At 36.7% G+C, this 72,089-nt stretch overlaps 2 protein-coding genes and 1 long non-coding RNA gene across 5 annotated transcripts; 2 read left to right on the forward strand and 1 right to left on the reverse strand.

Annotated features, from left to right (window-relative positions):
- Positions 1 to 31,087: 31,087 nt before the first annotated feature.
- LOC113287461 (MACPF domain-containing protein CAD1-like) lies at positions 31,088 to 37,778 on the forward strand. The gene is made up of 7 exons (XM_026536222.1): positions 31,088 to 31,547; positions 33,416 to 33,654; positions 33,735 to 33,930; positions 34,051 to 34,128; positions 36,002 to 36,185; positions 36,376 to 36,539; positions 36,844 to 37,778. The coding sequence occupies exons 1-7, from the start codon at positions 31,269 to 31,271 to the stop codon at positions 37,471 to 37,473; spliced, it is 1,770 nt and encodes a 589-aa protein (XP_026392007.1). The 5' UTR covers positions 31,088 to 31,268; the 3' UTR covers positions 37,474 to 37,778.
- Positions 37,779 to 38,351: 573 nt separating this feature from the next.
- Positions 38,352 to 43,761, reverse strand: LOC113287462 (ubiquinone biosynthesis O-methyltransferase, mitochondrial-like). 3 transcript variants are annotated; one of them, XM_026536225.1, is made up of 10 exons: positions 43,344 to 43,761; positions 43,146 to 43,235; positions 42,589 to 42,667; positions 42,039 to 42,116; positions 41,601 to 41,649; positions 40,610 to 40,659; positions 39,622 to 39,771; positions 39,045 to 39,125; positions 38,830 to 38,940; positions 38,352 to 38,718 (listed from the first exon to the last, which is right to left on the reverse strand). In XM_026536225.1, the coding sequence occupies exons 1-9, from the start codon at positions 43,688 to 43,690 to the stop codon at positions 38,833 to 38,835; spliced, it is 1,032 nt and encodes a 343-aa protein (XP_026392010.1). In that variant the 5' UTR covers positions 43,691 to 43,761; the 3' UTR covers positions 38,352 to 38,718; positions 38,830 to 38,832. The 3 variants fall into 3 exon arrangements, with proteins under 3 accessions (XP_026392010.1, XP_026392009.1, XP_026392008.1); XM_026536224.1 differs by having other exon boundaries at positions 38,352 to 38,737; XM_026536223.1 differs by having other exon boundaries at positions 38,352 to 38,940.
- A 13,609-nt stretch (positions 43,762 to 57,370) lies between these two features.
- LOC113287463 lies at positions 57,371 to 63,692 on the forward strand. The gene is made up of 2 exons (XR_003330081.1): positions 57,371 to 57,442; positions 62,273 to 63,692. It is a non-coding gene; the product is annotated as an uncharacterized LOC113287463 (long non-coding RNA).
- The last annotated feature ends 8,397 nt before the right edge of the window (positions 63,693 to 72,089 follow it).

The following is a 72,089-nucleotide window of genomic DNA, read 5'->3' on the forward strand; positions in this document are numbered from 1 at the left end:
AACTAGGGAAGTTGTGACTAGTCTTTATAGAGACACTGAAAACTCTAAGTTTGGGGGTGATTTTAATTCTCCATGTGCTTTAACTATTACAAAGGTCCCTCAATTGGAACTTAACATATATGCCTCAACCATTTTACAAGATTATCTTCATACACGTTTTTCTGAACCGAATGATGTCCAGAAAGAAGTTCAGTTGTTAGAAACCCATCCTCTGGTTGATGCGGTTAACCCAGGATACGATACCTCGATTGATTTTGTTTTCCCACCAAAAACATTTTCTCCAATTGTGGGAACTCATGGAATTCAAATGTGTCAGATATTAAGTTTCGAGACTAAACCTAATTACTTTAGGAGATTAGGGTCGACATATTTGTTTAAGGAAGACCACTACTCTCTTTGTGGTCAGTTGTGTAAGTCAAATTTGATTGACTTTAAGGATCCGCAATTATTTAGGTTATTATTATGTGCTTCTCATTTTTTATTTGAGTTTTTCCAGACTCTAGAACATGAACATTCGGATCTAACTTTTGAGGAAATACAACCCAGGAAAATATGTTATCTAGACCCAGTTATAGAACCTGAACCTAAACCACAACTAGATGTAGTTGTCTTAAACAGGAAACTAGACAAGGGTGTGCTTTATTTGTTAAGTTTCTTGGCATGGTGCAGATTCCTTTTACTTGTAATAGCTCTATTTGGTTTTGGTGATCCGCAGTTATTCCGGCTATTACTTTATGATTCTATAAGGTGACTAATCCTTTCTTAATCTGGCTGAAGACTTTAAACTTAGCACTTCTTGGGAGGTAACCCAATCTCATGCAATACGGTAATATCTTTCCTTAACTCTTTTGCTTCAAATGGTAACAGTTTCTCCTTGTTCATATGGTTTGAATCTTATCTTTAGAACATTGAGGACAATGTTAGATTTAAGTTATGGGGTATGGGAGAAACTTTTTAGTTGCAATAAATAAACTCCAGAGCCTAGAAATTTATGTTTATTAAGGATGGCACTAACCAATCTAAGTGGATGGAAGCATCTTGGTTATAGGAGTTGAGGAACCAATCTGATTAGATGGAAACATGTAAAGATTCTATTCATAAAAGCACAGAGCTCAGGTGTTAGAATTTTAAAAAAAACATGGTAGTTTCGCGATATCTCGTTGAATCCTTTTCACCTTCTGTTTTTATTTTCTCATAAGTGATTGGGTGAAATAGAGTGATTGAGATACAAAAAAAAAATGAGACCAGACCATCAGACCAACTGAAATAAATTCAATAAAGTCGACCACTGGAGCCCTTGTATATGCTAGTTGTGTTGATCTAGAGTTAGGATTATCACCCGCTGGTTCCCTTGTATATGCCAGCTGTGTTGATATTAGTCAGACCGGTATCTCAGTCCATTAGGATAGGTTCACCTTAGTTAACATCAAAACCATCTATGTTTTTATCTACATACATATTCTTAATCTTTCCATGTGATTGGTTGACTCCGGTTATGATGTACAGAAACTATCTGAGTAGAGCTCTGTCACTTATATGAATTTTAGTATGCTTGAGTGCAAACTCGTGCACATCAATTGGAATTTCGCATCAGGGTACTTCCTCCTGTAGTCAATGAGAGTATGCCAACCAAGGAGATTCTTTAGTGCCTTCCAAGGTTTTGTATAAATAGCTAGGGTCCGGAGTAAAGGTTTTATGGGTACACCTCTGGTAAACCCTCTCGAGATTAACTCGGTCGCTAGGGCCACCTAGCGAGTTAGGATTTTATTTTTCTAGATTAGTCTTGCTCGAGAACTAGCAAATAATAAGTTTGGGGGTATTTGATAGACACATTTTTGTGTCTCATTTGTCCTCAATGTTCTGTATTGTCGGTACTCGATTTCGTACTTATTATGGTATTTTATGTGTTTGTAGGTATTTTTGGGAAATAAACATTTTTGAAAAATTCGGCTCGAAAAGTTGCTCGAGGCACCCCCGGAAAAGTACTAAAGGCACCCTCATTTTGGATAAGGGTCACCCCAGGGCACCCCTGCTGTTAAAGGCGCCCCTACTCTGGATAGGGGCACCCCCTTCTTCTTCATTTGAAAATCATTTTCGGCGGGAAATATTTCATCACCACTGCACGAGATTTTGGGAAACATTTCTGGGAGATTTTCATGGATATTATGCTGCGATTATGTTGTCACTTAATCAATAGGTCGCAGGACGTGTTTTTGGAAGGAAAACAAGGAATAAAATCTGTCCATGAATGGTTGTTGCGTTAAACAGGGTAACAAATATTCTCGGATTACGCTTGAGTTATAATAGCATATTACGTGGGATTTAAGAGGATATATTCTCTGAAAATTTGTTTCTATCCAATCCAGAGAGAGTTTGAAAAGTTTCGGACAACTCGGACGTGTATAATAGAGGAAAGGAGAATAAAATCTCTAAACTTTAATACGATATTTTCTGGTATTTACTCGAGAGATTGATGGTCCTGTGGTGTATTTATAGCTGAGTTTGGAGTCAGATAAGGGGATGGAGCGTTAGGGGGAAGAACAGAATGGAGAGAAATCAAGTTTGAGAAACCTGCTGCTGCTGCCATTGATGAACACGAAGAACATAAGACGCCTGTAGACAGTCGTTCATGCTACAGTGACAGTGACACACTAGTTGTATCGTTCTTTGTAACAGTTAGTTTGTAAAAGGCATAATTGTTACAAACCCGGTTTTTCATCATTTCTCCCCTTTTCATCATTTGTAAACCATTTTGAGCATAAATAAATCTTTGAGAGGGTTTTCAACATGATGAGCTAGACCCCATCGCTGGGACGACGGACGAAGCTGAATTTCATCATATGGTAAATTTAATTAATTCCTTATTTAATTTTTGCACCGATTATAAATGATTTATGATTTCTATTAATCAATTGTTATCTTGTTTGATAGTGTATGCTTAGTCTTAGGTGCTTTTGATACACTATGCTTGTAATTTACAATTGATGTTTTACGAAATCTATTTTGGCAAAGAATAGAGTTAATATTTATTGTGTTTGGAGATATAATTGCCTAGGATTAATTTCTGAACCACTTGAATATGAGAAACAATGAAATTCCGAGTCCTAGTGAATTCTTCATCCCGTGACATATTTTGTATATAATTTCTTATTTTTATATTTAAGCCTAGAATCAATCTCAACTAAGTCCGAGTGAACGACAACTCTATCTACCACTATCAAAAATACCATCAGTCTTTATATCTTACAGCTACTAGACTTGATATTGCCTTTAGTGTTGGTTGATGTACTAGATTTCAGGTCAAAGGAATCTCCTCTTGCTGCTGCAATACGGATCATGCGATATGTTCAACATACTATCGGTTATGGTCTATCTTATACTTTTGATACTAACACTGATCTTACTGCTTATTCAGATGCTGATTGGGCAGGATGTATGGAAGACAAGAAAAGTACATCATGGGATTTTACTATGAGGGATTAAATCTTGTGGCATGGAATAGCAAGAAACATAACTCACAATCCCTTTCAACATGCGAATCAGAATATATTGTTGCAGGTTCGCGTTGTACTCCACTTCTATGGATGAAACAAATGCTTGCTGATTATGGAATTGACACTGGTATAATGAAGATCTTTTGTGATACCTCAAACGCGATTCGCATCACTGAGAATCATGTTGAGCACTCAAGAACTAAGCACATAGATATAAGGTACCATTTTATTAGATATATCTATGAAAATGGTATTATTAACATGGAATTTGTGCCATCAGAACAACAATTGGTTGATATTCTCACCAAACCTCTAGATACTTCTACATTTCAACACTTACGACAGTCTATTGGTGTTGTTTTGGTTCATTAGACTTCTAACTTTTTTCCCATGGATTTATCTATATCTTTTGGGAAATAAAAGCTTGAAGTTCCAGTGTAGTGTTGCTTAAATTTCACATTTGTTTCTGGTAGTTGTATTTTTTTTCTTGTTATCGTCAAAGTATAAGGAAATCCTTCTTTTCTCGTAAAAGTAAGGTCGCTCATGTTGTTCTCTTGGGAATGACATCAAATGGGGGAGAGTTCTTAATTGAACTTGTGCTTAATTGCCATATCTTTGTGGAGAGTGCGTCTGTGGAATATTGTAGGAGTTATCTTGTATCTTTATAAACCATGATGAATACACTAAGTTTTGAATATGAAAAATTATCGAAACAAAGTTGATATGTACTCTTTTAGTCATGAAGTATCTCTTTGAAAATTTCATTATGATTCCATAATTTGTTTACCTTAGCCAATTTATATTGACAAAAAAGGGGAGAATTATTTGGTAGTTCACACTACATACATATGGTTTACGGATCATTATGTAAGGGGGAGTGATTTTCATTGTAAGATGGAAGTATTGACTAGGGGGAGTGATACATATCACCATAGTATTATTTCAAAGTTGTGATACAATTGGACTTTGATTATCTATAATAATACTATGACACCGTATAACAATGATTGAGAACATCTGTTTTCTTATTTTTATGGCTACGGATCTTCAACAACAATGATGCTGAGTTGAACATGTTCAGAATCGCTGAAGTACTTGGAGTAGCGAAGAATTCAAGGAATGTTGAAGAGCCAAGAAAATCAAGCATGATGGATGAGAAGCTTCAAAGTTTATTAATTTTGTAATCCAGATGTATTGATATTTTTGTCATTAAAATTGACAAAGGGGGAAATTGTTAGAGCACTGATCGGTCGAACTCGCAAGCGTTGTTATCTCAAGCTTGTTTGTCAAGTTTAGTTGATCAAAACTACATACTTGATTTCTAGTCTACTTATAGCTATGTCTCGGATTAGGATATAATGTGTAAGCTTTAAACTTCACGGCGTTCAGCAATTGAAGAAGAAGATCTACTGAGGAGCTTGGAGGAACTTCATCAACAAAAGGTATGTGGAGACTAAAACTTATCTATCACTCGGAAGTCTATTTTATTCTATCTTCAAATAAGACTAAGTCATATAGCTATATATACTTTTACATTGTACACATTTGATATTTCGAGCCAAGTTTATCTCACTTATCTATTTCTCGAAATATGTGTTGAAAGATTTTTGCTTTAGCTATGTTCATCATATTCTTGACGAATTTAATTGGAAACAATCTGTTTGTTGGAAATAAAAATATTAAGTCAAAAGATGACCATGCAAAAATTACCTTGAACATCTTACATGATTTCTGTGAGACAGACATTTGATGTTAACTTGGGAAGTTTCGTATTGATCATTCGATCACTTGAAAATTACTTGAAGCTAATGGTATGTGCGAAATTAACATTGTCGTCTTCCAAGGATGTTTTAATGATTGAAATGAGAGTTTAGAACAATTACCCTTGTCTAAATACAACACAGTACACATACCTAGTATGTGAACTGTATTGTGATGGTTCAGGTCCGGAACTCTAGTTTACGTACCTAGTATGTGAACGGGTTTACCTGAGTTGGGTCCGGAACGGTTGTTCGCGAACTGAGTTTGCGAACGACTTGACTAGACCAATGTCCGGAGTTGTTGTTCGCGTACCTGGTTTGTGAACACAGTGGTGGAGTTCTAAAATTGGTTAGGTATGATTCTCATACTCATGAACTAAAACATTTATGATATAAGGAATGCAATCTTTGCAAACCGTGGCTAAATGTTCATGAATTGATTCTTGTATAAGTACTGTGTACGATTACGAATCAAATCGATTTCGATTCAATTTGTTCATATATATTTCTATGAGATAGTGAGAAATTGAACAACTCTATTTGAAACACAGATAGAATGATTTTATTATTCTTTCATGATTCATTGATCTTCATATTTGATCTAGAAGTAATAGATGAATATGGTTAAGAAAAAAGTGTTCATATGGCTAACTTCAGTTAACTATTATTGAGCCAACTCAATATACTAGGTAAGGTTACTCATATCTAAATATAAGTATATTTCATTTGTGTGTAACAATCTAAGACCATCTAACTATAAAGATTTATTGCTTTATTTCTAAACAGACTTAGCTTAAATCTTAAATCAGGAATTCATCTGACGGTGAATATTGAATGCATTTTTACTAAGCTATCTTAATTTGATTGTAAGCAACCCTGATTTGAAAGGCTATTTAAGGGAGAACTCTAGCAACTGGAAAACCTAATCCCGACACTTTCATGTGTCTTAGTTACAAACTAGAGTCAATTCTCCTTTAACCTAGGTTTTTCCAAAACCATTATTAGGTTAACGACCTGAAGACTTCATTTGCGATTCGTGAAGCCAAATCCAACTATTTTCTCTGTAGTTGCGTATTATGATCTTACTTGTTCTATCATATTGAGTTTTATCTTCTCTAAGATTTACTCGAGATCTATATCTGATATGTAAGATATAAAAAGTAATCACAACAGTTTTTCGTCTCAGACTCTTGTGATTCCGCAATAACTTCTTCTGTTAATCAGTTAGGTTATTGTGAGGTGACTAATATTTCTACGCGCTCTTTGGGAGTATAAGACCGGATTATTAGTTGGTTCCTGTTTACCTTGATTTTATAAAAATACGGAACAAAAACCAAATAAATAATAGACATATTTGTGGGAGACAAATTTGTTTATAAGTCTTCGACTTTGGGTCGTAGCAACTCTTAGTTGTGGGTGATATCAGCTAAGGGAATCAAGTGCGCAGAATCCGGCGTGGTTCTAGAGGCGTAAGGAACGCGACTGTACCTTAATCGGTATGAGAATTGGTTAGAGCTCAACTACATTCCAGTCCGAAGTTAACTTATAGTAGGCTAGAGTCTGTAGCGGCTTAATACAGTGTGGTGTACAAAGTTTGACTGGGTCCCAGGGTTTTATGCATTTGCGGTTTCCTCGTTACCAAAATTTCTGGTGTCTGTGTTATTTCTTTCCGCATTATATTTGTTTATATAATCGAAATATCACAGGTTGTGCGTAGTTCAATCAGTTTATAAAACCGACCTTGTTTGTTGGATATAAATTGATTGACACTTGGGTATTGGTCTTTGGTACCGTTCAAGTTATTTCTCATATCAATCAGGCTCGCAGATTTATATTTGTTTGATTTGCTGATTGGATTGAGAAAGAGATAAAAACTCTTTGATATAATTCTTGATTGAGTCTCACTTTTAAGTTGGTGCTCTCAAAATTAAATTGGAGTTTAGTCCATACAGATTGCTGAACGAATTATTAGGTGTGGTTGTTATACCCCCGCTTTTTCAACTAGCATAGAAGATTCTTACCACATCAGGTGAATAATTCTCAAAAACAAAAACCTTTCCCTGGTTTCGATCTTGAATAAACTTCACATAGTCACCATCCGAAACCTTTGAGACAAATCTCTTTTCAGCAGTGAATTCCATTCCTTTGAGAATTTGATATTTGTCAAAACATGTGTTATCAATAAAGTTGGTAAACTCATATTGATCTTTGATCATGTTGGGAAAACGGATCTTCTTAATATCACTAATAGGAATATAGGGATTCAAAGGATCGTTTGTGTCCGAAGTTTTTCCTTCTCTTGATTTCTTTTTCCCCATGATTTCTAGTACTGAAGTTGTACAAAAAACCCTAGTTTCAGTTCCGAAATTTTTCTCCTAAAAAGTTTGTAAGGAAAATACACAGCTACACATTTTTAAAGGGGAAAATAACAAAGTTTGTAAGAAAAAACTTCCTTTGCACATGTAACATGATTCCAACAGTTAAGTATGGTCAGAACCAGACAGACAGTTTTAGATATGAATATGTGTATACATATATTTGGGTATGACAACCAAAATATACATGCGATCCAAGTTTTTTAAAAGTATAATAGTCAAGGATTACTATTAGAAAAAACTTTTGAGTGATCTTAAACACGTTCAAATTTGACATAAAAAATGTCACAAATGTATCTATATTAGTGTTACTAAACAAGTTAGTATTAAATCCCATGAGATACCAGCCTATGAATGTCAGAAGTCTGAGCAATAAGTTTGCGGAACAAATGATCATAGTCTATATTCCAAACTTTCTCCAGAACAAGAGTATTGCTTTCTTCATTCATGTCCTCTACCACGAAAAACTGAAGCCATCAAATCTTGATGATACGTTAATAGAATCGGTTATTTGATCCAAATTTTATAGGTTGGATCGCACCAAACACAAATTGTTAGATCTTTTCGTGTTTGTCTGCTCTGATACCAATTGAGATGACGAGGGTACCCAAATACACCACAATTTTTTCGTTTCAACCTATAATTCTGATACAAAATGTGATCATCTCAATACAACGACAAGTTATGCACTTGATAATAGTTACAGTATAAAAACGGATTATAGGATCACTATCAAATGTCTTGGATTAATGTGCAAGTGTATTTACTTTATTATAACAAAACAATTATAATGCGGAAGTAAAGTAAATAACACAAACAAGATTTTGTTAACGAGGAAAACGCAAATGAAGAAAAACCCAGGGACCTAGTCCAGTTTTAAATACTCTCATAATTAAGCCTGCTATACAAAGAACAAAAGCCAACTTTGTATGGTTGAGACCAAGTAAACTACCCCTAGTTACTTAGTTCCCTAAGTATTCCTGCGCCTATGACCTTCGGGTCACGCACGTGAATCCCAAGACAGAAATCACTATCTTGACTTGTTTAACCGTTGTAAACACTTATGTACTCAACTCTTTTTGATCGTATTCCGATAGTAAAGGAACACCTTTGTTTGGTAACCACTCTATTCAATTTTTAAGAAAAGATATGTTGAGTTGTTTGAAAAAGACTCTTATGTTTAATCTAATAAACTCCTTTTTCGGGTAAGATCAATCTGAATAAATAACTTAGATTCAAATTAACAACTATCAAAGGATCTAAACGACTTTATGATCAGATAAATCTAATCTAATTCGGATCCCGGCCGATCAAGATGTGTGCACTAATCACGAGATTGTGAAACCCAATAAGAAAAATCTTTTTCTCTTCAAATCTTCAATTTCCTTCAATTGTACCTGCATACAAAACTTGAATCCTCTTATGATCAACCACGCATAAAACAAAATTCTGTGAACAATGGATTATCACAAGATGTATTTAGATTTAACAACACTAAAGATCTCGTCGATACTATGATCTACTTTGAGTGACCCTTATGTCAGAAGAGAAGTCTCTCAAGAATAATCAAGCCAGGTGCAATCAAAGTTTCAACAACTGTTAGACAAACAAATCAATAATAGAAATTTAAAATAACAACCTTCCACTTGAGGTTAGTAATACTGACTTGACTTGTTTCCATTCCTGACGTATCTTTCAAGTCGTATTTTGTATCTTTCAAGTCGTATTTTATTGAAAACATAACTGAAAAAGTGGGGGTCTATCAACCTCACCCAATATTTCGCTTAGCAATCTGTATAGACTAACTCCAATATACTTTCAAGAGAATCAACTAGATAGTCAGACTCAATCTTAAGAAAAGTATATCAAGGAGTTATATCTCAATTTCTCGATTTAATACTTACTCAAGCAAATAGCAATCTGCGAGTCTAATTGAATACAAGAGAAATCATTTGAAAGGTACCAAAGACCAATGTTCAAGGATCAATCAATTTCAAACAACAACCAAAGGTTGGATTTACCAAATGATCGGTACAACGCACAACCTGTGATATTTCAATTATATAACAAAATATAATGCCAAAAAGAAATAACACAGACACCAGAATTTTTGTTAACGAAGAAACCGCAAATGCAGAAAAACCCCGGGACCTAGTCTAGATTGAACACACATTGTATTAAGCCGATACAAACACTATCCTACTACAAACTAACTTCGTTCTGGACTGTAGTTGAACCCCAATCAATCTCACACTGATCCAAGGTACAGTTGCGCTCCTTACGTCTCTGATCCCAGCAGGATACTACGCACTTGATTCCCTTAGCTGATCTCACCCACAACTAAGAGTTGCTACGACCCAAAGTCGAAGACTTTAATAAACAAATCTGTATCACACAGAAAAGTCTACAGGAATAGATAAATCCGTCTCCCACAGAAATACCTACGAGTTTTGTTTCGTCTTTTGATAAATCAAGGTGAACAGGAACCAGTTGATATGTCAGACTTATATTCCCGAAGAACATCCTAGAAATATCAATCACCTCACAATAATCTTAATCGACTAACGAAACAAGATATTGTGGAATCACAAATTATGAGACAAAGATGTTTGTGACTACTTTTCTATCCTGCCTATCGGAGAAATTAATCTCGAGACAATTTTACAATTGTACTCAATTCGATAGAACAACAAGATCAGATCACGCAACTAGAAAGAAAATAGTTGGGTCTGGCTTCACAATCCAAATGAATTCTTCAAGTCGTTAACCTACAGGGTCTCGATATAAACCTAAGGTTAAAAGAGAATCGACTCTAGCTTATACAACTAGTATCACACATGAGGTGTGAGGATTAGGTTTCCCAGTTGCTAGAGTTTTCTTTTATATAATCTTCAAATCAGGGTTTTCAATCAGTGCTACCTTGGTAACAAAGCATTCAATATTCACCGTTAGATGAAAACCTGATTAGATTCAAGCTAATGTCTTAGATCAAATCTTAACTTGTTATACACAAACGAAATGCACGTTCATTTAGGTTTGTGTAACCGTACCCAAACGTGTACACCTAGTTGGTTCAAAAGTAGTTAACCATAGGATCACTTTCATATCAACCTTATTCATCTTCACCATAACTAGTCCATATGACTCAAATGAACTAGTTCGAGAGTTGTTCAATTGCTCAGATCTTTGTAGATGGGGAAAAACGATTTGCTAGTTTTTACGGGATTGAGGAGACGACAGTGCGGATGAGACTCCTTGAACCGAGCAAAATGTTTAACCTCACACAGATGCACTGCAAGAAGGGAGTTCTTTAAGTTCGAGAGATCAACCTGTAGGACTCCGGCCTAAACCAAGACAATGGTCGTTCCAGAATCAATTCGGTCACAAGAGAGGATGGGCTGATCTGTCGGAGGGAAGCTGAGAAATGTATGAGATCAATGGTGATCGAGATTGTAGGTGTGTTGTGTATTCTACGTAAGAAAGTTCTGAATGATTGAATTTTACTCAGTTGAGAGTGATTGCTCAGACGATGAGTTCGTGTAGACGAAAGATTGTCTATGTGAACTTATTGAGAAATTCTTTCTCTTTTCAATCAGCATTCAGAGACTTATATATTACTGAATTGAAAACACCATGATCCCATGAAGTGTGACAGTTGCGGGAGTCAAAGAGTGGGGAAGTGGAAAATCGTGTTGAAACCAGTTGCTCATCGTGCGGAGAGTCGGTTAACTTTCCACCCACTACTTTGCTAACTCCTCCAACTGATTACACGACTTGCTCACATTCTCATAGTGTGTATGAACACACGTTCCTTAGACCGCTAGACCAAAACCCTAGTTAATATCCCCCCATATGACACGATTGATGTCTCGTGAATGTGGAGTTTGCAAGGCAGACGTGTATTTAGTTAGTCAGTTGCTGACTTTATGAGACGATGCGTCCTTTTATTGCTGAGTTGAACATAATTTGCAAATGTTCTGAGACTCATGAATTGAACATGTCTGTTGAGACGAAGATATAATTACGTTGATTGTTAAGGTGAGCAAGTATTGCTCGTACGAGCAAATGTTGCTCGTTTGATAAACTGTTGAACAATAATAGTCAGCATTCATGGACTGAGCAAGTATTGCTCATCTGAGCAAATATTGATAGTTGAACCAATATTCATGGACTGAGCAAATGTTGCTCATCTGAGCAAATATTGATAGTTGAACCAATATTCATGCTCTGAGCAAATATTGCTCGTATGAGCAAATGTTGCTTATATGAGCAAATACTGCTTGCATTAGTTATTGAATATTGACAGTTGAGCCAATATTCATGATTTGAACAAATATTGCTCGTATGAGCAAATATTGCTCGTTTAATGAATTGTTGACATCGTCGAATATTGATAGTTGAACCAATATTAGCAAATATTGCTCGTTTGAGCAAACGTCAATTTAAGATGCTAACATCTGAGTCGAGCATAATTATTAAAGTGTTGATCACGGGATCAACGTAAAATTATTAGTGTTTGAATCTGCTCAAAATTATGTTTTGCAGAGCTCTGGATTCGAAACCCTAATTTTGATCAATTGGCGAATTAATGATTTATTGAAAATCATTCATGAAAATAAAGTAGGGACCGACTACAGGGGATGATGAACCGACCATATAGCACCCAGATGTTCAAGTGAGCAAAAATACCAAAGTCTCTTGAAGATCAGTTGGTGAAAGGATGATAAAATGCTGGTTTAATCATTTTTCAAATAGTGCTCGTGTGAGCATTAGGAACCTGATTATGGAAAGATGAGGGACCGACCAAGGGATCATGAGACCGACCCTTGCTGGTCATGGGACCAGCTGATGGTCATTTGAACAAACTCCCAGCTGTCTGAGAAGAGTTTGGACGCAGCATGAGCAATTGAGCAAATTAGGTCAAAATTAATAAAACACGTGGGACCGACTATTTGCAAGCCTCAGGGCCAGCCTTGGTCGGTCAAGGAGACATACCCGCGTCAACATAATGTCCGTGTCTCGGTCCCGAGAGTTTCAATATTATTCGGTGCGCGTTTGAGCAACATTTTGAGAAAATATGAAGAAATCAGGGATTTTGCTGAAACCGTGAAACTTCATGAGATGAAGCAATAAAATTATAAAATAATGAAGGAATCATGAGGTGTGGGACCGGCTAGGCCAAGGCATGGCCGATCGGCCAAGGTGCCGGTCCCAAGGCATTTTTTCCTAATTTATAATATTTTCATGATTTTAAGGAAATATCATAAAATCAAGAAGTTTGTTGAAACCAAGGAATTTGTTGAAATCAAGGAGTTTCCATGATATGAGGGAAACATAAAAAATAATAATGATAAAATAATGGGTGTGTGGGACCGGCTAGGGTGTGACCGGCACAAATATGAGGAAAAAAATTATTAAAATAATAAGACATGGGCGTGTGGGACCGCTCACGGCTAGGGCATGGCCGGCCGGCCAATGAGCCCGGGTCTCGTGCGTTTTCTCCCTTATTTATAATATTTCATGAATTGAGGGAAATATCATGAAATCAGGGAATTTTCATGGCATGAGGGAAATAATAAAATAATAAGGAGTCATGAGGTGTGGGACCGGCCACGGCTCGGGCATGGCCGGCCGGCTAGTGTACCTGGTCCCGCGTCACCTTTCCTAAATTTTATTATTTCTTTAATACGAGCAAACACCATGAGATTGGGGATTTTCCTTGAGACAAAGGAGATTTGTTCAAATGAAGGGATTTTCATGAGATCGGGGAAAATAATAAAAAATATGATAAAATATAAAATTGGACGTGGGACTGGCCACGACACGATCGACCGGACGGTGGGCCCAGTCCCCAGCGCCTTGATTAATATTTTATTATTTATTATTTTCTTCCTATTTTGTATAGGTTTATCGCTCCTTCATGTTTTGGAATGCTCGTTTGCGCATTCAGGTGCTCGTTCGTGCATTATTGTTGTGTACACTAACACCATTTTGGTCTGGGATTACTCGATAGCTGCTCAGATGCCCGCACGTTGAATATTTATCATTAACCCGTGGAATTCTGCTGGGAAAAACCACAAGTTGAAGTGACAAAATATTACTAAGAATCGTAGAATATTGTTGAATATTCAGTTTACGATTATAGATAATTAACTGACGGCTCTATACTAGCAGGCATGCTGTCTAGGAGCATTAATTATCTGAGAATTGAGAAACATGAGCTTGTTGAAACGTCATATTTCCTTTATATAGTCAGGGAAAACCTTGTTGTATCCTGAAGACGTTGTCACTCTATACTAGCAGGCACGTTGTCTAGGAGTCGTCCAATCTTTCGATTCTATATAGAAATAATTACTGATATTGCTCAGTATTCATGAGATGTGCCGTTGCCTCAGCTGGGAGAATACACATCTACATATACTCTGAGAGACATCATTCTCAGTCAGAGATTTTATGGCATGAGCTTTCATGCTTCAACGAGAGACATGAGCCTCAATACTCTTCTGATTGCCGGATCAGGAGCATGTATAATTATGGTTTAACGATTTTAACCCTTGTCGAAAATCCACCATCTACATTAAGTCCCGTGCTTAGTGAGGGACAGTCATGTTCCCCAGTCAGCACTGAATGGTGATTTTCTACAGACAAAATAAGTAATTGAACTTAGTCGTAAGATAAGACGTTACCGGATTTTCGACTGAATGAGCAAACCATGGATTAAATGAAAACACCAGTGGAATAATAAAGCGTCATCCAACGGGAATAAAGTGGTGTAAAACCTCTGATTTGATGGTGGAACCTTGGTTGGTTAAGGATTCACGGTCCGGGCCCGAAAAGGAAATCCTTATGGAATTAGGTTTTGGAAATAAAATTGATATAAAAGGGAACTAATCCATTTTCTTCTTTATTTCACCTACACACGGACACCACCTTTATCATATCTTCATCTTCACGTTTGAGCACAGGATAGAAGGAGAAAATCTCGCCGGAGCCGCCAGCGTCGACCGGCGCCGCCACCGTCCGGCCAACTTCCGGTCGGCACCGACCAGGTAAGCGCGTTTTTTTTTTTGTTTTTTTAGAAGTCTAATAACTTATTCACAAGTTGTTCATGCCTTGATCATGCTAAAATTTTATACATGTGTATATATGATGGTGAGTTTTGTAGAAAACCCTTAGTTTTAGAAAACGTATGTTCGTTCGATCGTTAGTTCAAGAGACTAGCAATAATCCCTAACTTGAGAGAGAATTTTATTTTGAAATAAACTTGTGTCCATTGATAAAAATTTTTTTATGAGCTTTCATGAAAACCAAAACTTTATCTTAAAAAATGTGAACTTTTCACAAAACTGAAATAAACCTTTGTTTTCAAAGAAAGAATGCTCGTACGAAGGAAAAGATTATTATTTCCCTTTATTTTTTGTAAAACCGTGACCTGGTCACGAATTTTTTTATTTGTTACGTGGGTTTTTCTCACGTGAAATATATTTTCATGAAAAATATATATGAATAGTTCTCGCATATACACATAACATATATATATATTTATGTTGACAAATAAAATATGATTTTGAGCAATCGTTAAAGTAAACAATTACTTGTGATGAAATATTGTTTTCATGTAAATTTTCGTAACATGGTCATGACTGTTCACATGATGAAAATTATGTTCATGATTTTATGAAAAATCAGGTGCTAAAGTTTTTGTTCGTTTTTTGCAGATTCAAGCAAATTTCTGAGTGCTCTTGCACTACCATCACTATTGTTAGTGGAATTGTAAAAAGGTAAGAGTTAAGGATTACCATTTTGTAGATGTTGGCACGAGCACTTTTCCAGTTACTTCATTCCGTCGATGTTTGCATCTTGTATGGATGGTAGACTGAAGTAAAATACCGTGTGCATGTTACAACCACTTCACAAGGATGTCTGATCCTCAAGAAAATGGTGCCTTCAGGGATAATGTACGCATAGATGATGACGCATCCAGGGATGATACATGCATGGATGAGACTTCCATTGGTGAAGAATAAGAAGAAACTCCTGGGATCAAGAATGTTCCAAACGTGGATGATGCATTTTTTGAGGTTCAGCAGGAAACCGAAAAATATCTTAAGTCCCCAGCATATAATCTTTTGATAAACCCTAGGAGTGTTACTCAAAAGAAATTGGTGACTCCCAACAGTAATTCGATTTTTCCTTGAACGAGGAATTTTTATTGCATCAATCATAGAGTTTAAACTTTCTCGACGACCTTTGGAGAAATTTTCTGGATGGGCGAGGCACATGTTGGGCTTTCCTCATGTCAGAGCTATGTTGAACCAGGCACAAGTAATAAGGGACATTCAAGCATCTGGTGATTTGTTTATTTTTCATGATGCGCGAGGCATAGTGGCTCTTCTTGCTCGTTGGTGCATTCCAACCCATACCTTCATATGCAGATGAGGAGAGTTTATTGTTACCTTAGAGGATGTGGCGGCTTTGTTGCATCTCCCAATCAAGGTAATCTTCCTGAAGGTCTTTCAACTGAAGAGACATTAATTTCTAACATCTTGACAGCGGAAATGGAGCGGATCAACAAGGCATCTGTCAAATATTGTTATGCTTACTGGTTAACACGTTGGTGGCCAAGAGATGAGGTTCTTGACTTTCCTGTTGACGGTACATTGTCTATTGCTGCTTTCTTATGCTTATGGTTGTCCAGAGATGTGTTCGAAGACAGTGGAACTTTGTTGAAACCATTTTTGATTCCCTTTGCTATCAAGATAGCTCAAGGTGAGCAACTCCCGATAGGTAGTCTATTCTTGGGTTCTCTGTACTCTAATTTGGATTCTCTAATTATATACTCCAGTGTATCAAATGGCTTCATGAAGATCGAGTGTTATGCCAATACGATATTTCTCCAAGATTTGTTATGGGAACATTTTAAGAATTATGCTCCTATTCCACGTACTATCCTGCCAGAACCGAGTGTTGATGCCCGTCGCGTCTTCTCTGAGAAAGATAATGCTAGGATTATGCGTTGGTCTACAAAGCAGCCTCGGTTCAAGACATGTCTCATTGATGTATTAGATGATGAATCCGAGTACAATTTTCGCCCATGGGTGTCAATTCCTTCTTATATTTCCCAGCCGGCAACCTTCAATACTGGAGAAAGTAGAGTTTTATCATCTGGTGCGGGCCTGAGTGACGGCGAGAGATCTTTCATGCTGAGTTGCACTCCTGGTCACTTGATATCAGCAATATATGGAGAGCTTTCAGTGTAGGAATATAATATTGACAGGGCATATCGGTAAATGGGCATGGATCAGTGTATTCCGACTTTTCGAAAGAGAAAGCCATTGGTTGAGCAATTTAGGACCCATTTGGACCGCACACATGTGGAAGGAAGCGCTTACTGGTTTCCTTGCTCCGACAGGATTACTTATGTAACTCCAAGTTATGTAGACTTCTGGGATCAGCAGATTGAACGTCTACATAATTTTGCAACGACTGGTCAACCTCCGGTGAAAAATGCTCCTTCTGCTGAGATGCTTTCCACTCGACCAAGATTGAAGTATCTTTCTGGTGATAAACGAAAGACATCCCCAGGATGTTCACAGGTATGAACCCTTTTCATAATCTTCATAAAATTATGATAAATATATTTTGATCATTGTATCAAAATTTTCCACAGAACGTTCGTAATGTAAGACCTCGAATCCGTGTAGACTTCTCAGAAACTGAAGCAATTATTCATGGCGGAGAGAGCAGGAGCAAGAATTATAAGCTGTTACCTAACACCATAAAATCCCCAATTGCTTCTTTGGTGAGTCATCAATATTCCTTTGTTGTGACTCCTTTCTCCGTGTAATTAGGATCGTGAAACCAATATTTGTTATTCCGTTGTAGAACTTTGCGCCATCAAGTATTGACGGTCTTCGATTCTTTGCTGCTGGGCAGACGATTTCTGACTCAAGTGTTGAAAGAGAGGCCTAAGTAAGTATTTCTTCGCATAACAAATTACGATGCTTCGTAGATAAAATATTGATTGTTGAAAAATATCCAGGAGGATGTAGCCGTGGAAGTGGAGAGCACTGGTGATGTTTGTGTGGAGGATAGCAACAAGGAAAACCCCCAGAACTCGAAACTGAATGAAAGTAATGGTGTTGTTGACGTTGATACAAGCAATTCTGGTTCTTTGAACACTCCAGAGCCCACCCAAGTAAGTATTTCTCTTGTGTTTTATCCATGGAAGCATAAAATTGTTGACTTATGAATGTGTGAACAAGAATCCATGTGCATATACGAAAACTTTGCCGAAATACGTCACCAGAAAATTCAGAACTCAGTCTTTCGTCGAAAACGCCATAAAATCTTCATTTGAAGTCAGATTTTCAAAGTCTGTATGTGTATCTTCAAGACCGGAAAATTTCCAAGCTTTAGCTTAGAGGCTGTTTAAGTTTTGAGCATGTTTAGAGGTCGAAATCAGCGAAACAGTAAACTTCCAGGAGACTTTCAAAAAAATTTCAGGCTGCATGTTGTCCAATGTTTTGACCACATCTCCTTGCTCGTTCATCAGATTGTTATGAAATTTTAATATGTTGTATAGGACATTCATACAAAGATAAGGGTATATAACGCATCCTTAGATTCTCTGTAGATTGCTCCCAGTTCGTCGTCTTCTACAGGGCAGAGTAAAATCTCTTCAGACAAGCTTGTCGTAAAACGTGTTTTTATGAATTTCACGCTATTTTCTCGCGTCTTGAGTGCATAATTATGAACCTTGATAATTTTGGACTGCTTGTATGCTGTAGTTTATGATCCTATTTGGTTTCCATGTCTAGATTGCTCTAACCTCATGTAATCTTCGCATTAGGTACCAAATACCGAAGTTGAGGATACTGAAATCAATAATGATAACACGAGCAGCCCTGGAGTTATTGATGAAGAGACAACCATCCCTGAACTTCAAGGCCATGAGAGGGTTGTCACTGAAGTTATGGAAACATCGATTATTGTTACTCCAGTAGTAGAAGAAACCGAGCCACAAGTAGAGGAGACTGAAGAAACTGTTGCCATGACCGTAGAAGTTGCTCCAGTAATTGAGAATCGCATAGTGGTGCATGAATATCCAAGTGCAGGAGTTGATTTTGATCCTCCATTTGATGCATCACTCCCATATCATGAACTAGTTGGTGGATTCATTGTTCCTATAGGATATGCAGGCTTGTACGAGAAGATATGGAGGAAGTTTGGTCACATCATCGTTACTAGAGATCCTGGACGTGCTGATGCTTTAACAATGCAAGTAAGTCTCATCTTACGTGTTGTAAGTGATATATGCGTCGGGGCTAGAAATACTGTGACTCCAGATGTACTCTTTGATTCTGAGTTCAATTTGGAAAATTCTGAAAGACTTGGCTTCAACGTGAAGTGGCTTCATAAGAAAATAAATGATATTAAGGATTCATGTGAGAATAACATACCCTTTCCCAATAATGTTGTGATGGAGAAGGAGGAAAACATTGCTAAGATGACCGAGGCGCTGAACCTGGAGAAGGCGGCTTTGCAAATCTTGAAGGATGCAGAGGAGCAAAAGTCTTTCTTTGCTGACTTCCTTTGATTTATTTTCATAATCTCCTGAACTTCTGAGAGATGTGAGGTTTTATTTTGGTTTTGATATTGATTGGTTTTGGATTGGCAGATGATTGAGGATTTTCATTTGGATTTGATAGAGATTTTCTTTAAGTAAAATAAACTGAATTTTGATAAATTTCTGAATTCAAATACTGAATGCAAGTATTGCAAACGTTTTGGAGAAACGGAAATACAATGAAATAAAATCCTAAATGCCAAATCCCAGGCATCATGAATGCTCAAACGCCTAGTACTTTAGACGTCCAATAACTCCAGGTGCAAATGCCTTAAAGCCAATTTTCATGGATTACCGGTAGGGTCCTACCATCTGTGTTGATCAACCTGTAGTACCCCCGGTCATGGACTTAGCAACCACAAATGGCCCTTCCCAATTGGAATTTCTTGCGGAGTGGAGGTTGCGCTGGGTTGCTTTGAGAACTAGATCTCCTTCACAAAATTTTTTAGGTTTAGTTGTCCACACCTTGAATATATTTTGTTGATTCGGAACTCCTCGTGTGACGGGATTCCAAGGATGTGGCACATATGGACACTCATGCAAAGGGGAGTATCCAGAGTACTGTCTGTCATGCTTAACCATATCTTCAGCAATGAACCTCTTGATAGAATGATCGATTTGATTGGGCTCTGTGCTCAACCATTTGGTGTAATATTTTTGAGTTGAAGATATGATGTCTTGTCTTTTCCATGGTTCTCCAAGAGGCGTTCCAAATCTTCCCGAGTAATGAAATTTGATGATTCCTTCGCCGATGGATCGTCTGCAACTTTGCGGACTTCGTTGTCATCCACTGTATGAATTGGAACTACTTCCGGATCAGCATCTGAGGATGCTTCCTTTTCTTTTCCTTTTCCTTGAGTCTTCTCTGACATCTTGTCAGTGAGAGTCTTGAGATAATTGAATACTTCTTCTGTGTTGCAGCCATGTCAGTTTGACTCTTTGCAAGAGTCTCTTGCACCTTGATGAGATTAGCCATGGTGGGTGGTGGATTCCCCCTGACTTCTTCAGGGTATCGGCCGAACAAGGGATGACCTTCCATGTTAGCGTGGGGAGGAATAACGTTACCACCGTCAGTTTTAGAGGCCGGAATGGTTTCCGGGATATCCTCATTGTTATTGTTTCTAGTGCTAGCATCGTTTGTGTTGGAACCTGTAACTAACCCAGACCTAAGACCAGCCATCTTTGTGAGAATGTGAGATTGCAACCGAGAGATTAATCTCCCACTGTGGTCGCCAATCTGTAGATAGGGTAAAACGATTTGCTAGTTTTTACGGGATTGAGGAGACGACCGTGTGGAGGAGACTCCTTGAACCGAGCGAAATCTTTAACCTCACATAGATGCACTGCAAGAAGGGAGTGCTTTAAGTTGGAGAGATCAATCTGTAGGACTCCGACCTAAACCAAGGCAATGGCCGTTCCAGAGTCAGTTCGGTCACAAGAGAGGATGGGCTGATCTGTAGGAGGGAAGCTGAGAAATGTGTGAGATCAATGGTGATCGAGATTGTAGGTGTGTTTTGTATTTTGCGTAAGAAATTTCTGAATGATTGAATTTTACTCAGTTGAGAGTGATTGCTCAGACGATGAGTTCGTGTAGACGAAAGATTGTCTATGTGAACTTATTGAGAAATTTTTCCTCTTTTCAATCAGGATTCAGAGACTTATATACTGCTGAATTGAAAACACCATGATCCCATGAAGTGTGACAGTTGAGGGAGTCAAAGAGTGGGGAAGTGGAAAATCGTGTTGAAACCAGTTGCTCATCATGCGGAGACTTGGTTAACTTTAAACCCACTACTTTTCTAACTCCTCCAACTGATTGCACGAATTGCTCACATTTTTATCGTGTGTATGAACACACATGTCGTAGACCTCCAGACCAAAAACCTAGTTAATATCCCCCCATGTGACTCGATTGATGTCTCGTGAATGTGGAGTTTGCAAGGAAGACGTGTATTTATTTAGTCAGTTGCTGACTTTATGAGACGATGAGTCATTTTATTGCTGAGTTGAACATAATTTGCAAATGTTCTGAGACTCATGAATTGAATATGTCTGTTGAGACGAAGATATAATTACGTTGATTGTTAAGGTGAGTACGATCAAATGTTGCTCGTTTGATAAATTGTTGAACATTAATAGTCAGCATTCATGGACTGAGCAAGTATTGCTCATCTGAGCAAATATTGATAGTTGAACCAATATTCATGGACTGAGCAAATGTTTCTCATCTGAGCAAATATTGATAGTTGAACCAATATTCATGGTCTGAGCAAATATTGCTCGTATGAGCAAATATTGCTTATATGAGCAAATGTTGCTCGCATGAGTTATTGAATATTGACAGTTGAGCCAATATTCATGATTTGAACAAATATTGCTCGTATGAGCAAATGTTGCTCGTTTAATGAATTGTTGATATCGTCGAATATTGATAGTTGAACCAATATTAGCAAATATTGCTCGTCTGAGCAAACGTCAATTTAAGATGCTGACATCTGAGCCGAGCATAATTATTAAAGTCTTGATCACGGGATGATCGTAAAATTATTAATGTTTGAATCTTCTCAAAATTATGTTTTGCAGAGCTCTGGATTCGAAACCCTAATTTTGATCAATTACCGAATTGATGATTTATTGAAAATCATTCATGAAAATGAAGTAGGGACCGGCTACAGGGGATGATGAACCGACCATATAGCGCCCAGATGCTCAAGTGAGAAAAAATACCAAAGTTCCTTGAAGATCAGTTGGTGAAAGGATGATTAAATGCTGGTTTAATCATTTTTCAAATAGTGCTCGTGTGAGCGTTAGGTAGTAGAACCTGATTATGGAAAGATGAGGGACCGACCAAGGGATCATGAGACCGACCGTTGGTGGTCATGGGACTAGCTGATGGTCGTTTGAACAAACTCCCAGCTGTCTGAGAAGATTTTGGACCCAGCATGAGCAATTGAGAAAATTAGGTCAAAATTATTAAAACACGTAGGACCGGCTATTTGCAAGCCTCAGGTCCAGCCTTGGTCAGTCAAGGAGACATGTCCACATCACCATAATGTCTTTGTCTCAGTCCTGAGAGTTTTTATATTTTCCGGTGCGTGTTTGAGCAACATTTTGAGAAAATATGAAGAAATCAGGGATTTTGCTGAAACCGTGAAACTTCATGAGATGAAGCAATAAAATTATAAAATAATTAAGGAATCATGAGGTGTTGGACCGGCTAGGAAAAGGCATGGTCGGCCGTCCAAGGAGTCCGTCCCAAGGCACTTTTTCCTAATTTATAATATTTTCATGATTTTAGGGAAATATCATAAAATCAAGAAGTTTGTTGAAACCAAGGAATTTGTTGAAATCAAGAAGTTTCCATGAGATGAAGGAAACATAAAAAATAATAATGATAAAATAAGGGGCGTGTGGGACCGGCTAGGGGGTGACCGGCCGGCTATGGCCTGGTCCCACGGGTTTCCCTAATTTTATATTATTTTTCATGAACTTGAGTGAAATTTTATGAATCCAAGGAGTTTGCTGAAACTAGGGAATTTTCTTGAAGTGAAGGAGTTTCCATAAGATGAGGAAACAAATATTATTAAAATAATAAGACATGGACGTGTGGGACCGGCCACGGCTAGGGCATGGCCGGCCGGCCAATGAGCCCGGGTCCCGTACGTTTTCTCCCTTATTTATAATATTTCATGAATTGAGGGAAATATCATGAAATCAGGAAATTTTCATGGTATGAGGGAAACAATAAAATAGTAAGGAGTCATGAGGTGTGGGACCGGCCACGGCTCGGCCATGGTCGGCCGGCTAGTGGACCATGTCCCGCGACACCTTTCCTAAATTTTATTATTTCTTTGATACGAGGAAACACCATGAGACTGGGGAGTTTCCTTGAGATGAAGGAGATTTGTTCAAATGAAGGGATTTTCATGAGATCGGGGAAAATAATAAAAAATATGATAAAATATAAAATTAGACGTGGGACTGGCCACGACACGACCGGCTGGCCGGTGGGCCCAGTCCCCATGGCCTTGATTAATATTTTATTATTTATTATTTTCTTCCTATTTTGTATAGGTTTATCGCTCCTTCATGTTTTGGAATGCTCGTTTGTGCATTCAGGTGTTCGTTCGTGCATTATTGCTGAGTACACTAACACCATTTTGGTCGAGGCTTACTTGATAGCTGCTCAGATGCCCGCACGTTGAATATTTATCACTAACTCGTGGAATTCTGCTGGGAAGAACCAAAAATTGAAGTGACGAAATATTAATAAGAATCGTAGAATATTGTTGAATATTCAGTTAACGATTATAGATAATTAACTGACGGCTCTATACTAGCAGACATGCTGTCTAGGAGCATTAATTATCTGAGAATTGAGAAACACGAGCTTGTTAGAACGTCATATTTCCTTTATATAGTCAGGGAAAACCTTGTTGTATCCTGAAGACGTTGTCGCTCTATACTAGCAGGCACGTTGTCTAGGAGCCGTCCAATCTTTCAATTCTATATAGAAATAATTACTGATATTGCTCAGTATTCATGAGATGTGTCGTTGCCTCAGCTGGGAGACTACACATCTACATATACTCTGAGATACAGCCTTCTCAGTCAGAGACTTTATGGCATGAGCTTTCATGCTTCAACGAGAGACATGAACCTCAATACTCATCTGATTGCCGGATCAGGAGCATGTATAATTATGGTTTTACGATTTTAGTCCTTATCGAAAATCCACCATCTACAATCTTATAAAAGTATACAAGACACAATCGACGAAAAATTGGTTTTGATTCACTCGAATCGATTCATGAACATTATAGCCACGGTTTGCAAATTGCATTCCTTATTATATAAATGTTTTAGTTCATGAACAAACCAATTTTAGAAAGTAACACATTTAAGTATGCGTACGGGTATGCGTACTTAAGTAACCGGATTTGAGTTTGTTTTGGTTTTCAAACTCAGCAGAAATTCACGGACGTGAACTTTCTGCTAGTATGCGTACTGGTACGCATACTTAGGTAACCAGATTGAGTCGGTTTTGATTTCCAAACTCAGCAGAAATTCACGGTCGTGAACTTCTGCCAGTATGCGTACGGGTACACATACTTACCCAGTCTACATCAACCATTTAGTACACACACAAGTATGCATACATTTGGTTCCCGGTTTTGGACTTATACACTAATGTGCGAATACACTATATGCTTATATCCAAAGATGGTTACATATTCTAAATTATTTATTTCAATCATTGAAATATTCTTAGAAGATGTTATATAGAGGTTATTCACACTCCATTTTTCATCAAAGCGATTTTCAAGAGATCTAAACAATCAACATGACTTTCGTCACTTGTAAATATGAACTTGGCCAAAGCGAAAGATTACCAACACATATTTCGAGAAATAGATAAGCGAGATAAACTCGGCTCGAAATAGCAAATGTGTATAATCGAAGTCTATATAGCAATACGACTTTGTCTCAAGATAGGAGATAGAGTAAATAGACTTTCGAATGATAGATAAGTATAAGTCTCCACATACCTTTTAGTCGATGAAGATCCACCAGTTTCTTGAGTAGTTCTTCGTCTTTGCATGATGAACGTCGTGGAGTCTAGAGCTCAACTACACTTTCTATCCTAGTCCGAGACTTAGTTATAGGTAGACTAGAAATCAAGACTTATAGTTTTGGCAACTAAACTTGACAAACAAGCTTAGGATAGCAACGCTTGCGAGTTCGACCGAGCAGTGCTCTAACAACAACATGCGAAGATGTCTATATAAAACTCTAGTGATTAGACTTGGTCATATCATTATGATTAAAGTGTCAAAGAATTATATTGAATTACGAAGTATAACGCTTATCTTTTGAACTTCGTAAGTACGACATCAACATAATCTGTGTATTTAGTTACTTGATTATGTGTGGGATATAGGTGTGATTTCATTCTAGGAAACTACGTATTATTATATTGGTTTAATGAAGTATATGTATGAACTTGTTTCATAATCGAAGGGGAAATCATGAGTGTGTTGGTCCGGTAAAATCATTTGGATGACGAATACAAGATGACAAGGTAAAACCGATCTTGACTTATGTTGAGAATAAAGGTATAATCAGTCATAACCTATATTGTGTGACAAGGTATAACCGATCATAACTAGTTTGGGGAAGCAAAGTGTAACCGATCACAAGCCACATTAGGAAGCAAGGTATAACCGGTCACAAGTTATATTGGGAAGCAAGGTGTAATCGGACACAAGCTATAGTGGGAAGCAAGATGTAATCGGTCACAAGCTATATTGGGAAGCATGGTGTAACGGATCACAACCTATCCTGTGAAGCATGGTGTAACCAGTTCAAAAAACAAAACCGAGTTTCCAAAGTTCACACATTTCTTCATGGTTGTGTGTGAATTAGGAATTAGGGTTTGCTAAGATGAGAAACTTCTAGATGTCAACATTATTTGAACATGTGCATAACTCTTATCAATAATTTTTCAAATATATTCCTTGATACTCAAGGTGATCTCAAACCGAAATATTGAAAAGCATTTAATTATGATTTTCAATAAATATATGTTTTAATTTCTAACAATTAAAGCATATCCTCTGGAAAAGGTTATTAATTAATGTGCTAATCTAATAATAGAAGTTTCCTAAGAGAGATTTCAGAAATATAGTTTGGCATTTAATTGGAAATGGGAAAACCGAAATTAGGTACTTTAATGAATATCTTGAGAATATTTTCGGTTTTGGATTTCCTTATTTTCCAAACAACCTTGGTCCATAAATACTTGAGTTTGCGTTTCTTGCAAACTATCCTAAGAGCCAGGCAAACTTCATTCGTGTTGTTTCTGATGGAGCAGTCTATCCGGAGAGGAAAGTACCCTAATTAGGCGAAATCTCTTTCGACCGCTCGTTTAAAGACTTCCGTGGTATCAAAAAGCTATACGAGTAATGTTGGTGGGAAACTAGATAATTGCATTGTTATTTTAGTTTTTTATTATTGATTTGATTGACTAACGGTTGTTGAAACTTTGATTGCACCTAGTTTGATTATTTTTGAGAGCCTTCTCTTCTGACATAAGGGTCACTCAAACTAGATCAAAATATCGACTAGATCTTTAGAACCATTTGCGGATCTAAAGACATCTTGTAATAATCCATTGTTAACAGACTCCGTGTTGTGTGTGATTGATCAAAAGAGGATTCAAGTTTATCTTGTGCAGGTTGTTGAGAATGTAAATGAAGATTTGAAAACGAAGAATATTTTCTTATTAGTTTTCGTATCTTGTAAATTTGTGCACACATTTTGATCGACTAGGATCCAACTAGATCTTGTTTATCTTTGATATACTTATGATTATCTAGTTGATAAAATCGGCATCACTTTATAGTTACTCTTTGAGTTCTATATTGATTGATTGCGAATCCGAAAATTAGTTATTTCGGTAATCAAGTTTTGGATTGATCTAACCAGACAAAGGAGTTTATTAGCTTAAATGGAAGAGCCTTTGTTTACAACTCAAACATATCTTTTACCAAAGATTGATCATAGTGGTTACCAAACAGTTTCATTCCTCTGTTGTTTGAATATGGCCTAAAGAAGTAGCAATTCACGTGCGTGACTCTAGAAGTCAAAGGCGCAGGATACTGAGGAAACTAAGTAGCTAGGGGTAGTCTATTTGGTCTCAGTTATACGAAGTTGGCATTAGATTTTGTATAACGGCTTAACTATGAGAGTATTCAAAACTGGACTAGGTCCCAGGTTTTTTTTTTTTTTGCATTTGTCGTTTTCTTGTTAACAAAATCTTGTGTGTGTTATTTACTTTACTTCCGCATTATAATTTTTATTATAATTAAGTAAATAATATCATTGTGCGTTAATCCGAATTACTTGACATTGATCTTAATAGTCAATCGGTTTTATTACCGTAACTATTGTCAAGTATATATCTTGTTTTCGTATTGTTTCGACCTCGTCCATAGACAGTCACACAAGGTATATGACTTATAGGTTGATATTCGAAAGATTGTGGTGTATTTAGGTACCCTCGTCTTTTCAGGTTTGGGATCACCTTGATCATTAAGGAATATATTTGAGTAATTAATGATAAAAGTTATGTACATGTTCAAATAGTGTCGACATCTAGAAGTTTCCTATCTTTGCAAACCCTAATTCCGAATTCACACACAACATAAAGAACTATGTGAAATTTGGAAACTCGGTTTTTCTCTTGGGACCGCTTCTACTATGATTCCCAATCTAAGTTAGGATCGGTTATACCAGGACTCCCAATATAGGTTATGACTGGTTATACCATGCTTCTCAATACTAGTTAGGATCGGTTATACCATGTCACTATATATAGGTTATGGCCGGTTCTACCTAGTCTCCCAATACTAGTTAATATCGGTTATACCTTGTCACACAATATAGGCTATGACCGGTTCTACCTTGATTCTCAACATAAGTTAAGATCGGTTCTACCTTGTGAAAAGACGAGGGTACCCAAATACACCACAATCTTTAAATTATCCGCCTATAAGTCCTCTTACCGAAAGTGATTGTCTATGGACAAAGTCGAGACAATACTACAAATCGGTATTCACACTTTGTGTGATTGTCTATGGATACGAGATCGAGACAATACAACTACCAAAGTGTGATTACTTGATAATAGGTTCGGACTTAAGAAAACTCTATAGGATCACTATCAAGTAAAGTGGAGTTAAATTTTATGTATTTTACTTCTAATTATAATTGCGGAAATAGAAAAGTAAAAGGCACGGCAAGATTTTGTTAACGAGGAAACCGCAAATGCAGAAAAACCCTGAAACCTAGTCTAGCTTTGAATACTCTCAGAATTAAACCGCTATAAAAAATCTTGACCAACTTCGTATAGTTGAGACCACGCAACTAACCCTAGTTCACTTAGTTTCTTCAGTATCCCTGCGCTTCCGACTTCGATGAGTGCACGCACTGGAACAATTACTTTGGATCGTATTCGAAACAGTAAAGGAACAACAAATCTGTTTGGTGACAACTCTCTTGATTCTTTAAGATAAAGATATCTCAAGTCATATGCAAAGGCTCTTCCGTTATACAATAAATAAAGGAACAACAAATCTGTTTGGTAACAACTCTCTTGATTCATAAATAATGATAGTTTTATTCAAAATAGACCTTATACAATAATCGAAATTAATCAAAAATTGATGTCTATTTATCTTGGATTAAGTGTTACAACATATAATTAATCCCTAGAAGTGCTCTGATTGTTCATTGAGGTTTCTTCAATGTTCAAGTTCTTGAGTCATCTCTTTTCTTTCAGATGATTGAGTCTCCTATTCAAGAGATTCACCTCTACAATCAACTTCAAAATATTCAACTCGAGCCACTCCTCATTCTTTACAGATGCTTCCAATTGTTCACGAGCAATTTCAAAATCTCGCATTAGGAAGAGCATTAGCTCCAAAGATATTTGATTCTCCTTATGTTCCTTTGAGAAGTAGCATGTAATCTCAGCAGACTAACCGTATTTTCACCCATCTTGAACCGCAGACTAAACGTGAAGAAAAAAATCGGTTATTAAGATGTTCTATATATCAAATAAAAATTGGTTTCCAAGTTTTAAAACACCTAACAAGGTATTTTATTTGATAAAAATAGTCGTGAAAATATACACTTTCGGAAATAGAATCAGGAAGTATTTTCCGAAATATTATTGTCAAGGGAGTCTGAAAATATCTTGCACAATTTTGTCATGAACTTTCCTAAGATCGAAAGTATTCTTCTAAAATAGAAAAAGTATTCCAAAACTAGAAAAATACTTTAGTTGTTCATGATACAGATAGACCAAGTATAGTTTTATACTTTTCTCATATTCCAGTGCTCTTTTAAGAACTTCCCATTTATTTAAATTGAGCACAAAGTTGGGAAATTCCGATCAACAAACTTAGTTGTTGAAGTGAGCACTTGATGACTCATCTTTGTCTGTGGAACATGATCTATCTTGATGATTTCAGAGAACATCAGTTTGGTTGGAGTTTTAATTTGCCGGAGAACATCAATTAGGCTTCTCAGCTGACGGCTATGTTAACGATGTTAACTAAAATAAATTTATTTATTATTTTTAAATAATTACTAAACATAAGTCAAGATTTAACGGGTCAATGAAGGTCAATGTTATTTCCAAGTACCAAATTCTACGTTGGACAAAAGTTAGACCAAACACTAACATTGGACAAAATGGAAGTACCAAAAACCAAATAACCCTACTCTAAAGTATCTTTTTTACCTATATAAATATTCCAACAGGAAAAAAAAGGGGGGGGGGGAAGAAAAAAGACCGATAATTGGTATCCGTTTGGCATTATTTATACGTAAATTGCATTCCCGCGCAATGTTGATAATATAAGAGCAGTTCGTTTGGACTCAACAAACTTGAAATTTGTTGATTCTGATCCCACTATGGACTCAACAAGTATGAAAAATGGATGTTTGTTGATGAAAGACCGGGCGATCGTGCCACAATCGTTGGAGTTGGAAGGAAGAATGTTGGAGTTGGAAGGAAAAACTCTAGTGTTTGAAGCAAAAACGCCCCCTTCTTTTCTCTCTCCCAAACCAGGTTATTATATTTAGGGTTTATTTTTTATTATTTGTTTTATTAGATAAATATTTTGTGGGACCAAACTCTTATTAGTTTATATAAATAAAATTATCAATGGGACCAATTCTTATTAGTTTATATTAATATAATCAATAGTGAATCCCTAAAATATCAGATTTGTTCATTTTGTCTTGTTTCCCATAATGAAAAATGCAGTTTGTTCTTCCACGTGGCTCAACAAAATACTAATAAATTTGTTGATTGTCATAGAAATTGCCCTAAGGGATAAAAATAGACCATGCCTTGTAATCCTTATCTCTTCTCTACAAACAAGGGATAGAGAATAGATATCACACCATAGCCTAGTATAGAGAATAGATATTGCACACTGTACTACCATAGTGCTTGGCCTTACAACGGCACAAATTGGTACAATAAGTTTTCTCGCGGAAAGCTTCCAAAATGCTAAGAGACATAATTTGTGAGCAGCCCACAAAAAGTGTGCCCCAGTACGGCTGGCTGCCCAGGCTTTCTTTAAAGTACTGATGGCCGGGATTAATTATTACATATGGAACCAGCCAAGAAGGTGTTATTGGCATGATAAAATTCATACATAGTCATGAAACACCAAATACAAGTCATAGACAAAATCTACGAGCACTAAGAGCATCCACAGTGGGCGAGTATAACCAAAAATTTGGGATGAGATCGTAACACAGTGGGACGGAGTAAAGATCAAATCCCAACCAAAGATCAAATTTCAGACCAAATATGGTCGCGACCAAATCCCAAATTCTAATATAGTCGGGCGTAAATTTAAAGTACGCTTGTTGCTGGGCGTAAATTTAAAGTACGCTTGTTAACGGGCGGAGATTTAAATTACGCCCGATGAAATTTTAATTAAAAAAAAAAAAAAGAATGAGGCGGACTTTTAAAGTCCGCCTGTTAAAATTTACAAAGAATGGGGCGGACTTTTAAAGTTTTTGGAGATAGTAAACAACCAAAGAGAGACATCATTGTTGAATGTTTTTGGAGAGATGAACAAGGTTGAGGAGGAGTTCAAGACTTAACCTCTGTTTTCGAGGACTAGTATATAAAGAAGACCAGTCAAACTTTAAAATCCAAAAACCAAATTTAAAAAACAAAAGAAAAAATTGTTTTTACTTTAAAATCATAAAATTTCATTGAAGAAAACGCGTTTTTAGACATTGAAGTCAAATGTTATTACCTTTTGAACAACAAAAAACCAGAAAAGTACCAGTACTGACTAACAAGTAAAATCTAGAGATATACGGGTAATGATTTTGAAAACCAAAAGCAACCCAGGGTTGTATCATCTGCGTTTGTCAAGAAATTAATGATTTTTGTATTTTCTTTGAAATAAAAAAAATGGAAGAACCTTCAAAAACAAGTTCAAGCAGTTCTTCAGCTCTATCCACCACTCTATTCAACTCAATCCAAGCTTTAGGTAGAGGTTTTGATGTTACTTCTGATATTCGATTACTTTACTGTAAAGGAGCACCTGGTTCTCGTTTAATACAAATCGATGAAAATCATACAAGGGATCTTTCTATTGCTGATACTGTTTTTCCCAATGTATCTGTTGATATTGATTACTATCTCGGGAAGAGTTTTAGAGAGTCAACTCCTGTTTGTACTTTTCATGAGGTAAAACTATAACCCCTTTTTGATTTTTTTATTTTTCATTTCTTTGATTTCATGATTGAGGATAGGTTTAGTGTATGAAGCATGAATGAATTTGAGATAAAAACAGTCTTTTCATCAATTGAAGTCATTCTAAATCATTTAAAGTAGTGAATTTGGAACCCTCTAAAGCTAAAATGTAACAAGAATTTCTGAATTTCTTAGTTGCATTATAACTTTAAAATGAATTTGGACTTCCCTTGTTGGAATTGTCATAATTGCTTTTGTGTGTGTGTGTGTGTGTGTGTTTTTATTTTATATGCTGTTGTTATTGAGTCGAGTTGTTAAGATTACCTCATCTGATCAAATGCTATGTTATGTAGTATTCTTGTTTGTCATAAACATGGGTGCCTCATTACTTCCTCAAAAATGTGAATATGTTAAAGCCTCTTAGGACTGGAATAGCTTGTCTTTGAGTTTAGGCACTTTCTATCTTGTCTCCTTGCTTTTATCACTCGATAGTTCTTCTAGCGTGATGAACGTATGCAGTGTTATAGCCTTCTTCCGTTTTATTTTGTTGTCCTACGGATTTTCTGATGTAAGAAGACGATACAGTCACAACAATGTAGATCTCTATTTCTACCATTGCGTCGGTGGTGTCACTTTCCTGGATGTGAAACCTATATCAGTTTGGGTACATTTATTAAATAGAAAGGAGTGTTTATTCGGCACCCACTATCAGTTTTAGATCTGAAGGATGCAAAGCTCCTTTTTAGTGGTGGAGACTCTTCTACGGTTAGTTCAAGGTAAGCAGCAGTTAATCTTCCTGGGCAATGTGGGAACGAGAATTAGTAGATTTGTTTGTCTTGCGACTAATCTGGCGATGCATTCAGAAAAGCATCTTGTTGAGAGTGAGATTGATGTGGAGAAAAAGATAAGAAAGCAATACTCGCACTTAAGGGAATCATTCTCCACATAAGAAAGGGTTTGTGAGTAAAAGGTAGATAGCGAACTTTAATTGTTCTGTGCCATCAGTTGACACTTTGGAATTCAATAGAGAGATGAAATAAGTAATGCAGCGGAAAAGATGGTGTATGTAGCATGTGGGACAGCAGGATAACGCTTTCTTATATCTGCCGTTCCTTTGTAAGATGACCTGTGTTGTGGCGAGAAATGTTGGTCGTAATATTGGTGGAATATGTACCCGTGGAACGAAATGGGTCATTTTGTGTTTTCAATTTCCTACACTTGTTCCTTATTTCACAAACTATTTGTAAATATCTCCACTCACATTGATGGTCCTCCTTAGCTGAAATTTCTTGTTCTCCTGATACTTGGTTGGGTCCATATGCTGGAATGCAGTATAGACAGTTATATTCTTACCAACATGGGATTACTTGGTTATTTCTTTTCATGGTGAGACTATTATACTTACTATACAGATCCTGGTAGTTCTGTTGATGATGTTGAGCTTCATGATTGACAGTAAATCATATAAATGAGTTCAAACGTCTCTTGTTTGCTGGCTTTAAGATAAGAAGCAAGCAAAGCCAGATAAAAGATTGGCCTTGCTCTTGCAATTCATTCATTAGGCCAGAATCTAGAGTAAAAATAGAGGGCCAGCGATCAGGGACTGTCCATACTGGTCTACTGCAGGACAAGTTTGATAAGATATTTTCACTATGTTTTATATATAAACCAATGGATGAATATGTTATTGCAGAATGCTCAGTTTCACTTTGCAACATCATTGAATTAACCTGCAATATTGTCTTTTTCTCAGTCCTACTTTCAGTTGATTATAGTTATCTTGCTTGCGACCTACAGTATTGAATTTAATAGGATATACTTATTGATACTTATAGCTGTACACCTTTGTTCAATGAACTCAGATGGCAGAATTTTTCAATGTAAATTCCGGTATACTTGGTGACATCCCCGTTGGAAGCTTTAACTCTGTGTTCAATTTCACTGGTTCTTGGCCAGTCGATGCAGCAGCCACAAAATCCCTTGCCATGGATGGATATTTTATCTCCCTATTTAAAGTTAAACTTGCAAAGGGTTCATTAGTTTTGCATGAGGAAATAACGCGTGCTGTCCCTAGCTCTTGGGATCCATCGTCCTTAGCGAGGTAACCCATCCAAGATGCATCTTTAATATAGATATGTTACACTCTCAAATATCTGAATAGGAAGTGCTTTCTTCTTACAGCTTCATTGAAAATTTCGGCACACATATCATCACATCTGCAACAATCGGTGGTAGAGATGTAGTTTATGTCAAGCAGCATCAGTCATCTCCATTAGTAGCGTCAGAAATTCAAAATTACGTGAAAGACATTGGAAATAAAAGATTTCTTGACTTGGAAAACCAACCCAGTGGTGATCCATTCAAGTACAATGAAAAGGCTAGTTTGTGCTGCATTATCTTTGTGTATCTTTATTCTTTGCACATATACTACTTAACTGCACGCTGGTGCAAATTTTGTGCTCTCAGTGGTAACTTTCAAATATCTCTAAATGTACAGGACATGGATCCATCTCTGTCAAACAAGAAAGAGATACACCCTCAGACTTCTACTGTTCCTTATTTAAGTGGAAAGGAGGTAAGTAGCTGTAGTGTCTTTCTGTATTTCTACCAAGAATAGTTTCTATCTTTGTTTGAATATTACATATTGTTCTCATTTGATAATGCATGTCTTTTTGAAGATCCCAGAACCTTAAACATTCACATTAGTTCAATTAGTCACTCTAAAGAACAAAACATACATAGAGAATTTCTTACGTATGAGTTTATAAGAAAACAGTACACGAGAAGTAGAGATGTCTCAAGACTCTCAACTTTTCATTCTACAGAAAATTTAGTAAATCATGGCACCTTTATATGCCTTCGTACGGGATCTAGTTTCATTTTCTTAGTGCAGTTTAACGCCTCTTCCTCTATTAAATTTACCTACCACTGGTCACTAGAGGATACTATTACGTGGTTTTAACCTACTTGTTTTGCGCGACCTACTACAAAACGTACTGCAGACATACAGATTTTGCAGTACGTTTTACTCATATTAGCGCCACACCAAAAACTTCTAGTCTATATCAGTGACACGACTTCAGTCTGTCTTAAGAAATTCTTAAGGGGCGCAACGGGCCATAAAACTTCAAGCATGTCCTATTAAAATGCATTAGGGAAGCAAAAGTAAAACTTTCCTTTAGAATTGACTTGGTTAAAACATTCTGTATTGGTTCATAACTATAGCTCTTGATTTGTACCAACCTGAATGCGGTTGGTAACTAACATACTGGCCCCTGGGATATTAGTCATGAGAGATCCTTGGATGAGAAGACTATTTATAGGTTAAGATCAGAATTATTTTACAATCTGACATTGATATGCTATTGAAATTTTTTTGGATGAATAACTTCAGTTTAAGCAAAAAAGACCGAGATAATAGCGCTTGTCGTGTACGATTTTCCAAGTGCTTATTAAAGAGATTGCAAAATGCTCAAGATATGCTTCATTCCCTAGAAACTGAAGAAGACGCTAGGAATAGGTTCAAAGAAAAAGAGATGGTAAAATGCTCAAGATATGATATGATATGATATGATATGATATGATATGGTATGATTTTGTTGGAGAGAGAAATCTTCCTGATTGAGGTTTTACGCACCACATCAGTCCTTGCAAAGTTACCTATAGAACAAGGTGGTAGCTTTGAACTGGAAAATTCTGTGTGAATTAACGGTTTTGATGATGTGTAGAATTTGCATGTATTTACAAGCAAGTAGATGAAGGAACTCGTGCTGGTTTGGCAACCACATTGGAGCTAATCAGCTAACTTAGATACACCAACCAGTATAAACAGGTTGCTGTCCGAGGAAACTTCCCAGAGGGCATCAGCTTAATTTCCACTCATGAAACAATAAAAAATAGAGTTTTTAAAAATGTTATTGACACAGGTCAGGAGGAAGTGGATGTCATGATGATAGCAAAAGCCTGCATACACTTTGAGAAAGTGATCATGGACTATAGGCTAGCCATACTTGTGGATTACAGGTTCCTGGGGTCAAAACAACTCCAGAGACATACTCCTTATGGGTTTCAACCAAATGAATCAGAAGAGGAGAAAAGAAGCAGAGAAGCTTAATCTTAAAGACTACATATATACAAAATGGAAGGAGCAAAAATTGGTCAAGTCTCAAGATCCATGTGTCAAACAAAATCCAGTTGTCTGATTATATAGGCTTAAGCATGATCTTCTTCGAGATATACTCTCTCGGTCACTGTAGAAATATTCAACTCTCATGTGGTATAGGCTTCAATTCCAACCATTTCCCCAACGGAATTTTGAATGGGTAGACAAATCAGTACCTGTGTTACGCAGATAGGTTGCAAGCATCAGTTTACAAAGTGGATGTTTTGTTGCTTAGAAGTGTAGATATCATACGTTGCTATTTAAAGTAAAATATTCTTTGCTGCAGGATGTTACAGTTATTTTTAGGAGGAGAGGAGGTGACGATCTTGTTCAAAGCCATGCTAAATGGGTGGAAACTGTACATTTAGCACCTGATGTCATCAATATGACGTTTTCTCCTATTGTTTCCTTGCTGAAAGACTCAGCTGGGACCAAACATCTGGCCCGTGCAATCGATTTATACTTGAAGTGTACGAACAGCTTTACCATTTCCCTCGGATTCATAATTCACATACCTGTATTAGTTGTATCTTTTGATACAAAGATCAGTACAAATTACTTGCTTTTCTAGTTTTGCTGGATGTAGGCAAATGATAAGATCCAGGCTAAATTTTCTGATTGGGTGAACTGACTGATTACATTTTCTTATTATTTCATCAGACAAACCACCAATCGAGGAGCTGCAATATTTCTTGGAATTTCAAATCCCAAGGGCATGGGCACCAGAACAAACGAATATGCCTGGATATCAAAGGAAGGAGCCTGTGTGCCAATCTCTTCAATTCAGCTTGATGGGTCCCAAGCTTTACGTTAGCTCTGATCAGGTACTTGTTTGGGACCTCGAATAATCTTTTCTGGAGAATTGGGTCTATAACGGGTGCTTAATTATGGTTAAGCAAACTAGGGGATAACAAATTTTAGTCTTTGGATTCAAGGACTTGCTTATTTTTAAGTAGACCCCGTAGCTGTGTTTTGGTATGTAGGAATATGCTAAAACCTTCTGCTTTGATGCTAGAAACCTCCTTTATTGAAACTAGGTGAACTACATAAAGCCTGATTTTTTTGTGAACCACAATGACCCAATCCATACGACATATTAAGAAAGGAGTTCCTTGTTAATTTTTGCAGATAACTGTTGGTCGTAAACCAGTCACAGGACTCAGGCTTTGTCTAGAAGGAGGCAAGCAAAACCGTCTCGCCATCCACATGCAGCACCTAATATCTCTTCCAAAGATCCTCCAACCTCACTGGGACTCCCACATGGCAATCGGTGCACCTAAATGGCATGGGCCCGAGGAACAAGATAGCCGGTGGTTTGAGCCAATCAAGTGGAAGAACTTCTCCCATGTAAGCACTTCACCAATAGAGCACCATGAGACTTATATTGGGGACCTCTCAGGAGTTCACATTGTAACTGGAGCACAGTTAGGTGTTTGGGAATTTGGGGCCAAAAGTGTCCTACACCTGAAGCTCCTTTTCTCTAAGGTGCCCGGGTGTACGATACGAAGATCAGTATGGGATCACAACCCCAACAACACATCTCACCTTAACAGTGATTGTTCATCTTCCTCGAACTCCGACAATAAGAAGGCTGATAGTTCGAGTCAAATTGGAAAACTAACAAAAATAATCGACGTAACTGAGATGTCGAAGGGGCCACAAGATGTTCCTGGGCATTGGCTGGTGACAGGAGCAAAGCTGGGAGTAGAGAAGGGGAGAATTGTGCTTCGTGTAAAATATTCTCTACTAAATTACTGACGAAGAGTGAAAGAGTTGTTGTGGTTTAGTAAATTGTCAGTTGACAACATTCTTTGCACAGGTAGTATCTGTTCTTTTGCTCTGTAAATTCCTTTTTATCTCTATTTAGATAAATTAAGTTACCCGGGAGCTTCATTTCTGTTTTCAACGGGTGACAAGCTGGGTCATTTGGATACTAGTAGTAGATTGTGCAAATAAATTCTTTTAGAATCACTTGGTATGTATTTTTGCGTCTTTCCTTGTTATTTGAGATGTAGCTGAATGTGGTTCCCGAAGTCTAATGTATGAGCAAGTTTTGGAGATAACACTTTTTTGCTTAGGCTCTTTCCTTTTCCGCCACCAAGACTTGGTCAACAGCTTTGCAAACAAGCCTTGGCTTTTGGGAGTCAAATTTATCGCTAATTAATTTACTTTTTCCATAATCATAGCCATGATCGGATGAATCAATCAGCTAGAGCTAAAAGAACCCACGGAACTTACTACCCATATCCTAGTGTGTTATATGTTCAGAAGTACTAAACTCAGGGATCAGTTGTTTTATCTACTCGGATTTATTGCTGACCAACTAAAGACGGGATAGAGTTGACCATGATTGTAGAGGTGCACAACATAAGTGCAAAAAACTACCCGTCTTTTCTTTTTCATTGGATTTCCTTCTCGACAGCATTCATACTATGCGCCACTGATTCATCCAGCTTGCCATACAAAAAGGACATACATGACGAAGACGGATTTTAGAGACTAGCAGTACCAGCAAGTCATGCTTTAAGACAGAAAATAAAGATAATAATGCAAAAAGGTCTGATTTATAACTCGAACTTGAGCCATATTCAGATGCCTGGTCAACATAGCACCTCTTGAAGTTTAACCACTTTGAATATGACAAAGGGCCTCAAAAGCAGAATTACATTCCCACTGTAGAACACACAGAAACCATGAAATATTACACCAATACTTTCATTATACAAATACTGATATGGCAGCGTTGTTGCACACAATAGCTTCAAATATTCGAAATAACAGAAAGACGGTTTTTCTACAGACAGATAGCTTTTGTGTTGTAAGTCTAACTGGTCTAACTTTAACCGTAAACAAATTCCTGCTTGTTCAATGCTTCAGAAAAAAAATGTTTTCATCGGTAGAACCATCAAGGCAACACCTACGTTGGGCAAGACACATCATCCGCTAACTATCCTAGAAGTGAAGTTGGAAAAAAAAAATAGCCTTCTTCACCAAGATGGAAATCCGAAGATGCCAAAAACAACTGCTAATTGAGAAGGTAAGGATTACTGGAGTTAAAGTTGTACCATAGTAAGGTACAGTGTACAAAGATAAAAGCATAACTCTGGATACTACCTTTCATAGATTATTCTTTGTACCATAGGCAATGAAATTTATACTTGTATCATCTGATAGTACCCATTTTCCAGTAAATGGGTTTAACACCATTCCTGCAACCTCTTGAACCTAAAAAAAAAAAAAAAACCCATAAAGCAAACAAGTCTTAATTCCAAAAGTAAATCAAATGCAGATAAAACAGAAGTGGAAGTAAAGGGTTCTCTGAAAAGTACAGATATAGACGATCGGTGCATGATAAGAGCAATTTCTTCTGGAGTGACAAGGCTTGACCACTGGTGTGTCCCTTTAGGAAGCTGCAGAACACCAATAAAATAGTTAGTCCAGTGCTTCCATTGACAAATTTATTATGGGCATCATCGAAAATCTCGTTCTTTGGCTCGGTATGATTTAAGGATTTCATTAATAAGGGGTAATATAAGATAGATCCATGTTATAAGCCACCAATTAGATAGTGTGGAGACCCTGTCACATACGATATTCTCTTTCCGACACGGAGAGATTTGAGGATTCCCTTGGTAAGGGTGGTACTGCAAGATGTTTCCATGTGTAAGCCAGTTTGTCTTGTGCCTTTCCCGAGGAAAGAACTGAAGCTTAGAAGCATAATGCAAAACCAGATAGCAACAAAAGTCTAAAAAATGCATTTAACTGGTGGCATTAACTGCATAATTTTTATGACTACTAATCACTACGCATTTTGGACTCCTGTGAGATAGCAGCTGATTGGGTATAAATATATGCAAACATGAAAAAATGGAAGAAAAGCTAGGTGTAACAATAAAGAAATCATACCCACTGCAAGATGTACTCAGCCCCAACTATAGCGGCAGCATAAGATCTTATGGTGCGGTTGATCGTTGACACCAACATGGCTCCATTTGGAACAGTTAATTCTGCCAGAGACTTGCAGAAATCAGCAGGCTCTGCTACATGCTCAATAACCTGAAGAAGAAACTCTCAATCCTCCACCAAAATGCAGATTAAATTGTACTTTAACTTGAGTATTTGCTGATTGGTTTGTGTGTAAGCATAACTGACAAGCACCCCTAGACATATACACAGCACAACACTGAATGCAGTGTAGAAGTAAGACTATAAGGAGGTTCTTTCATCGTGAAGGGCGTCAAACTAAATTAATAGAGGATTTGATTAAATTAGCATTACAAACTACCTTCGGTAGAAGATGAGTTACTAGATCTTATTCTTTTGTGATACCCATGAAATAAATAGTTTGCCAAGCAAAGGTATTGACAATTTATCTCGCATCACAATTAAATGGTGGACTCTGAAACAGAGAGATATGCACTACTCGTGATACTGTCCCTTAGCTAATCAGCTGGACAAGTAAAACGGGAGATTTGGTAGGTGATACATTATGGTGGACTATAGTTAAACAGTGCTACTGTGAATTGATTTTTTAACCTAGCTTTCAAAAGAAAATGATTTTAGCCTTGAAAATCTTTGATGTCCATAAACAAAGCACAGGAATCTATTTGACTGACGCAATTTATGATTCCAGGCATGTTGAAGCAAAGAGAATGTGATGCAATTGTATTGACTACCAAAAAAGACTAATATAAGAACTATCATCAAGCACTTATTTCTGTCACTCTGTAGTAGCACTGTGGTTTTATGTATTTATCATAACAACAGTATATATGAAGATGAATTAAGATCTGAAAAAAAAAAAGTTGCGATGTACTTGAGTATTATCACCAATAAAAAAATAACACGAAGCAACAAATTAAGGTAAGCATTCCTTACCTTGTTGATATCATACCTCTAGAGCAATTACAGCATCAAACATCCTTTCTTCTTCAACCAGTTTTTCTGCGAATATAGTTGTACTTTATAAATAATCACATAGTATACCCGTTTTACTAGCAAAAAATTATCAAAAGGAATAACATGAAGCCAAGGATTTCTAGAAGTTAAAGCAACAGCGAAGATGCCCAAAAACATTCCTAGGAAGGCAGCCAGACAACTGAGAGCACAAGAAGTCAATCTATATCATTAGTATAGCAATTACTAATTACTAGGACAAAAAATATAGACAGGATAATAGTAAATTGAAGGACTGAAGGGGAGCAATTCGGTTACTGAGTAGAGGATAGACAAAGTAAGTTTAATAATACATGCTTCAGCATAAACCACTTAAAAAATTCTTCAACAATATTGAATACGGCTTTTCTTGGGCCTGGGTAGCCCGTAAATGTTTGGCTACCCCTCTTATAAGAACTATAGAATAGAAATCTGATACGGGGGTTTCCCACAGATAAAGATCGGATCATCAAACTTTCAGTTGGTTACTTATTGGTCAGCCAATATCCAAATGGCTCCAATCTGCCTTTATCAGAAAATATATCTAACTGAAGGTTCACAAAAGTTATTAACAACTAGGAAGATCTAATGGCTGTAGAAAGCTACAGAAAACTGATCGCAAGTACATTGGACATAAGAACCTGACCCATTACATCCTCATTATGTTGAGCAGTTAAGATGTGTCAGTTCCTCGGCTAAAGAAGGTGTAAACAGAGAATCTTCAGTAATTAACTCTCCTTACTTTTTGGTGGAAATATTGACTCAACCTTTGTAACTTATGCGGAGGAAGATGATGCTGGTCTACTGTTCTCTCTAGATGCACTTGTCAACTAATGTAGGAACATTTGATGATCATGAGATACAAAATATGTGAACAAACAACATGATACAAAATACTGTTCAACGACTAGGCCAGGATAATATGTGAACAAACAACAAGATCTTTGTACCAGCTGTTACGCATCGATATTCAATTGATGAAGTAGCTGGGTCCCTCTCCTGTGCAAGTAAAAAAGAGGCACAATCAGAAACTTGTTTATGTGGAGAAATACTCCTACTGATATTAGCAACTAATAGGTTTCTTGTTTAGCATGCCATGTAGACAGATACAAAAAAAACGACGATCATAACCAACAGAAAAACAATCGAGGACAGTGATACCAAACAGGCGTTGGATATCTCTGTCTCTGAGGCATTATATGTTCCAAGTGCAACAACAACCAGATAATGTTTAAACTATTAAGCAGCGTCGAGTTTTTTTTTTTTTGGACTCGGGGGGTCAAAGAAGAAAATTATGTCCTTATTCGGAAAGGTATAGAAACAATTATGGATGCCAAAAGAGAAATCTGTATAGAGGGAAATGAAAATAGCCAAAAGTATGGACATACCGAATGAAGCCCTGCAATCTTGATATTTTTCTCAATAGCATCGATGCCCGTAACGGTTGCCCCCATCCGAGCTAGAGGCTGTAATAGAATCACAGACAAATAAATAAGTAAAAGATCAGATATCCGCAAAAGATCCTAAACTTCTTTATGTTAACATGATTAGACTTTCTTAAAAGGTTATAGCAAGATCTTCGTACAAAATAAAACTATAGTACGCATAATTCAACCGCTACACAGAATGCACTTTATAATGCAGAAAATAACACACTCGGTATTGGCTGAGAATCTGAGACAAAAGAAATTGAATAATGCGACTCTGTTGGCAGTGCCTCAAAGAAACCACAACCAAAACAAGGAGAAACAAAATGGCTAAGACGTAAGAAATTGAGTCTGCTGCGCTTTATATGGTTTGAGTCTGAAGTGAGTGAAACTTATCCTCTTGCAACATAAGTAGGCATTCACTTAAAGCCAGTTAATTTCATTTTCTTCTGAAAGATAACTTTGGATTGGATAGACTAGTAAAAATACAAAATGCTATTTCGCAAAATACCTCTGAAAGAATGCCACCTCCACAACCAACATCTATGATTTTCATCCCTTCCAAAGGTCTAGCACAATATGGATCTTTCCTGAAAACAAGGTAAAATACTCAGCATTTCAAAATACCAAAATACTGCAATACAACATGCTATATGATGGAATGCAGCTATTGTAAAGAAAGTATAAAAGAACAATCAAACGTGCAGCTAGAGTAGTTCCAGGAAACTACTCAACCTTTTTCAGTTGCCCAATTTAATTAATTTCAGATCGTTAGATACCTCATGAGCATACTTGCAAGCTTCTAGTTATTTGACATGTTTTGCATATTGTACCACCAAACTAATTAAAGTAAAGCAAGCTGAAATGGAATCTCTGAAACTTACTAGTAAGATTGCATCGTCTAGGCGAATGACAATGTAGAAACAAGCAAAGGATATGTATGTGCTACTACCTCTTTCCGTCCAAGTATCATATTGTATATTTATATACTAAATGCAACAATATGAGTTGTTACATTGCAAGTGATCCTTAAACAACTACATGAGAGAATACGGTAAGATGATTTACCCAAAATGTCGGCAAAGAGTGGACCGAACGAAAGCTAGTCTCGTAGGATTCATTGCATGCAATGGTTTAAATGGTCCTTCAGAATCCCACCTGTTTCAGAATAAATCAAATTAATTAGTCACCAATTCACATTATAAAAGAAATAGGGTACTTAAAATCTTAAGTAGAAAGGAGATGAGAGAGCAAAAATAACATTACCAAGTATCAGCAATGGCGGAGAACTTGGCGATTTCAAATGCATTCAAAGACGATGAAACAGGAGCTTTATTGGCGATGTTTTTCTTCTTCTTCTGGGTTTCATTGGTTTTGGGGACTAGAGTTTCTGCTGCAGGAGATGTGGTGGGAACTAAAGTAGGGTCGACTGAAGGTTTATGTTGTAGATGTTTAGGAATTTCTGAATAGGATCTGGTTTGGAATAACTGGGAAGAAACTTGATTTAAAACTTGGAATTTCGGGTTAGGGTTCGGAAATGATTGACGAAGAGGAACATATCTGTTGTTACTGAGGAAAGCTCGACAAAGATTCAATGATTCCTTGGAAGCCATTTTCTAGAGGTAGAGAAATAGATTAAACGGGGATTTTCGGGGATTTTTCAATTTTGGAGTATCAAAAAAAAAAAAACACACAATTAAACGAAGAAGAAAACACAGGGTAAAATGGGTCTGGTCAAGGTCTTAATAGGAATTCGGCATTATGTGCTTCTATATTTTTTTTCTTTTCTTTTTTTTCTTTTTTCGAAGGAATAAGGAGCATGAAAGCCCCAAGTTTTACCGATGATTAGTGTTACGCCCAAATATTTGCAAAAGATATTTATGTTTTATGGCGGGTGTAATTTTTGGGTATATAAAAATAAAATTTGGGATATGTATAATTGTTGCACTCGTATGCTGCATGATCCTAAATGTTTTGTAGAGAAAAATACGTATTGGTGAATAAAAATAGGTTTATGGTTCATGGTTAGATTTTTTTTTTAAATATTTTTCTACCCGTAAAATAATGATAGATTCTTTTTTACCCGTGAATAATTTTTTTTACTCAAGATATTTTTTATTACCCGTGAAGTGTTTTCCTTTTACGTAAGATATTTTTCTCTTTTTCCCGCGAAGAACTCAAGATATATTTTATTTTTCCCTGTGAAAAACTCCATATTTATTCTTTTAGTATACGCCATAAAAGACTACCTTAACTATGAGGTATTTTTATTTAAGGAATTATTTTCGGGTGGGTGAATAAGATTTTTTTATTTTAAGGTATTTTCTTTTATTTAAGAAATTTTTTATGGTCGGTCCAGAAGCTCTTATGTTTTATTGGTCTAAATTTTCTTAAATCTTTCTATTGGTTAAATATTTTTGATGGGTACAAAAACTCAAAGAATAGATAATAAGAAGTCCAAAGGTCTTTGTAAGGCTAATCCCTATTGGCTAGATATCTAGCAGCTAAATTGGCCATCCACGTCAGTTAGGGCAACCTCCTAAGTCCTATGGTATTTCTTGATTTGCAACACTTTTTCAGCGTTTCAATCTCGTTGCTAGTTGAACTGCGAGCAGTTGCTAGGAAAGAGAAGTATCCAGAAATAGTGTTAACTTTTTTCCCGCACTTTTTTTGATTTGCAACACTTTTTAGTCAATCTAACAATTCGATCTAGCCCACAGGAGTTAGCCTAACTGTAACCAGTCTTGGCCACGTGGCATCAATATGTAGTGCATGTCATACAAAGGTTAGCTTATAAATACTCCATGTACTGAATCCCGTATGAGCTAGAGCATTTTGTTTCTATTTATTGTTAACTATTCGTTCCTAGGTGTACACATGAGATGTACGATTCGTAAGCCAGCTTCCATGATCCATTGAATTGTTTCCATCATATATTACGACAAAATAGGATTTGGAAAAAGATTGTACACCACTTAATCCAGCGTGTGCGACATAGATTTTTTTATTATTAAAACTTTTTCCTTCCAAAATTTTATTGGTCGGAATAAATTATGGTGGGGCCAGAAGCTCTAAGAAGAGAGCTTGATTCAGCTTTTGACCACAGCCAAGAAAATTCACCTAAAATCATATTATTAATTACATAATATTCAATTACATCCATAAATCGAATTACATGATTAGTACAATAATATTGACTCCAAAAAAAATTGAAGTTAGTAAATATATGGTGGAATTAGATTCATGTTTTAAAATTAATTTCATTAAAAACAAAAAATTCTATTAAAAAAGTTAAAAAAAATCAATAAGCTCGTGCCTTAGAAAATAGAGCGCTTGGATACCGGTGAAGTTAGTAAATATACCTTGGATTATATTATATAGTAAATATACGGTGGATTATATTTAAACAAACCGTGTGTGTAAAAAATTAAACATTTGAAATGTCAAGAAAATATCAACTTATAACTTAGATGAATTTTGTGCCCGCGTAAATAATTGGTAAAATTTTTTGGGTGATATGTGTACCGTCTTAGGATGATCCCATGTGCTACATGGAGTTTTTTGAGTTAGTGTATCCATCTTGATGAATTACAAGATCATCAGAGGCATCTTCTTTACCACAAATTATTTCTACAATGATATTTATTGTGTTCGGTATGATATTTGTTTTATATATTTTAGGTATTATGTGTATACAATGGTGTTCATTTTTTTTCTCATACTATGGGTGTTTTTTTTTCTTTTTCCTATTGATCGATAAAGAAAGAAATTCATTGATCAAAAAAGAGTACAAAAAGATTATACCCGCAAAGAAGGGGAATGGAAACAAAGAATCAATAAAGAAAGAAATTCATTGATTAAAAGAGAGTACAAAAAAATTATACCCACAAAGAAGGAGAATGGAAACAGAGAAGAGGCTATGACCCATAAAGCAACAGGCCTCGCAAAAGATTATCGAGGAAAGTATACATTTGTCCGATTTTCAATAACAACATTGTAGGTTACATTTTCAATACTAATTTAACACTTCACTGATAATACTAATTTAACTGTCTTTTAGCTCGGATTTATATAGCCAACGTATGAATTGTTGGTACACGAACCTGCAAAGCAATGCCTTGAAGATAGGCATGCACGGTTGTTTTCTACTAAATAATACTATCTCGTCTCAAATAATACTATATCGTCTCATGGAAAATGATTCTTTCACATTGTCATTTTCTTCTATGTTAGAAGCAAATTAGTGATGTACATGTCTAAATCACGCCAAGTTTTCCTCTAATATGTTGATTTCAAAGAAGATAATAATTGTAAGGAAAAATTTATAAGCTTTTCAGGATATTTGCGTATACAAGATCATATCATTATATTTACATAATTACTTAAAGCCTTGGATCAGATATGATATGTGTAATATCATTACCCTATGCAGGTGCAGTTTCTAATTATCTGTATTGTGCAAAAGAAAAAATGGTATCTGCGCCAGAAGACCAAGATCATTTACCATGAACACATTTGTTTGAAGATCCATAAATAATGCAATGTTGGTTGCTAATTTATGCAAATGTGCGTTTTTTTTCCTTTTTTATAATCCCGTTGTAACAGTTTACGCTTTTTGTTTGTTAAAAAATTTGGAGTCATACTATGAGTTTTTGTTTTTTTTTTGATAAGGTGCCAACAGGCAAACGATACTAAACTACTCTAACATTCCGAGCCTCAGCTCTTCCTAAACTATCACCAAAGAAAAAACTTTGGATGTCAACAGGAGGATTTGCAATCCAGGCCCCATTTAAGGTGTGGAGTCATAATATGAGTATTTAGTATCATCCTAATTCTCATGAATTTTTTTTATTTTTCTGTTCGTATAACCCTTAAAATTCCAGAAGCAACATGCTTAGGTGATCGATCTTAATTTAAAGGGTGAGACAATTGTACTACTTTAGTGGAACGTATAGAATATAACTATTGCCTTAAATGGATATATATTCGATTTTGCTGGTGTACTGACCATGATATTAATATTGTTCAAAGGACTTGTAATAAAAGACTTATGGGGTACATTAATTCACATCGAGAGGAACAACATCGACCATGGGGATTGGTTGAAGGATTCACTCTTAGCTACATAGTAGATCATGCAGGTATGAGGCCAAGATCAAAATTAGCAGAACACATGTGAAGTAACATAGGATGCACCAAAGATGCATGCAAGATAACATGGCAGATTTGCAGGCCATTATACTGAAGAAATATGTCCCCTGCATAACTTTAATTAACTGCATGGATGAGCATTTTTGGAGCAGCACAATCAACTTTCTTTACTGCATACGTAAATTACTTACCATCTGCCCAACTTAGATGCCATTGCTTACTCCATGAATACGTCCATCAAGCTGCGTCCGAGAAATATCTTAGGTCATGTAAATATGGGTCAACAAATACTTGATCCTTCAAGTTCCTCGAATAATATAAAAAATAACACTAAAAAAAATACCGATACTACTTATACAAAAGTATAGAAGATTGAAAGATATGGCAAACATGAAAATAATTGGACTAATGGGTAAATCCAAATTTAACTTTCGCTAATAATAAAAAAAAAATAAATATATGTGGTGGTATCTATATAGTGGGCTCAATTTTGCACCAACCGACGGTCAAAATCAAAGAACGAAAAAAAGAATGATTTCGTTACCATATGCGGAGGTCTCCGATAACTGTTCAATAGCAAAACTCATAGAAAAATCCAAAGAATATCCAAAAGACGAAAACAATACAGGAGTTTTACATGTGGGTTTAGAATTAATACCATGAAGCTTCGAAAGAACTAATATTATCCTCCTGTTTCACCTCATCTTCAACTTGGTACCCAAGCTCCCATTGGCGTAGCCATTAGAACATAATTGATTATGTTGTAAAAAAAATAGATCAAACAACTAAATCCCAAGAAACATAAGAAAAGGCTGACCAAAAAAAAGTAAACAGAAGAAACAAAAAAACTAACAAAACCCGTGAGAAAAAAGATTTTGTTTGAGGGCTTTATATAGAGAGTCAACAAACAACCAAAATTCCATAAAAATGGAAATAATATAAATAGATATCTAAAAGTTATGTAATATTTCCTTATAATTATGGATGACAATTGTATATTGTGTAGATACATTATATTATATATTTGGATACAATTATTGTGCATATCCTGAATCATCCGGGAACTTTAACATGCCTTGGGTAATGGCTGAGCAAGTTTGATGGAAACATGCGTTGTTTTTTGTAGACTTTCCTTATTATAAGGAATTGCTTCTTTAATAGGTTTCTCATAAAGATTCTCTTCTTGAATTCATGGTGTTAACACCTATGGATGAAACACAGAGACAGACAAACAGAGGAATCTTGCGGAAAAAAAGAAGCAAAAATTGTAAATGAAATTTAATAATCGATATATACAAAACTAAATGAAAACCCCAGCTCCAATAAAAGCAAACCCATGAACCAACAATATATAGATAAATTAATAAATAAATAAAGAAGAATTAAAATAAAACTAAATATAAGAGATAAGGACTTACGTTGAGAAATGGAATTCCATATCTCCGCCTCTGTGGTAGTAGTAACAATTATATGAATGAAAATATAAGGATTTTTTTCTCATCTGGATGCTTAAATTAAGGAAGAAAAATAAGAAGACGAAACTGGAAAGAGATTTCTATGATTGCTTCACCTTAGGAGGAAACAAAGAAGATGAAACGGGAAAGAGATTACTACATATAAGATGATTAAAAGTCCATGTCCATTTGTTGATATGTGCAAAACAAACAATGAAAGGAGATTAGACAAAAAAACAAACCATTGAATCGCAAGAAAAAAAGAGAGTAATGTCTTGTACATGTAACAACGTCGTGTGCACTTTTCGTGGTTGACTGCAAACATATAAACACATATATTAATGCTAACATGCAGCATACAAAACCCTACTTAAAAAGTTTAAGTTGAAAGAGAGAAGCTTACGGAAACGATGAGATTTTTGGTTTTTCCAGGGCTTTTTATAGAGCAAAAAAGACACACCGAGACGACAAAAATAGTATGTTTTGCAATAAGATAGGAAAAAACATAGAGGTATTTGGAATAAAATTTGTATTTACCATTAAAAAAAATCCGGAAAAATGATTTTTTTTTTATATTTACCCAGGGATAGTATTTAAGAAAATAATTATAATTTTATTACTTTTGGTTATTTTATCAATCTCATATTTTCGGAATGTTTTGTCCTCAAACGGATTTTATAGAGAGCATCGTGCCAAATTTTATAATTATATAGAATGAGGAAATAGTAAAAAATTCTCAATTAAGGTAAGAAAATCTGATACAAAATAGTCGCAGCAAGTTAGCAATCAGGAGATAATATTTTATTAATAAGAAAAATAATATTTAAATATATCTTCTCTTTAAAAAAAACAAATTAAGAAAAATAATCCTTGCAAATCATAGTTTTTCCTGTGCTTGCTTGTTTTGTATTAGCTCCATTGTTTGTCTTGTATTAGCTCCATTCAAATCATAATTTTTGTTCCAAATCATTCATACAAAATACTAACAAAAATCCAACTGATGTGCAGGACCACCAACACAGTTTCGCGGAAAAGAGATTCATGACCGGGCTAATCAGGTTTTGCAGAAAAGAGATTCATAACCGTGCTATTCAGTTTTTTGTTAAATTCTTTTTTTTCCCGATTTAATTGATAGTTTGGGGATGTAATTAGGAAAATTACATTTTTTAAGAATGTAAACGGACGTCGGACACTTGACGTTATTTTCTCATCACGTGACGATCATTCAGTTTATCATGATGAAATCGTGGTGTTGTGATTTATTTTGTTGATTATCACGATGAAATCGCGGATTGACATATTGTTGGATGTTCTGAGATTTTCAAGATTTTGTATTCGAGGTAAGAAGATTTTTCAAGATTTAGTTATCTTATTTTTAGAAAAATAATATTTTATTAGTTTAAATTTAATATTTTATTACTAAAAAAAGTCAATTTATTAGTTTAAATTCATTATTTTATTATTACTAAAAAAAGTAAATGGTGGGGCCAGAATTAACCAGAAGTTAGAATCAACTAGAAGCTAGAATCAACCAGAAGTTAGAATTAACGAGGAGCTTCGATGGATGAGAACGCTTTAAAAAACTCTGATATTATGTGTAGAATATGTTCTCTTATAAGACTCTATATTCCTACAAAAAATGAACGCAATTCAAGATAGAAAAACTAACCATCTACCAATCTTAATTTCAACCGTTAAATTTGAACGACTGATATTCAAATGGGTAGATGGTCGTTTTATACATCTCGATTTGTGTTCATTTTTTGTAGGAATGTGGAGTCTTATAATAGGAACATATCATCAAAATATTACACTTAAATTCATTGTCGTTTGGGTTTTACGGAGAAAATGGCGCAAATCTTATCTGACCTAGTCTATCTAAGAGTGTCCATGGATCCTACCTCATTAAGTTAATAGGGAAGCTACTGTCTAGGGATAACGGATGTCCTAGTAAGCATAAATGATTAAATTGTATCTTACTTAATAAAAATTTTATTTTTATTTTTAGGGGTTTTTTATTAATTAAGAATATTATTACAAGAAACTAGTTGGAAGCCTAACAAGCTAAGCTCCAACAGCGTACTACTACATTGATTTAACAGGTTGTCGTGCTAGCCTACCAGAGAGCCTCGTGAGGAACCTAGACAAGGGAGCCAAAGCGGATGAGGGCTGAGATTATGTCGCAAGGGGGGCAAGCTAACTTTACCTTCCACGTCAAATTCTGTAATATTGCGCCATTGCGGACTCGAACATGGGGCCTCCTGGAGCGCATCAACTTTTGTCGAAATGGGATGACCAACTGAGCTAGCTACCCGTTTTTTAAATTCATTTTCTTCTTTAATTCTTTTTCTCTTTTCTTCTTCTTTTTTAAGAAAGAAAAGTTTTTTTTTTACAAGGAACTTGTTGGAAGCCTAGCCACAAGTTGGGCTCCTACACCTTTTTGAATAGCCAAAACTATTTTAATAAAAAGAAAATTACCAACATTTATATTTACATTATGCCTAGCTATGTAGGACTTCAACCTTTTCAAAAACTCGATAGTTTCAATATCAATTTCATCCAAAGTAGTAAAAGCTAGGGTACTAAAACTATAACCATTAGCATTACAAACATCCAAATATTTGACTCGCTTGCGCTTAATAGCTTTAGCCAAGCCAAGGCCCGGTGTAAAGGCTTAGACACCACCCCCGGCAAAAGGATAACCCCGGTCACATCAAAACAAGTATCGCGCCACTCCTCTCGATTGTAGACCAAGATATCTCCCGGCCTAGCATCACCACCATCACGAAAAAGGAACCCCAAATTTGCTTCAATTTTAGAAGGTACACTAGCACGATAACAAATATCCGCAAAAGTATCTCTAACAAGATCATGACGAAACTTATGACCAACCTCACTAGAACAATGAAGCGCGTGATCCCCATAAACATCCATGTCCCTATTGCAGGAGATACAAGAACTTTTGGCAGCAAACAAGGGGATACCGAGTCTGTAGATAAGCACAACACTAAACTGACGTGGCCCAATCTTCTGTCCCCAACCATCAGCAGGAATATCAAGAACATAATCTTGTGCATGTATAGTTTTGTTACACTGCCAAAGGGCTAAATCCCATCTTGACATACCAAAATGAGAGGGCTAAAATCGTTTTTCTTTTATAATTTTTAATTTTTTTTATTTTTAATTATATTCTTAATTTTGATTTTTATAATGTTTTTCATTTACCTTTTATGGGGTAACTTCGGCTTATCTCTTTACCTCTCATGCATGGTGGTTTGGGCTTATTCCTTATGGTTGATGCGATCAATTATTGTTATTTGGCTTTGATGATCCAGACACAGCCCCTTGAATCTCATGAGTATGTCATGGTGTCGACGTCGATCTTACTGCCCTCATCCCATGAAATTTCAGGCGGTTAATTAAGTATTCTGAGGTTGTCATGAAAGAGGTGCCCGAGAAGTTCTCCATGACTACTCGCGATTGTGCCTCTGGCAATGTAACAAGTCCAATCATGCTTCGGATTTTCTCAAAGCACTACCCATTGCGGGACTCAACCAGAGGCTTGGGGGCGCCAATTTACTGCAATTCTTTGTTATTGTTTGGGTATTCCCCTTTTTATTGTGGATACTCATTGTATATTTTGCGATCGAGACATGGATTGTTATTGTGGATAGTCTTTGTATATTTTGTGATCGGGACATGGATTGTTTTGGAGATCACGCTTTGCACTGTGCTCATGAGGTGGGGCTCAAATTTCAGCATGACCTTGTCAGAGATACTATTGTTGACATGTGTTATCGTTCTAGGGTGCCTGCTAGGAAAGAAGTCACTTTGGGTTTCTTATATAATGATGGTGGGGCGCTGAGACCTACGGATATTCTGGTTCACAACTGGGATAGGGATCGTGACGTCTGTTTAGATATGACTGGGGTGTCGCCTTTTATTGAAGGAGGAGTTCGTGATTTTCAGCCAGGTTTAGCTTTGAGGAACGCCATTTCACGTAAACATAAAAAATACTTTGATAAATGCTTGTATCGAGGTTTTGGCTTTGGCATCTTAGCTTTCACGACATTTGGGGAACTTGGTGAGGATTTTGTGGATCTGTTGAGGAGGATACATAATCATTTGCCTAGGTTTGATGTTAGCGCAAAGAATGTAATTTCTTTTTTCATAGATTAGGTATTTTTATCCGGAAGGGTGTAGGTGCCTAGTTAGTGACAAGGATCCCTACCAGGTAAACCTGATTTTTCCTCCGAAACCCCTAGCCCGTAGACGATATCTCTCCGTTACAATCTTCTCCCGTCGTGGGTTTTTCAAGAATATTTTTTTTCAATTGCATTTCGAAGGACTTGAAGGATTTGGATGGGCATGCAAGATAGTTCCATCTCGAAATTCTTCAAAGAGAAGTAGAGCAGCTAGAGTAGTTTGTCCAATTGATTTCATCTTTGTACATTCATTACGCTTTCTTTGAAGATTCATTTTTTGAAGCGACGTGCATTCTCTGTTGGGCAGAAATCACAGAACAAATCCAGGGTTTTCTGGTAAGAATCATGTCCAGAGTGACAAGATCTTCACCTCTCGAGGATTGTCTTCATCACCCCCCTCTCAGGCTTGTGCTACTTCATGTTGTTCGACTGCTTCTTATTCACAAGCTACAACACATTGCAGCTCCGTTGTTTCCTTCTCTGCAATTGAACCAGTTCAAGGTGGGTATGTTCATTGCCATTTCAAGGGATTTGATGGATGTAATGGTGGTGCTCAAGGTAGAGGTTATGCCAAAAACTCTCTCATGCCTCATCTACACGATAAACACCTTTTCTCTGAAGGTAACAAGGACATCTGCAGAGATAGAATTTCCGGAGATTTGAATGTTTATCAGGCCTGGGAGAAGGCTCTGCTACACCTGCGTATGTGGCTTTGCAGCCGCTGTATGCATCTACATGCGTGGAGGTTGTCCTGCAAGGGTAAGAATGGCGTGCTTCATGGTGACATTATCACAGGCCCTCTGCATGGTGACGAAGTTGGATTTCTCATCCATGGTCTTCACAAACCTATATAGGCTACTTCGGTAGTTGATGTGCTTAATTCAGAGTCAGTAGAGACTGAGAATGAAGCTGAACTCAGTTCACTTTCAACGGATTTGCTCAATCTCGCGTTTCAGAGACAGCTCAATAATATCTCGTGCATCCCACCTCAATGCAGACTGAGCTTCTCAAGGGTTTTAAAGAGCTTCATTGATAGTGTACTTCACAAACCAACTGACATTTCAGCTTGGATAAAGCTCCCTCTACTCCCCATTTGTACGCTGCAACCCTACAACCCTAAGAATTCAGCCGAGGAGAAATCCAAGACTAGGAAGAGGTTGCAGATCGTTGCAATCAATTAGGCTTTGCCGGAGTGGAAGGATGCTAAAGGTTGTTGTCTTATGATTAACAAACTGCTGCAAGAACCAGTCCCAGAGCAGGTCAGAAAACCGTATAGCAAGAAGAAAGAAACATCTAACATCACCGCTATCGGAAGAAGATGGCATGTGGTCATTATACAGCAGCGATACGGGTGTTGTCTTCTAGTGGCGTTGCACCTCGCAACGAATACACTTTAGCTGAGTTGCAAATGAAGCATCCAACATCTCCCTTACTATCCCATCTGAACCTAACTGTGTTGTTCCCATTGCAGTGGACTCCAAAACTGTCCTTAGTGCTATTAAGGATTTTCCTAAAGGAACCTCTTATGGCCGTGACGGTTTGCTCGCGCAACATTTAATGGATGCAATGAGTGGAGCAGCCGCAGCAGTCGCATATGAGTTATTGTCTTTAATTACTGGGGTTGTCAACCTTTGGCTGGCAGGCAAATGTCCCAAGGAGTTAGGTGTGTTCATTGCAAGTGCACCTATAGCGCCTTTGTTGAATCCCGGCGGGAGGATTAGTCCCATTGAGGTTGGAACTGGCGTCGACTGGTTTTTAAAGTAGCTGCTTTCTCCATTGGTAAAGACATGACTTCGTATCTTGGTGATCATCAATTTGGTGTTGGTGTGCCGGTGGAGGTGAGAGTATCTTATATGTTGTAAATAGTTTGCTGGAGATGAAGGGCCGTTCAGACAAGATGTCAATGTTGCTTATTGACTTCTCTAACGCCTTTAATATGGTATGTCGTTCACATATTATTAAGGAAGTTCGTCTGCATTGTCGGGGTATTTCACATTGGGTTGAGTTTTGCTATAGTAGGCCGGCCAGGTTGTATTATAATCAGCATATTTTGTCGTCGGCTCTTGGTGTTCAACAAGGTGACACTCTCGGTCCTTTGTTGTTTACCTTGACTCAAAGGTGTCGTCGAATCTATTAGTTTTTCCCTTTTATGATTAAAAAAAAGTTGCTTTATACACTCTGAAACGTAGAAATATGTGCCTTTAGGATGACACTATTAATCTAAATGGATGGAACCATCTTGGCTGCGGGAGTTGAGGAATCCATTAACTACAAGGGACGGAATTATTCAAGTGTTAGAAATAATATGAAAGTTGTTACCATATCTCGGAATATCACCATATCACTTTCTGTTTTTATTTTTGCAAACTTTATGTTATATCTATGTGATTTGGTGGGTCACTAACATCGAATTGTTATTGCTGCTAAGATGAAAAAGTGTGATTGAGTTACAAAAAAAAAAAGAGACCGACCAATTGACCAAACGGAATACATTTGACACTTGGATAAAACAATACGTGTGTGTTCTCCCTGTCTCCGTCGCCTAAGCAAGCGTGGAGTGCAGGATCCAAGGGAAATATCATGTAATATGCTGACAAGAAACATGCGCTTGGATCCACCAGATCAAATCATGATGTCAAAAAAAAAGTTGTGATGGTGCAATAAAATCGACTCCTGGTTCCCTTGTATATGCCAGTGAGTCGATCTAGATTTAAGTTTATTGACTGTTGGTTCCCTTGTTTATGCCAGTGTGTTGATATTAGAATTCAGACCAGTAGCTCAATCCAATAGGATTCATAGGTTCATCATTGGCAGCGACCTTCAGACAGATATGGGAAACATCAATCACTAAGTAAACAACGCAACCACCTATATCTATTTCCATCTTCTTTATCTATTCATTTGTGATTGTGGTTTTTTAGTTTCCGAGATTGTGGCTTGTTCGACTTTCTTAACAGATCTTAATTTATATATATTAATTTGGATTCATAACAAGGTACCTCCTTTTGCAACCATTTTGGATTCATTCATGGATTTGTCACAGGTAGATGGAGTTTGAAAAATAGGTTTTGTAGGCAAACCTCTTGTAAATCTTAACCAGACTATAATTCGTCCACTATGGACACCTAGGGGGTTCAAAGGCTTGTTATTTATGCTAAAAGTGACCGTAGGCTCGACGAGACAGAGTTGTTTGTATGTTGTAGAATTATTTTGTTTGATTTGCTCGAGGACTAGCAAAGTCTAAGTGTGGGGAAATTTGATAGGTGTCTAAAATACTTAATTTTATATCTAGTATTTATGCTTTCTTTGCTATTATTCTTGTGAACTGCATCTCTTATGTTTAGTTTTGAGTATTAGGTGCAATGGAGTCTTTGGGAGCAAAAGAATGAGAAATCATCCATTTGGAGCGAAAAGAGCAAAAAGATCAATTGGCGGGCGAAATATATTTGGAGCCGGCTAGGTTGTGCAAGAAAGAGGTGATGAACGAACTGTCATTTTCTCAAAACCAACAGTTAAGCAAGAAAGAATAGGCTATCAGTTATCTGGAACTGACAAGACAAATATCACTTCAGTGGCCCTTATCATCACCCGTGGGGTGCCAATAACCGTCCCAAAATTTCTAACCCTAAATCGAGAACATTACTTCCAAAATCATTTTCTCTACCTGGGAGTAAATAGGCAGAAACAGAAATGGAGGCAGCTTCAAATTGAGAGAGATTGGGAAGGAAATCGAGTTATTGTTGCTTGAATTGATGAGAGAGTCCAAATCGAAGATTAAATGGGGATGGCTATTGTTTTGTTCAACCGAAAGAAGAATCGGATTCAGGTGAAGCTAGGGTTCGAGTCCAGGGTGATTGAGAACTGAGATTCAAATGATGAGTGAACTGTAAATGTCAAATTAGGAGATGGGTTTGGTGATTCTAGAGCCTTGGAAAGCATTAGAAGACAGGGGTTGCTCTCAATTTCTCTTGAGGATACGAATTCATGGGATTCTGAAGTGGTTTGGTTGAGATGGTGGTGCTGAGATAGCAACATGGGTTTGGTTGAAGAGTTTGTAAAGAATTAGAGTATGGGTCTGTGTTGGAATCGTTATTAGAGAGAAAGAATGGTGATGGCTGCTGATGAGTTTATTGAGTTGCTGGTGAAGACAGTAATGAAGGAGAAAGGAGGTCTGAAACTGTTGGATGATAGGGATTTGTTTCAGCTGTTGTCATGTATTTGTGCTTGGCAGAGAGATGCCTCGAAATTGAAGCTGCATCTAATGGTATCAAAGATGATGAATGAATGGGTATCTGTCAGTAACTGGATTTCAGATGGGTGAAGTACTGAATTTGGTCAAGAAGAGGTGATATTGGAATGGTTTCACTGAGAAGAACACAGAGGAGATGGCTGGAAGGTGAATGAGCATAGGGGACTTGTGTTGCTGGTCTTGTAACTGTATTAATGCATAGAATTGGTGTTGGCCTTGAGACATAATGCATATAATGGTTCAAGGGAGGATTAATCCGCGCCGCTGCTGTTGATTAAATTATGAGTGAACTGAGAGTGCAAGTAGGTTGCTTCCAATGTATATTGCGATCAAGGTATCTTAGGGCCTTTGATAAAGTTGAGAGATTAAATATCAATTCTAGTTATTGTTAAAAAGCATGTTTGTGAATGAAGATGAATCCTTAACCAATATCATTACATCTTAATTTGTGTGCTTTATTTTCTTTTATTTTAGTTTACTTTTTAAAAATCAGAAAACCCCCCATTGGTATTTATAGGAAACCGAAACAATTTGACAATCTTAGTCCTCTCTGTGGGAACGATCATTTCTTGCCCTTGCTATATTTATATTTTGAGTAGTAAGAAAGTGTAATTTATTTTTGACGCATACGACAGCGATCAAACTTTGGCGCCGTTTCCGGGGAGGCAGCGGTTGTCACTTGTTTTTGATTTCTTATTTTTGTTTTTATTTTTGTTTCTTCTTTTTGTTTTCTTATTTTTTGATTTTGACATAGTTTTGAGAACTCTTGTTTCAGGTACCAATTATTATGGACGGAGCATATTGGAACAATGGGTACAATTATCAATCTCAACAACATTATGACAACTATCACCCTTGCGGAGAATACAATCAAAACCAATCCTTTGGTTATGGTCAATATTCTACGTACCCTTTGAGTTATTCTCATACATATCAACCTTCTTATGGTAGGTATGTAAGTGAGCAACCACAAGAAGGGGATTTTAGTTGTACTCTTATTCATATTTCTTCGAGTTTGGTAGATGAGATGCAACAATTTATGGTCAACATGGAGTCAGTTTGTAGTCAACCAAGCATGGAGCCAATTTCGTTGACCGAATATGCTAATAGTATGTTTGGCCCAATTTCTGATAGTAGTTATGATCATTCACTAATTCAAAGGGAAGATAACTGGCCTAGCAATACTGAAGTAAGTGATTCTACTTTTTTCTTGTCGAACGAGCTTTACCAACAAATGGAACACTATTTTCAAAATTTGGATGGATCACTCCAAGAGCTTCAAAAAGATGTTTCCATTTTAAAACAAGGCATTGAAGAATACAAGGAGGACATGCAAAATTCTGCGAAAGACCAATCTTTGGGAAGTGGTAGCCAATCTTATGTCAACTATGATAGTGACGATGACTATGAAAGTACAACGCTTGAACCAATTTATGGTGACATCCCCGAGGAGTGTACAATGGAGTCTTTTTGTGATCAAGATGAAGACGAAAAGGAATATGATGACACTAGTGCAGCTTACTCAAGCATTGATCTTAATAATGATCAAGAACTTATTCAAAAGGTAGAGCTTGAGGATGATGCAATGCGTGTTCCTAAAAAGTTCCTTATGGAGAGACTTGAATCCGCAATAGCATATGTGCCTTACAACAAAGAAGAGTGTGTTGATAATGAAACCGATATGACCAATATTGTGGAAGACCCAATTGAGCTTGCAAAGGATTGTAATGATGATGTTTATGTCGAGACTTTGGTTAAGGCGGAAACGGATGAAGAATGGTTGCAAGGTTTGATAGAGGACCATGATATAAAAGAGGTGAATAACTCACTTGAGTTTTTAAAGGATGAAGAGGATTCCGTAATACAAGAGATTGTGCAAGGTTTGTCTAACCCTTTGCATATTGTTTGTTCTCCTTTATCTCTTATTGGTTTGAATGTATGTGCTTCGAAAACATTGTTTAATGACTTTGTTTCTCGATATCCACCATTGGAAACATCTGATTCTCATGCTATGCAGGTTTGTGAACAAGAAACCATGAAAGTTCCCGAATTCTATATTTTATATCCACTTCCAATTGTGGACAAGAATAAGTGTGGGGGAAACTTTTATCGGTTAATAGCTTCAATTATGTTTTATATTACTAATATGTGTGCGAAGCTAGTGTTTGCAAAACAGGTTCTATGGAAGGATCCTCAACTCTTCAGGTTATTGGTGTATGGGGAATCGTTCTTGCAAGTCGGGCTGATGACTTTAAACCAAGCGCTAAATGGGAGGCAACCCACTGGTTTTGTGTATCTATCTCTATCTTTTTATTTCTCAAGTCTTTTATCTTTATTTTCTTATTTTGGATATTTGCATATCAAAACTCCATCTTTTAGAAATTTTTGAACAATATAGAATAAACACTAGCCTTTCTAAGTAGATGTAATTTTTTCTTGACGATGAGGTATATATATTGGCTGAGTTGGGATTAGCTGCCAACTAAATAGCTTGTTTAGTGTTTATCCTCTATTTTTCAGAAATAGCTATGAGTTGGAATATCAGTTTTTTATCATGCATTTTATTTTTTTATTGTGTATATATATCATGTTATGAATTTCCCATCTTCAATTTTACTTTGGATGACTTAATTTACGTTGAGGACAATGTAAAGTTTAAGTGTGGGGGAATGTTTTCGCATATAGAGTTTTTAGCCTTGTTAGTTTTTCCCTTTTATGATTAAAAAAAAATGCTTTATACACTCCGAAACGTAGAAATATGTGCCTTTAGAATGACACTATTAATCTAAATGGAGGAAACCATCTTAGCTGCGGGAGTTGAGGAACCCATTAACTACAAGGGACAAAATTATTCAAGTGTTAGAAATAATATGAAAGTTGTTACCATATTTCGGAATATCACCATATCAATTTCTGTTTTTATTTTTGCAAACTTTATGTTATATCTATGTGATTTGGTGGGTCACTAACATCGAATTGTTATTGCTTCTAGGATGAAATAGTGTGATTGAGTTACAAAAAAAAAGAAAAAAAGAAAGAGACCGACCAATTGACCAAACGGAATAAATTTGACACTTGGATAAAGCAATGTGTGTGTGTTCTCCCTGTCTCCGTCGCCTAAGCAAGCGTGGAGTTCAGGATCCAAGAGAACTATCATGTAATCTGATGACAAGAAACATGCGCTTGGTTCCACCAGATCCAATCATGATGTCAATTTTTTTTTTTGTTATGGTGCAATAAAATCGACTCCTGGTTCCCTTGTATATGCGAGTGAGTCGATATAGATTTAGGTTTATTGACTGCTGGCGCCCTTGTATATGCCAGTGTGTTGATATTAGAATTCAGACCAGTAGCTCAATCCAATAGGATTTATAGGTTCATCATTGGCAGCGACCTTCAGACAGATATGGGAAACATCGATCACTTAGTAAACATCGCAACCATCTATATCTATTTCCATCTTCTTTATCTATTCATTTGTGATTGTGGTTTGTTAGTTTCCGAGATTGTGGCTTAAACGACTTTCTTAACAGAGCTTAATATATATATATATATTAATTTGGATTCATAACAAGGTACCTCCTTTTGCAATCATTTTGGATTCATTCATGGATTTGTCACAGGTAGATGGAGTTTGAAAAATAGGTTTTGTAGGCAAACCTCTTGTAAACCTTCACCAGACCATAACTCGTCCACTAGGGACACCTAGGGGGTTCAAAGGCTTGTTATTTATGCTAAAAGTGACCGTAGGCTCGACGAGACGGAGTTGTTTGTATGTTTTAGAATTATTTTGTTTGATTTGCTCGAGGACTAGCAAAGTCTAAGTGTGGGGAAATTTGATAGGTATCTAAAATACTTAATTGTATATCTAGTATTTATGCTTTCTTTGCTATTGTTCTTGTGAACTGCATCTCTTATGTTTAGTTTTGAGTTATTAGGTGCAATGGAGTCTTTGGGAGCAAAAGAAGGAGAAATCATCCATTTGGAGCGAAAAGAGGAAAAAGATCAATTGGCGGGCGAAATATATTTGGAGCCGGCTAGGTTGTGCAAGAAAGAGGTGATGAACGAACTGTCAGATTCTCAAAACCAACAGTTAAGCAAGAAAGAATAGGCTATCAGTTATCTGGAACTGACAAGCCAAATATCACTTCAGTGGCCCTTATCATCACCCGTGGGGTGCCAATAACCGTCCCAAAATTTCTAACCCTAAATCGAGAACATTACTTCCCAAATCATTTTCTCTACCTGGGAGTAAACAGGCAGAGACAGAAACGGAGGCAGCTTCAAATTGAGAGAGATTGGGAAGGAAATCGAGTTATTGTTGCTCGAATTGATGAGAGAGGCCAAATCGAAGATAAAATGGGGATGGCTATTGTTTTGTTCAACCGAAAGAAGAATCGGATTCAGGTGAAGCTAGGGTTCGAGTCCAGGGTGATTGAGAACTGAGATTCAAATGATGAGTGAACTGTAAATGTCAAATTAGGAGATGGGTTTGGTGATTCTAGAGCCTTGGAAGGCATTAGAAGACAGGGGTTGCTCTCAATTTCTCTTGAGGATACGAATTCATGGGATTCTGAAGTGGTTTGGTTGAGATGGTGGTGCTGAGATAGCAACATGGGTTTGGTTGAAGAGTTTTTAAAGAATTAGAGCATGGGTCTGTGTTGGAATCGTTATTAGAGAGAAAGAATGGTGATGGCTGCTGATGAGTTTATTGAGTTGCTGGTGAAGACAGTAATGAAGGAGAAAGGAGGTCTGAAACTGTTGGATGATATGGATTTGTTTCAGCTGTTGTCATGTATTTGTGCTTGGCAGAGAGATGCCTCGAAATTGAAGCTGCATCTAATGGTATCAAAGATGATGAATGAATGGGTATCTGTCAGTAACTGGATTTCAGATGGGTGAAGTACTGAATTTGGTCAAGAAGAGGTGATATTGGAATGGTTTCACTGAGAAGAACACAGAGGAGATGGCTGGAAGGTGAATGAGCATAGGGGACTTGTGTTGCTGGTCTTGTAACTGTATTAATGCATAGAATTGGTGTTGGCCTTGAGACATGATGCAGATAATGGTTCAAGGGAGGATTAATCCGCGCCGCTGCTGTTGATTAAATTATGAGTGAACTGAGAGTGCAAGTAGGTTGCTTCCAATGGATATTGCAGCTGAACTGAAGCTGGAGATGATGGAGCAGATTGTGCTGTGTTATTTTGAAGTGCACAAGGCTGTGACAGTGTATGGAATCAAGTTGAAACTGAGCAGATTAGATGAATGTTAGAACTTGCAGCTGCATTAAGGCACTGATGGCGTTGGTGTTCGAGTTTGCAGCTGGAAATTGTTGCTACTACAGGCTAATGCGGATGTGTGAAGAACGAGATTGCTTATGCAGTTCAAGAAGCTACAGCTGCAGGTGATGGTGCAGGAACAAGGCTTGGAGTCTGTTGCCGTTATGAGATGAGCAGCTGGAGAATCGAAGCAGGAGCTGAGTCATGGGATATTGCAGGTGGAATTGCAGTGTTGGGGTTACAATGGCAGCAGAAACTGTTGGTCTATGAATGATATTGGATTAGATGAATGTGCAGGATAGTAGACTGGTGGCTGCTGTGTGCGGAGTTAATATGGCTTGAGCTCATGGAACTGAAGGCATTGGTGCAGTTGCCAATGATGACCATTGAGCAGCTCCAGGTGGTGCGAGATTTGAATTGCAGCTGAGGTCGCAGGAATGTAATGATTTTGGTGCTGAGTTAGAATTGGTACTACGGGTTAGAGCTGGAAGTGCAAGGATCTGGAATTGGCCTGGAGAGATGCTGTAATGTGTAGTTTCAGTTGGTGTTGTTACATTGTTGCTGACGTAGAGAGATGTTGCAGCTTGATTATGGCTGGCATGAGAAGTACATGAAGTTGTAGCTGCAGTTAAAGCTGAAATGGTGCTGGTTTGTGTTGAAGGGAACTGCCAGTAAAAGCATCGCAGGCAGTGTTGATGGAATTGAAGAAATGTTGATGTTGCTGGTGTTGTTGATTGTCATGGGACTGTGGTTGCCAAGGCTAGTTACGGGTTCAGTTCTTATTCAGTGATTAAAGAGTTGGCCAGAAAGGGAATGAAGAAATGTGTATGATGTTGGTTGCAATGCAGGGAAGCAGAGAATTATGGATCGACTGATTCTGGGGATGCTATGTGCTGAATGGCCTGTCAGTTCCACTAAACTGACAGGCAAAGTAAATGTTAAATGGGCCATGGGCTACTTGTGAGCAGTTCTGCCGTGAGTTTGTGGGCCTCTACTGGGCTGGATTTTGAGTTATAGAACATAAGAGTTTTGCCGAGAGTTATGTAGGCTTTATGGCACAGATTTGGAAGTCTAGAGAAAGAGAGGGGATCGGCTATAAAAGGGTTGAGTGGCTCTCTCGTATCTCATCTTCTTCTACTTCTACTTTAGTTCTAGGATTTTCTATTCCTTCTTGTGATGAACTCCTTTAACATGAGTACTTAATTTTATCATTGGTTTAAGGAATAAGTTGGATTTTCAAATATGGGTTTTTATGCAATGAATTAGTTTTGTCTCCATATTATCGTTTATGATTCACCATTAATATTGTTACATGATTTGAATGTTTGTTTCGTTGAGTCTAGAATCAACCGAGTTTGTTTTCATCTCTATTGCTAGATTAGGATTTATTATACGCAAAAGTGATAGATTCCTGATTACAAGTACCATAATTGTGATTATTGCTTGTAGTGATACATCCTAGTAGTCACAAGTGAGTCATAACCTTTGTTAAATCGGATTAGTGCTTTTACACGTTCGATTCCTTTGATTGGCCTGAATTCATAGAACTTAATGCATCTAGGGAATTAAATTTGATTAGTGCTTTTACACATTAGGTTATTCTATAAGATAGAATTCATATTAGCATCTTTTAATGTGTTTGTTGATGACAAGAGGAGATTTGCGGGATATACTTGCGATCAAGGTATCTTAAGGCCTTTGATAAAGTTGAGAGATTAAATATCAATTCTAGTTATTGTTAAAAAGCATGTTTGTGAATGAAGATGAATCCTTAACCAATATCTTTACATCTTAATTTGTGTGCTTTATTTGCTTTTATTTTAGTTTACTTTTTAAAAATCAGAAAACCCCCCATTGGTATTTATAGGAAACCGAAACAATTTGACAACCTTAGTCCTCTCTGTGGGAACGATCCTTTCTTGCCTTTGCTATATTTATATTTTGAGTAGTAAGAAAGTGTAATTTATTTTTTACGCATACGACAGCGATCACATTGCCTCTTAAGGAGGGCGGTCTCGGTATCTACATTATGGCAGACACTCGCACATACCACTATCTCACTTCTCAGAGCCAGATTTTTATCACCCAAAGGATCTGCTTATCAGTTTGCTCTTCAGAACTTCATCCAGGTATGTGGATTACCTTCTACATGCACTCCCTGGCAGTTACTTATTTTGACACAGTTAAGAAGCAAATCCCCATCCAATTCTCTTTGTCTGCAAGAGACTCCATTATGTGGCAATGCAACCGAGTTAAGCATGCACAAGATTACCTTTTGGCTATACCCATCAGTGGGTTGAATCAATGCCTGGGACCGAGACAATTTAGAGCCGTACTTTGCTATCGCCTTGGTATTCCTTTTTTCGTCGAAGGTGGCTTATGTTCGAGTTGCAATAGACCTATGGATATTTTTGGTGATCATGCTCTCCATTGTGCCAAAGATATCGGGTTCAAGTTTCGACATGACCTTGTACGGGATGTAATTGCTGATATTTGTTACAAGGATGGCATACCTGCCCGTAAAGAAGTGGACCTGGGATTTTTATCTGATGATAATAGAAATCTACGCCCCGCGGGTATTCGGAAAATGGTCCGGATGTTTGTATGGATGTCACGGGAGTCTCACCCTTCACAGGGGAAAGCATTCGTGCTTTTGTTCCGGGCCAAGCTATTTCGAATGCTGTGTCGCGTAAGCGTCCAAATACTTGGACAAATTTGTCTCACACGGGTATGATTTGGGAGTTATAGCTTTCTCAACTCTGGGGAGCTTAGCGAGGATACTGTTTGTTTTTTAGGAGATTGAAGAATTGTTTGGTTAGTAATGATGCTAGTAGTGGTGTAGGTAGGTTTGTTTTTTACAGATTAGGAGTTGCTATTCAAAAAGGTGTTGGTGCTCAGATTGTTGCTAGGCTATCCACCAAAATTTTGTATGAACCTTTAATGGATTAAGTCATTATAAAATTAGAATAAATTTTATTTTAATCATTAAAAAAAGATTGAAAGAAAAAAAGTTTTTAAAAAAAAAAGTTTATGGACGATTTAATTTGATCAAATTTAATAAAATCAGATTCATCCAAAAAAACAGTTTAAGGAAAAAGAGTTTAAAAAAATAATAATCAAAATAATGTAAGGATATTTTTGCAATTAACTAAAATATGTGGGTAAAAGGTGTTGAACCTTACTTGATAATGACCTACCAAAAATAATATAGTGGTCCCCTTCAATTTTTCATGGTCCCAAAAAAATCCTTCTTCTATATATATGGACTGTCTCAAAACACCTCTGATTCTGATTTGGGCCATTTGGCACACTTTTTTGTTCTTTTTAATGAAAAAAAATGAACATCAAAAATGCTTTGTGGAGTCCATAAACACCGTTCTAGTCTTGGTGTGATGGGGAGAGTTGATTTTTTCCACTCGGTTTTTTTGGAGTCAATTAAGAATTTTTGAAAAAACATATTTCCATTTCAGATGACATACATGTTGGCTAACAGTTATAAGCTAATGTAATCCAGAAGGTTGGTAAGTTTTTTCGTCCTATATAAAAATAGAAATAATGTCGTTTCTGAAATGATCAAGTTACTACCTTTAAGTTAAGTCTCCTGCTAAAGGTGACATCAATCTTGGATTTTCATGATTTTATCTAATCTGCAACCCCCAAAAATAGAAGGAACGACGAAACATTGCTTCCTGATGATAGCCTGAATCTTTTCAACCAGATTTTGAGGTCGAAATAGCATGACATTTTTGAAAGACTTATATACGTCTTGCAGCAACCATAGCTTTATGTCAAAATTCCTTAGTATTAGTGATGTCTTGCAAGGGATCATCAATTTGTTTGATGATTCATTGAGGTGGAACAACTGATGATCATCGAACCTTCTTATAAGAGCAAACCATACAGCTCTTGAGTAGTTGATGTGCATGATAAAATAAGATGAGATGCAGTTTTAAATTCGTGGTCACAAAAAAAAAATTAAGCTCTTGATCCTTAAGAGCATGGGAGATTTTTTGTCTAATTTATGTTTAGTCGTTGAGACATTTTTTCAGATATTTTAGGCAAGATAGGAAACTTCCACATTTCTTTCCAAAGTTTCTTCATCTCCTAATTAACATTCCCACTGTTGTATTTTTCTTATAAGCAAACTTGATAGAAAAAGGTCAAAAACAAAGTATCTTTCTGACTGAAATGAATACTGATATTAGAAATGATCCTTACAACTTCAATACGAAACCAAACCTGCGAAAGATTTAAGTAACATCTATGTCCATCGTTGATGAATAGTTTGTTAAATTTGACATGTTTATAAGGATTAATAACTTCATACTTAGGTATTGGAGGATGATGAAATTCTAGAATCCATTTGTCTTTCCAAATCATTATGGTCTCACTAGTACCTAGGTGTCAACAACTATTTTCCTACACAAAATTTGGTTCACATATATATGATACTTTTTTAAGACCAGCTAGAGTTAGATTTTTGTATGTGGTTGACTGCATAAATAGGAAAATATTTAACAGTCGAAGCCATAGCCTAAATGTCTTCTGATTTAGTACACAATCTCTGATGCAGGTGAGCAAGTTACAGCGTGCGCGCACTAGATTATTTGGAAGTTAAGGATCCAAGTGTCATAATTTAGCTCAAGAGAAGTCCATTTTGGTGGAAAATTGCCCAAAGATCAAGACATGTGATCTATAGATCCACATGGTCGTCAAAATTTAGCCAAATTCCATCGTTTAGGGCTTAGCTGTTTTACAAAAGTTTTTTCTTTCTTAATAACTTCTTCGTTAGAAGTCTGTTTGGGTTATTTTCATCTTTTCTTGTTGCACAAGTTAGGGTTTTTTCCAAAGTCTATTTAAGAGGCTACAAAGTTATAATTCTAGATAGTTGATTATTCATAAAATTTATTTTTATTGAACTTGTTCAATTTTAATTCTGATTCTTATTTATATTCGGGAAATCGAGGTCTAAATAATTATCTCTGTTCATAGTCGTTATTCTAAGAATAATTCGATGTCTGAACAAACTATCCATTTTCTTTCTTTTCAATAATATACGTTGCACTAGTTTGGTATCTAGAGCGAAGTCGATTATAGGGTTGATAAGATGCCACCAAGAGTAACAATCGGTCGAGGTCATGGTAGAGGTCGGGGGAGGGGGGTGTCCTACAAGATTTTACTGTATTGAGAGAAAAAATAATTGGATATATTTGAGGTGTGTTGGTTCAACATAACATTATGCGTGAAGAAGCGGGAGAAGAGGAAGAGGGTAATGACAACCCTTTTGCTAATAGAATAATTCAACGAGAAGATTTTGATCGCTGTAAGACGAGAATAAAAGTAGAGATTCCATAATTTCATGGTGGTTTAGAACCAGAAGAGTTTCTTTCTTGGTTGAACACGATTGAGGAAGTTTTGGGAATTAAAGATGTACCAGATAACAAACGAGTTTTTTTTTGTAGCAACTATGTTCCGTAGGAGTGCTAATTGTGGTGGCAACAACAGAAGCTGCAACGCAGTCGTAAGGGAAAGGAGAAGTTAGTCTCGTGGGAGAAGATGAGGAAACACATGAGAGATAAATTTTTGCCACATAACTACGTTGGCATGATGTACCAGAAGCTGAAAAACCTACGCAAAGGAGCACATTTTATTGATGAGTACACAAAGGAGTATTACCTACTACTTACTCGTTATATAGGTGGTCTCCCATTACAATATCAGGTCACACTCAATATGTTTGATTGTCTTTCGATTTCGGATGCACATCATAGAGCACGGCAGATAGAGAAACAAGCGGCGCGTAAAAACTTAAATTGGGAAATCAATGTCGCTGCATCTCCAGTAATTAATCGTAGTACTTCAACACCAGGTGCAACTACTAAACCTAATTATGTGTCTGCACCGAATAAAACTCCAGTTAGTAATTTTGGAGGCCGATGTCATAAGTGTGGAGAACCTGGAGACAAAGGCAGTGACTGTCATATACGAAAACAAGTGAATAAGGTATTTCTCACTGAAAAATACAATGATGATGATGACAAATATATATTTGACGATGCTCTTGAAGATGACGACCCTTTTGATAAAGTTGTTCGTGGAGATCAAGGAGTAAACTTTGTAGAGAGAAGAAGTTTCCTTACTCCGCATCAAGAAGATGGAGACATGTGGTTGTGCAACAACATATTCCAGTCAACTTGTACGATAGGAGGAAAAGTTTGTCGTCTAGTTATTGATCATGGCAGTTGCGAGAATTTGGTTGATAAGGAGGTTGTGAAAAGGTTCAAGTTGGAAACCAATGCACATCCACACCCTTACATGATTTCCTGGCTCAAGAAAGGGAACGAGGTAAAAGTAAACAAACGTTGTTTAATTTTATTTTCAATTGGTAACAAGTATAAAGATAAAGTTTGTTATGATGTGAATAGTATGGATGCTTGTCATTGTTTTTGGGTCGTCCGTGGGAGTTTGACTAGAAAAACTAGTCATGATGGTTATCAGAATACCTACAGTTTTTTATGGGACGACGTCCGTATAGTACTTGTACCCAGTAAAGAGATTGTTCATAACCATCCACTGTATAAGTTACCAATCTCTTATCATTCAAGCAGCTTGAAGATTAGATAGAAGAGGAAAGTGAAATTTATGTGTTGATTGGCAAAGAAGAACATGCTGAAAGTAGTATCCTCATTGCAGCTCAACCTTTAATTGAAGAATTTGTGGATGTCTTTCCTAATGAATTGCCTGATGAGTTACCACCGTTCTGGGATATTCAACATTGCATTGATCTAATTCCTGGACCAGGCTTACTGAATAAAGCACATTACAGAATGAGTCCTAAATAGCATGAAGAACTTCGTCGTCAAGTAGAATAGTTGTTACAAAAGGGATTGATCCGATAGAGTGTTAGTCCGTGTGCGGTACCGGCCTTGTTGTTCCCGAAGAAAGGTGGTACGTAGAGGATGTGTGTACAGTCGTGCTATTAATAAAATCACAGTCATTTTCATATTCTAAGGTTGGGTGACTTGTTAGATCAGTTTAATGGAGCAAAGGTATTCACCAAGTTGGACTTGAAAAACATATACCATTAGATAAGGATTCATGAAGGTGATGAGTGGAAGAATGCTTTTCAAACTCAAAAGGGTTTATATGAGTGGTTGGTTATGTCATTCAGTTTCACCAATGCAACAAGTACATTCATGTGTACCATGAATCGAGTATGGAGACCTTTTATCGGTAATTTTGTGGTTGTTTATTTTGATAACATTCTCGTTTATAGTGTTAATATGGACTTACATGTCCAACATCTCCGAGAAGTGCTTTCTGTGTTACGCGGGGAGAAACTATTTGCTTCTATTAAGAAGTGTTCCTTCATGACAGATCGAGTTTTGTTTCTCGGTTATGTGGTGATAAAGGACGGGATCAAAGTGGACGAGTCCAAGGTTGATGTTGTTACAAATTGGACTAAACATAGTAATTTGCACGAGGTAAGAAGTTTCCATGGATTTGCTCATTTTTACTGATGTTTTATTCCCACTTCAGTACCATTATGTTCCCGATCACTGAACCCATGAAAGGAGGAAAGTTGTCATGGTCTGAGAAAGCTGACGAAGCCTTTGAAGTTATCAAAACAAAGTTGATTAATGCCTGCTACCTGATTTCAGCAAGCCGTTTCAATTACATTGTGACGCATCGAAGGTTGGGATTGGAGGTTTTTTTAATAGCTTATTTTAGTGAGAAGTTGAATGGTGCTAAGCTCGACTGTAATACCTATAATGTGGAGTTCCGTGTAATAGTTTGGGCTTTGAAACATTGAAGTCATTATCCTATTCGTAACGAGTTTGTAATATTTTATGATCATGATTCTTTTAGCACATCAATAGTCAAGAAAACCTTTCTTTTAGACATGGTAAGTGGGCTGGTTATCTACAAGACTTCAGTTTTATGCTTAAACACAAGGTTGGATCACATAATCAAGTTGATGATACCTTAAGTAGAAGGAGTTCGTTTCTCAATACTATGAAAAATGAAGTACTGTATTTTGATTCATATTCTCACCTTATTCACACGGATCCATATTTTACGGATATAGTGAATGTTCTCAATACAAGAGAGAGAAGTGACTACCATATTCATGATGGGTTTTTCTCTTCAAAAGAAATCGATCATGTAGTCCAGATTCTAGTCTTCGGTTAAAGATTCTCAAAGAATTATATGACGAAGGACATATGGAAAGAGACAAGACTTTTCAACTAATTTCGAAGTCATATTACCGACCTATGATGAGACGTGAGGTTGGAAGATTTGTGGATAGATGTCGAATCTGTCAAGTATTGAAAGGAAAAGCATCTAATGCAGGTTCGTATATGCCGTTGAAAGTTCCAAGTCAACCTTAGACAGATTTGAGCATGGATTTCGTATTGGGTTTACTTCGAACTCAGAGAGGAAATGATTCATGTTTTTGTAGTTGTTGACCGTTTTTCAAAGATGTCACATTTCATTGCTTGCAAGAAGACTACTAATGCACTGAAGGTAAATGAATTGTATTTCCGTGACATATGTCGTCTACATGGATTTCATTTTTCAATTGTTAGTGACTCGGACACAAGATTCCTTAGTTATTTTTGGAAGACTTTATGGAAGTGATGGACAAACTGAAGTTGTGAATCGTTCATCGGGTGATATACTGTGATGTCTGGTCGGAGAAAATCTGAAGAGTTGGGATTAGAAACTTTGTCAAGCTGAGTTTGTAAATAACCGATCAGTAAATCGTAGTTTGGGTATGATTCATTTCGAGGTTGTCTATGGCTACAACCAACGAGCACCAGTAGATTTAGCACATGTTACTGAGTTGAAGAGAGTTAAAGCTAGAGCTTGGGAGCATATCCAACAATTAAAACAGGTTCACAAGTTGGCTCAAGAACAGTTAATTCGGACTAACGAGAACTATAAACAAGCGGCAAATATGAAATACAAAGATGTGAATTTTGAAGTATGATATTTTGTGTGGGAAATATTAATAAATAAATATTAGCCGCATAAAAATAAATATTGATTTCTAATCTACTAAGGTCAAGTCTCAGACCAGGATTAAAGTATGGTAATTGAGTATCACACATCACTGAATAACCCTCGAAGATTGAAGAGTGAAGAAAAAACAAAGACATTTTCGAGAACTTCATCAACAAATAGGTATTTGAAGACTGGCATATCCTATTTACTCACGGCTACCATTCTATCTTATAAGACTATGTCGTATGATTTTTGTAGATTTAATATTGTCAAAAAGAAATTTCGATTCAAGCTTATCTTGATAAGTCTCTCGAAAAATGATTCAAGTAACACATGTTCTTAGATCCTTAACAATCTTGGTTAAAAACAATTTATTGTTCATGAACTATTTTTGTCTCAAGTTGATCATTTGGAAATTTTCCAAGCAATAATATTTATGGTCTATGGCTATTGGGAATGTTTCAAATTCTTTACAGGGAGTTTCAGAACAGTATGAATTTCGCGAATAGGATAGGTACGCATACGTGGTACGCGTTCCCTGTTGATATGAGCTCGGGAACGAGGGAGATACCCATACCCAATACTTGCACCCCTGGGGTGTAACTTTGTGAACTGGCAAAGGTATACATACCCATTACGCTTGCTCTTGGAGCATGAGTTTGTGC

The sequence above is a fragment of the Papaver somniferum genome, chromosome 6 (genome assembly GCF_003573695.1).
Source record: "Papaver somniferum cultivar HN1 chromosome 6, ASM357369v1, whole genome shotgun sequence".
Classification (NCBI taxonomy): Eukaryota; Viridiplantae; Streptophyta; class Magnoliopsida; order Ranunculales; family Papaveraceae; genus Papaver; species Papaver somniferum.

Excerpts from the sequence above, each read along its gene's own strand:
- LOC113287461 (XM_026536222.1), top strand. The coding sequence starts at position 31,269 with ATGGAAGAACCTTCAAAAACAAGTTCAAGCAGTTCTTCAGCTCTATCC. Across the intron at positions 34,129-36,001 it reads CTTATTTAAGTGGAAAGGAG|GATGTTACAGTTATTTTTAG; the intron begins GTAAGTAGCTGT and ends TCTTTGCTGCAG. Across the intron at positions 36,186-36,375 it reads AATCGATTTATACTTGAAGT|ACAAACCACCAATCGAGGAG; the intron begins GTACGAACAGCT and ends TTATTTCATCAG.
- LOC113287462 (XM_026536225.1), bottom strand. The coding sequence starts at position 43,690 with ATGGCTTCCAAGGAATCATTGAATCTTTGTCGAGCTTTCCTCAGTAAC. Across the intron at positions 41,650-42,038 it reads AGATTGCAGGGCTTCATTCG|GAGAGGGACCCAGCTACTTC; the intron begins GTATGTCCATAC and ends TTACTTGCACAG. Across the intron at positions 39,772-40,609 it reads ATGCTGTAATTGCTCTAGAG|GTTATTGAGCATGTAGCAGA; the intron begins GTATGATATCAA and ends TTTCTTCTTCAG.